General features: G+C 41.5%; 1 protein-coding gene and 2 pseudogenes across 2 annotated transcripts; 1 reads left to right on the top strand and 2 right to left on the bottom strand.

Moving 5' to 3' along the window:
* The first annotated feature begins 7,117 nt into the window (after positions 1 to 7,117).
* On the top strand, positions 7,118 to 7,199 carry LOC117088958 (annotated as a pseudogene).
* A 118-nt stretch (positions 7,200 to 7,317) lies between these two features.
* MYLIP (myosin regulatory light chain interacting protein) lies at positions 7,318 to 26,348 on the bottom strand. 2 transcript variants are annotated; one of them, XM_033216301.1, is made up of 7 exons: positions 25,985 to 26,348; positions 24,648 to 24,838; positions 13,445 to 13,630; positions 12,333 to 12,530; positions 11,691 to 11,855; positions 10,239 to 10,659; positions 7,318 to 8,915 (listed from the first exon to the last, which is right to left on the bottom strand). In XM_033216301.1, the coding sequence occupies exons 1-7, from the start codon at positions 26,069 to 26,071 to the stop codon at positions 8,826 to 8,828; spliced, it is 1,338 nt and encodes a 445-aa protein (XP_033072192.1). In that variant the 5' UTR covers positions 26,072 to 26,348; the 3' UTR covers positions 7,318 to 8,825. The 2 variants fall into 2 exon arrangements, with proteins under 2 accessions (XP_033072192.1, XP_033072194.1); XM_033216303.1 differs by lacking the exon at positions 12,333 to 12,530.
* A 21,819-nt stretch (positions 26,349 to 48,167) lies between these two features.
* Positions 48,168 to 55,102, bottom strand: LOC117088306 (annotated as a pseudogene).
* Positions 55,103 to 72,089: the final 16,987 nt, after the last annotated feature.

Below are 72,089 nucleotides of genomic sequence, written 5' to 3'. Positions count from 1 at the left end.
AGTTGGCTCTGGTCTTTTGGCCAGATTCCCGGTGGGTGTGGGCCTGGAACAGGAGCTGCCCTTGGGGGTCCGCTGCACAGCTGAAGGACGTGCATGCATTCTCTGCCTCCCTGCTAAGGCCTGACTGGCCCACAGTTCTTGTTCTCTCCCCAGGGCTTAGTGGTGGAAATTCGAAGCTGGGAGGAGAAGGGCCAGTAAGGAGATGAGTAATAACATGGAAACTCTGAAACCACGAAGGCTTGCCAGGACTGAAGTCCTTCAGTTGTTTTCTACAGTCCTTTCAGTCAGTCAAAAAGAGCACTGGAGATCCCAGAATTGTCATCCCATTTGATTTACCTGTCTGCCTTCTAGCTGTTTATTTAAGGTGTTTTCCCCATAAAAATGCATGGTAATTAATGTATACACATACATTGCTGTAAAATGGCTTCCTGGGCTAGGATGGGGCTGCCCAAAGGGGGAAGCCAAAAGAGGCCTCACTCATGAGGACTGGTGCAATCAAAGGTTGTGCCCTCAAACTGCAGGGCACTAGTGGAGAGGGTCTGGGCTGTTAGTCACACTCCTTAAAAGCAAAGCAAAACAAAGACAAAGAGAACAAGTGTACTGGCCATTTCATCCCTTCAGGTGGTCTGTGGTAAGGTAAACCTTTTGAAGCATCCTGGGCCATGTGTAAGGCTGCTCCTCAGAAGCAGTGCTGTGGGTTGGGTGGGCGTGGGGAACACTTGGAGCCCTGTATGTGACTCCTGGCTTTCCTCTTTCCAGCTCTGTGACCTTGATCGAGTCACTCCGGCTCTCTGTGCCTCAGGTCCTCATCTGTAAAATGAGGCCAGGGAGAATCTCTGCTTCATAGACATGTTATGAGAATGAAATGAACCAATTCCCATCAAACCTTTAGAACCACCCGCTCAGGGACTCCACCAAAGATCCTTAAGTACAGCATGTAAATTTAGGTTAAATACCAGAGGGGAGAAGGGAGGCATGGCTTCTTCTTAAAAGGAAAAAGATGGCATGTTCCTGTAGTCGCAGCTACTCGAGAGGCTGAGGTCTGGGAGTTTGAGGCCAGCTTGGACAACATAGCAAGACTCCTCCATCTCCTTAAAAAAAAAAAGAAAAATTAATTTTTTTAAAGGAGAAAGAGCTTTCAAACCTAGAGGTGATATGAAGAGGAAAAAGCTCTCTAGCATCTATTACTGAAGTAGAGGTGGGGCTCATGGCTCCCACAGACACAAGCATAGGGATATGGCTTACCCTTTGTCCTGCAGCGAGGGAAGAGAAGAGAGGGTGCTTGGAGGGATTTATAAAGCTGTTTTAATAGTTTGCTTTTCTAGTATAATTGTTCATTTGTGTAAGTTACACTTGCATTTAGAAGAGCCCATATAATATCTAAAGACCAGGAAAATCATGGCGATACATTTGTAGGGCCTTGGGCTTGAACAGGTAACCCGAGTGCCATTTCAGAACGTGCTGCCTGGGTCTAGGGGTGTCGTACCTCATGTGTAGGGATGACCTTTTGAGAAGCTTAGATGCAGCAGCTTTGCCTGGCTCGCGTGCTCTCTTCCCTAACTCTTGCACACACACTCTCACGGCCCGTATCAGCAGCAGCCTCCAGCGTTGAACACAAAGGACTTTTGTTGTGTGTAATTATTTATAAAGCTGGCCCGTTTCCATTATGAATAATCATGATAGTGGCAATGAAGGGGAACGGTAACTCCACATTTGAAACTACTAAAAGGCTATGATTCATTTTTGGTCTCTTTATTGAGAAGCCTATCTCAGATAATTTGCAGCAAAGTTTTACCCTGGAGCAAGTTTCCTTAGTCATGTTAAATTCATGGGGAAAATCCTCCTAGGATTTAGAACTGAAAAATAGCTTTAATAACGGAAACGCTGATGTAAAGAGCACGGCAAGGCAGCATGTTCTAACCATTTAGGGAAAAAATGGGTAAGATGTTACTAATAAGCTGTGCTATATTTTTATCCTACCATTTTCTTCATCTGAAAGAATGTGGAGATGAGCTTTTAAATTCTAAATGATTACCTGACAGCTCCCATCTCTAGGGTACATTACTAGCAATGGTTTTATTTTGCTGTTACCTTTACTTTACTAAAAACTCAGAGGACACAGGCTCGGCAGAGCCCAGGCTAGGAAGGAAGATCTATGGACAAGAGATAAGAGTGCAGTGAACAGAACTGAGGAACCCAGCACTTCTTGATTCCCTTTTATGATCTTTGTGGACACTGACCTCATCAGTAGGGCTGGGAGTAGGGGTTACCAGGGCCTCTAGCACCTTCCTGGATAAGACCCCAACCTAACTTCCCAACCCCATCTCCCATTATTTCATCCCAACCCCTCCAACCACATGCCCTGTATTTCAGTCATGCCAAACTGCCCACGGGTCCCCAAATATGCTACATTTTTGAACTGGCTCCTTCCACCCACCTTCGCTACCTGGCAAGCTCTGGCTCACCTTCCAAGACTCCTCTCCAATGCAACTTTCCTCCAGGACAACTTCCAACCTGAAGCAGAGCGAGTGGCATCTTCTGATCTTCCATAGTACCTGATACCTGCTTCGATTGTGGGAACTTACTAGAGTGGAATTATTAGTTTACAGCCTCAACTGCCCTTGGATTCCCAGAGCAGGTAAGAACTACATCTCAGATACCTGTACCATGCAGCCCAGGGTTTCTCAACAGCAGCAATATTGATGTTTTGGGCTGGAAATTTCAATATTCTTTGCTGTGGGGGGTGTTATTCTGTGCATTGTAGGAGGTTTAGCAGCATTCGGGCCCTCTACCCACTAAATGCCAGTAGCCACCTACCCACATTGCAACCCTTGAAGAAGATCTCCAGACAGTGCTCAGTGCTTCCTGGGGGCCAATATTGCCCCTGATCCAGAACCACTGCCCTAGCCCTAACACAGAGCCTGATATATTCTAGGTATGTAATGTGCACTGCCCTTGCTGAATTAGTAAATCAATGCCCAAGTTAAGGAATAAAAGCCCACATGAATCAAACGTATAAACACCTTACTGTAGCTTTTACGCATGTATCAAAGCAAAGCTGAAATCTTTATTCCAGCAGTCACATCTCTTCATGAACTGGCTCTACTTCTGTCCTCTCTCATACACTTGCTCCTTGCCTGTGGGCTCTTTTGCATTCTCATGCTTTCCCTTTCCATCAATCCAAATCCTGTACTTACTTCAAGACAAAGAACAACTTACCCACTTTAAAAAGTACTCCCCCATTCACTGGCACCCCTTCATATAAGAATACATATATAATACACATGTATCTATATATTCATTAGTTTTGGTTTTAGAACTGCTTATCTTTTTGTTTCACATAGATACCTTCTCCTCAACTAGAAGAATCGCTCCTTGATAGAAAAAAGAGCTTACCCCTTTAAGTTTTTCTTGCCCTTAGCACTATGGCAAGCTTTATGAACAACAGATGTTTAGCTTTTGCTTAAAGCATATTTTTTCTTTGAGGTCTGTTCAATCTGTATCATTTGTGTGGTCCTGACATAGTTTTGTTTTGAAGAGGCATAGGGCTAAGTCTTTAATGTCCTGCAGTTTTTAAATAAATGAATTTCAAGAAGATTCTGCAGATATGAATAAAAGTAATTTGCAATGTTTTGGAATGTCTATAAGAAGGCACTCAATGTGATAAGCAGTTAGAAAGACAAGAATGATTGTGTTTTTGTCTTAAATTCGGATTGTGCTTAAATTCCACTTAGGTACCTTTCCCCATCGCTTGGTCAGACGGTATTAAAAATTTCAACTTTCCTAATTTATTCTTGGCTCTCTAAACACACCAACATCCCCGGACCCCTCCTTCTTCAGGCGCACATGCAAATGCAGTGACGTGTGCACGCACTTTTTGTTTTTCTTTTTTTTCTTGAAACTGAGTCTCACTCTGTTGCCCAGTCTGGAGTGCAGTGGCGAGTTCTCGGCTCACTGCAAGCTCTGCCTCTCAGGTTCACACCATTCTCCTGCCTCAGCCTCCCAAGTTGCCGGGACTACAGGCGCCCGCCACCATGCCTGGCTGATTTTTTGTATTTTTTTAGTAGAGACGGGGTTTCACTGTGTTAGCCAGGATGGTCTCGATCTTCTGACCTCATGATCCACCTGCCTCGACCTCCCAAAGTGCTGGGGTTACAGGCGTGAACCACCGCTGCACTTTCTTTAATGCTTGTGTTTGGAAATTTCCCCACACTTCTGTTCTACAGGGCATACCTTTTTTCTCATGTTGTTCTTCGCAGAGCTAATGCGTTTACCCATGTGTGCTCTCCTGTGGGGCTTCTGATACTTGGTGTTCAATGGCAGAGTTAAGGGGAACCTCCCCTCAGAACTTCCCAGCGTTGCATGAGCTCATCTTGTGACAAGATAAATATACAGTAAACATACTGGAATGGGGTAGGATGGGAATAACTCTCTAGTTTCATCACTGATTTTTGAAACCCTTAATAAAAAGACCAAAGAATGCTTTTGTTCAAGTCCCGTAAATTTTACCTTTGGCAGATCAGCCTGTTGAGTCTTCAGTTTCTCCAGTGTTCCAAAGATCCAGGCTCTTCATTTATTCCTCTCTTGTCCCCTTAGCTGAATCTTCATTCACCCTCGCTTCTCGAACTCCTGGTCTTAAGCAATCCTTTCGTCTCAGCCTCTGAGTAGCTGGGACTACAAGTATGCACCACTGTAGTGCATAGGAGAGGCCCTCCTCTCCTCTATGCCTACCCAGGGCCTCGAATTTAAAGCACAAAATCTTTGTTCAATTCCCACCTATGAGTGAGAACATTGATTCTGTGTTTTAAACGGGAGGCCCTGGGTAGGCATAGAGGAGAGGAGGGCCTCTCCTATGCATTACAGTGGTGCATGCTTGGAAGGGGAACATCACACACCGGGGCCTGTTGTGGAGTAGGAGGAGGGGAGGGATAGCATTAGGAGATACACCTAATGTAAATGACAAGTTAATGGATGCAGCACACCAACATGGCACATGTACACATATGTAACAAACCTGCATGTTGTGCACATGTACCCTAGAACTTAAAGTATAATAAAAAAGAAAAAAAAAAACCCCACAAAATCAAAACACTTCTCGTGGCCCTGATTTCTCTTATAGTACCATCTCCTTGACTTACCACTTCCGCATCCTCACCTCACATCTGTACTCAGCTCACTGCAATCTGGTAACCTTGTAGTATCCCCTCACTTCTGAACATGCATCCACTCTTTAAGCCCTGACACTTCCTCATACTGCCACGTTATGGCTTTCTTGGTACTCGCCCTCCTTGACCCTGCAGCAGTCCTAACACAGGTGACCGCATCTTTGCAGCTGCCTCCTGGCTTAGCTTTCTGCCCCTCATTATCCCTATCCCATTGCCGGTTCTTTCTCAAATACCTTCATCGTCTCACTGTTCACTTTAGATGTGGGTCCTTGACACACGCTCAGCTTCATTCTTTCCCCCCTTTCACACTCCTATAGATGACTTCTAAGTTGTCATGACTTCAAATATCAATGAAATGTAATGGCCACCCCATGTTTCTCTTTATCTTCATCATCCTCTGGAAGTTCCAACCCAAACTTTCAACTGCCTCCAGGTTTGCCCATCACCAGGCATCTCAAACGCGTGGCCAAACCCTGTTGCAATTTCCTTTCTACCTTCAGGACTTGCTCCCATTTTTGTCTCTCCATTAAAGGTTATCTATTCCAAGCCAGAAACAGGATTTTCATATGACTTGTCTCTCTCGGTAATGCTGACCCTATTTCTAAAGTATTTTGACTCTGTCTCATTCTTTTTATGTTGACAGACGGTCAAAATTGAGTTCTCTGCCACTGTTCTTTTGCTGCTCTTGGACCTCTTCTCTGTGCAAGAACCAGATCTGATTGCCACCCCTGTCCCAAAAGTTCCTTGTTCTGAAGGCAGTGGAGAACCATGTCCACGTTAAACCAGGAATTCAAGATTCCCCACCACTGTGACTCTACTTCACATGTTCCTTCAGAGCCCAATTTCTTACTGCTTCACTGACATGCAGGGGTGGGCCAGCCCCAGCAGACTGCACTCCAGCCCTGGCATGGGCTATGCACTTTCTTTTTCCAACTAGAATGTCAAGGCTCTACTCAGTGATCTTTTTTTGTGAAGCACCTTTACCCTTGGCTCCTAAGCAGAATGAATCCCTGCCTCTTGTGCCTCCACTGCACTTCCCTTCTAGTTCTATGATGCCACCATGTAATATAGTGGGTTTCATGTTAGTCACTGAGCTTAAGGCATCCATATGGTCTAGTGGGGTGAACAATATGTAATCTTATCTATTTGTCGGCCTGTCATCCATCCATCCCTCCATCAACCTGGCTAGCATTTTGAGACTGGTATGCCTGATGCCAATATTCTTGGATTCTGAATATTATCTAACTTCCATGCAGAGACAAAAGTACATGTTACAGGCTAAGTACATGATACAGGCATCCAGAATCATTTATGTCTTGATGACTGTTAAATTTCCAGGGCTCGATAACTTAGTAGGTTTCAATAAATGTGTTGAATGAACAAATGAGTTAATTCCTAGAAATTAATGGAAGATTGACTTAGGTTATAGGCACAGTAAAAACAAATCCCCTGCCTCTAATTAAACAAAATAAATTGACTTCCTCCAATTGCTACAGATAATGATCACTTATATATATTTTGTACAATATTCTCTACTCCAAAATGTATTTCTGGAGAAACAGATGACCATGCACTGGCAAGCATAGAGCAGTTAGGGCCTAGCAAGAGTAGACTAGCAGTCCCGCGGGAATACAGTCCGAGCTTCTGTAGCCCGAGGCCCTTACTGCTATGACCTAGGCCACTCCCCTGTCTTGAGTGGGCCGCACACCAGCAGCACAAGCACCAGCTGGGTTTTTTAATTGTTAACTTCCAACTTTGCCACTTCCTTCCTTCTCCAATAGCTTCCAGTACTTTTCCTAATTTTTTCTTTTCATCTGCTTATGTACATGACTCCATTTTCTACTACATTACAACCCAACCACCCAAAAACATAAATAAGAGAGTAACTAGGTGAAGTGAGCTCCATTAGAACCAATACCCTAAATATTTTCAAATTTTCTTGGAAAAAAAAAAAAACTATACTCTCAAGGATCATTTCTATAGTTTGTTACTAGAGAAGTTTCTCTGAATTTGTAAAGCACTGAAATTACTTAAAAAAAAAAAATTCCAGGTAGGAGCAAATTAGATACCAACTGTGATGTTACCCCTTGCTTATTTCTTTGAAATAAAACTGGCTTAAATGACAATAACTATGACAATACACACATCCATGTTTGCTTTAAAGTCTTTATTATCCTGAATATAAAAAGACAGAGTCCTCTAGGATATAACAGAGTTCTTTACGTGGAAACATTATTTTTTTACAAGTGAAAAAATAAATACCTCTTGGAATAAAGGCTTATATGCTAATATGTGCCATAAAAAAGTAGAGTTTTAATATCTGACAAAATGTCTGTGCAAAGAAACAAATGCATAAACACATTACTGCTACATTAAGGCAATATGAAAAGTATACTCAGAAATCTCAGTAAAGTGACAGTGTAGGTTTCTAGCTTTACCTCAGCTAGTATTGCACCCGATAAGGTCATCTAGGTCTCCGGACATCCCAGAAAACCTGCTAGCTGACCAGCTTCCAAAATGCCCAAGTGGGAGTGGAAAACATGTTTAAGAATACAGAAGCAAAAAGAACCAAACCCCTTTGAAACATACAGAGGGGACAACCCAAAGTTAATACTTAAGCAGTTACTTTACAACAAAACCTCCCCCTACCCCCACCCCCCCCCAAAAAAAAAACACAGAAAAGGACACAATATCTAAATACTTCTGGTAAGGCTATAAAAGGCTTGACAGTTCAAGCAAAGCAACACCAGTGGGTGAAGCTGGGATCGAGTGCTTGGGAGGAGTGATGAGTTAACTACCCTCAGTTGTACACCATGAGACTCCGTCTCTCAGCAAACTCTGCTTTCCCTTCCCAAGGAGAGTGCTCTCTGTTTTCAGTCCGAAATAAAATATTCCACCAGCTCAGAAGGCCTGGGGAGTCCTTGACTACCCCACAGTAATCTTATAACAAAATTGGTAGTATTTTATAATCGAAAGGCTTGTGGGGGTAGGGATAGAGGGAGTGTAAAGGAATAGGGAGCCACCCACAATGAGTGAGCTGCTTTTTACTAGCCACACTGGTTTAGATCTGACATGGTCAACTTTTTAAAAGTCACAGAATTGATTTGTAAATCTGTTTGCCTTCCAATCATTCCTGATCAAGTTATAAAGACAGAAATGACATTAAAACGACGACTTACGGAAAACTTTCCTATTAAAAATGGTTGGAGCTCCATGACCACACAAAAAGAACGAAATTCTTAAAAGTAATTCTTACAAAATCTGCTGCCGGTAGGAAACTTACCTCGGGATACATTAAGGAGACTTACAACATCATTTCCTAAAAGGTACCCAACTTTTTGGCTATGTTACCACTTCACTGACATCAAAGACTTTACCTATTCCTTTACTTGATCATAAAAAAAAATCAACATCCAAGGAATGTGTCTGTGTCCCAGAGCTCCTCCTGGTCCCCACCACTGCAGTTGTTGATTCTACACATGGATATGTTTTTGCAGTGAGGAGTAGCTGTGTTATTTTTCTTCCTTTTTTTTTTTTTTTTTTTAACATCGCGTGGCAGATGGGTGTTGGAGCAATTACTTTCTCCACAATCTATCATTTTTATAGTTTATAATAGTGCAGTTCATGGAAACATGGCAAGTCCAATAAAAGCACAACAGATTAGATTACAGTCAGATTGAGAAGACTGGTGTGGGTCGGCAGATAGACGTGCTGGACGTGCTCCACATGCGACCTGCAGACGGGACATGACTGGAAAAGAAAAGCCAACAGTCTCTGTTAGCACGCAAGCCTTGGTGGGGGTCCTGTGTCTCTGCGTGCACCCCTGGTCTCTAGTGCATTTAATTTTCTAAATCAATTGTGATCACAGTGATTTCTAGCTTTCAAATGGTAGAGATCTTTGCTGTCTCACAAGTTTGAAAGTTTATACTTTACAAGGGCTTAAAAATAAGTATTATGAAATAATATAAACTGAAGGAAATTAATTATATTTTTAGTCACACGCTAAACAAAGTACATTGAGTAAAGCAATTACTGAAGACGTCTTTCTGTGCAGAATGTGGTCTCTACGTGAGTAGACTATAACACTTCAGGCAGCAATGCAGGAGACCTTCTTGAAATTGTGTGTCCTTAGCTCAGCTGACTGACTCAGGCCAACATTCCTGGGCTGATGCCCGCATGGCCAGGGAGGGTGGCTCTGCTCCTAGCCGTAGGTGGCAGCTCCACATTCCTGGCTGACTTCTCAGAAAGTCCCTGCCCATCATCAGCCCTCAGGAGAGACTTATGGATGAGAGTTGGACTAGCTGGGCAGAAAAAGACAAGCCTATGACTGCTTCTGGGGAAAGGACACAGAGGTCGTTTGGTTTTATTAGCTCTGAAATCAGCAGCTTCTGAAGGACTAAGTATTATTTAGGACCAGTTTTACATACAACCATAGTGACATTTGGCAAACACACCTGAGAAATAAAAACAAATTGAAAAAACTTATTGTAAGAGGAAATTTAAAATTCTTCTTCATGCAAGAAAGGAAGAAAACTATATGTGAGTTCTCTCTGTTTTGTTGTTAATATTAAAATTAGTTTGACTTGCTAATAAATAACAGTCAACCCATATGCCCTTGAAGCATTTGCAATCATAAAAGGAAATTAATCACCAATATCACAGGGTCAACAACCCATCCATGGATAATTGAGAAGTATTCTTTCCCAAATATCTTAAGTAACAAAGACCATCCTCCTAAGTGTCAGAAAAAGGGAGGCAACTTGAAATAGAGGAAGGAGGCCTGGATTCTAGTCCTCAGGTCAGCTGCTAACTAGGTACGTTACCCAGGAATCTGAGCCTCATTTTCAGAACCTGAAAACACTGTATAATTTGGAGTAATTATGAAAATAGTACACTCATCTAAAATGTTTCTAAAGGCCAATACCTTTTAGGTCACTAAGTACAAAGACCCTTTCCGGGTGAAGATGGGCAGTCCCCGTCGGTGCATGAGCAAATCAGTACCTGGCTCCTACTCCCCATGAACAGGAGGGGTAGGTGAGGCTGCAGGCAAAAGCGGGCAGCTGACTCCCCTACCTGTAGCTGGCTGGCGCAGCTCTCACAGCACACAGTATGGCCACAGGGACAGAAGGTGGAGTTGATCTCCTCCTCGCAGCACACCATACACAGCATTGCTTCCTTCAGCTTGCGCAGCTTCTCCTGCAGCGCCCGGGTCTGCTGGCAGCTGAGGCCCTCACAGCTGCTGCAGTTCATGCTGCTTTCTGAGGACTTCAGAGGCGAGTGTGAAGGGCTCTGGTTGCTTCTTGAAACGAGGTCCACAACACCAGCATTGTACAGAGCCCTCCTGGCATGGTCATACACCTCCTTTGATGTTCTTTTAATATCAAAGACATATTTCTTGCCAAGGTTAATGTTTTCATTCAGAAACAGAGATGCCAAGTGGCCCTTCAAGTCACGGCTATACTGCATCATGACGGCGCTGGTCACTGTGTCACACCTGCAAGGCAAGATTGAACATCTACTTTAACACCAAAGAGCCCGGCAGCCCCCTTATTCGCTGTTGTCAACAAGAACAAGCAGATGTTTCATATTCTTGTCTGCACGTATGAAAGTAAGTCCTTCCAATTTTACGTCTGGTAGATATTCTCAGTGATTACATCTCTGTTTCCCTAACGTCTCCTAATATTATTGTTTCCATAAAGCAGTAAATACAGAGGGCAGTGAGCACATACCCCCTCCCCAGGACAGATGCTACCGAGTCAAGTTGCTTATGGAAGAAAAAGGGCATCTGCCTTGAAGTCTTGGCTTTTATGTGAGAAATGTCTACAAATATTCCATTCTGTTTCATAAGTTGTATATCTATTTTAACATAAAAAAAGTTTAAAGATGCCTACAACTTAAATTTCTTAACTTTAATTGTCCAAATACCTGAGTCCAATCACAACTTGCCTTCAAAGTACCCTCTGAAATGAGGGGATCAATATTGTTATTTAAAAATCCTTTCGTACACAGTGAGGATTCAGGATAGCAGCTCTGCCAGAAAGAAAAGATGACCCGTGCTATCCTTCTCCTGGGCAGTGGAGCAGGCCCACCCACTCAGGGTTACCTTTAGGGTAGTCAAACTTGGCTTTGAACCTGAGTGCTAGACTAAGTAAATATTTATCCTCCCAGTTCCCTCATCTTTAACATTAGGGTAATAATACTTAACCTCTTAGGGTTGTTGTATTGATTAAATAGGCGTAGAAATCTCCTAACACACTTTGTGTCTAGATTAACGGCATAAGAAAACACGGTAGGAGGCAAGCAGAGAATGTGTTTGTGTGGCTCACACACATGCACCTTCTGTGGGTAAAACAAGACTACATTAACAAGGACTCCACTGCTACTGCAGAAACAAAATGTTCAGAATTTCCTAAATTCTGTACTAGACTCATTGACACAACAATCCAAGGAACTGTAGAAACCTGGTTGTCACCTAAAAACCTTAGAGCTGCGGTGCTGAGGTGACCAAGCACATGAGATACGTGCCTGTAGAACGCGTGCGTCTCTGTTATCGCTCTGTAGAGCCCGCTGGCCGCCCTGGTGCTGATCATTTTAAACAAGAGCACAATGCTGTTCCCAGACTCCTTGGTGACCGTCAAATATACATTCTTTCCTGACTGAGTGGCCATCTGCACCACAGGATAAGCTATCCTAAGAGACAAGAAGAGAAAAGAAAGCAGATCTAGAAGGACTGATTCTTCACCATGTGTGTGCCTTTGTGGGATCCCCATTTGCTCATGACCTAGGAGAAAAATCAGACGCTTCCTCTGGGGCTATCCCATCACCATGATGCTGCCTCGTCATAAAGATACAGTGAAAAGCAGTTGGGCATATGTGGAGGGAAGTGTAGGAGCAAGTGCTGGGTGTGTACACATGCATGTCTAGAGGTGAAAACAAGTTTTTTATGGCAGCGAATGGGTTATTTGGAAAATGTTAACTCTGCCACATTGTATACCTTGAGTAACATTTAAAATGGTTATTGAGGCCTGAATAAAATTAATATACATACCAAAATGATATATTTCATCCCTAAGAGCTATCGAGTACATCCCTTCCTACTTTCTATTATGTCGAGAGCTACAGATGTATACACATGCTTAGGTCAAAAAAAGTTAAGTCTTGGCTTACCTATTAATTGGGCTAAAGTCATCTTTACAAATTGAGATTCCTTCAGGTCCAACCCCAATGAGCAGTTTCTGCCCTTCGCTATCCCTCACAGAATGCCATTCTATGCCATAGTTTTCCATTGCCGACACAATCTGCAAAACTTGGTATTCAGCTGAAGCCTGGCTGGTCCCCTCTAACTCCTTATGTTTTGCAACAATGCTGGAGGACACCAAGAGGACAGAGAATTAAGTATACGGATATTAACTTTAGAGAGAAACCCATGTAGTCTTCACAAGTGAAATATACTAACACTGATGAATCACAACAGCTAAAACTTATGTATTACTGATGTTTCATGTATTTAGCGAACTTACTATAAAAAACCTCTAAGACACCGGGATCTCAACTATTAAATACGTGGTAAAAACACTTTGGGGATGCTGGATGGGTGATGAATTGAAGAATTATGAAAAGTCTCTAACAATATACATAAGCCAAATTTACATATTGGAAAGTCTCATGCATTTGCCCACATACAGTTTATAAGTATAGAGCTGACCCCTGAGGCCCCTGTAGCCAGGGAAGGAGGCAGGCCAACAAACCACAGGAGTCAACCTGGCATGGAGGCCACCCTCAGTTGAGCCTTCAGATGACACAGAGTTCCACCTGCAGCTTGACTACTGTCTCATGAGCCAGAGGACCCAGCCAAGACATGGCCAGATTTCTGACCTACAGAACTGTGAGACAATTTTTGTTGTTTTGAGCCACTAAGGTTTGGGGTAACTTGTTACTCAGGAATAGATAACTAAAATGCCTATGTTAGACCTCCTGGTTTAATTCTTGCTGGGATGAAGAAAACACCAATATACATAATAGATATTTTTATTTTAGGAGATTTGTACTTAAAGGCAGAGATTTAAAAAATTCTCATTATATAGCATTTCATATTGTGTTTATATATTTTTCAAATAAAAGGCTAACAAATTAAAAAAAAATTCTTGGTTAAATTGGGCAATGGCCCAGTCTTAACCTCATGAATTATGTGTATGTACCACAGATTCATCTTCTTCTGGAAATGCTTATACATTTGATAGCTCTATGAATATAAGCAGTAGCCCTGATGGCAGCCTCACCTGTTCAAGGTGGCAGAGGAGAGCTCCTTGGCACACAGCTCCTCATAGTTATACTTGGCAGTGTTCTGGTTGTAGTCTCCAAACTTGGTCTGGGCCAGTAGGGCACTGAGTTCCACTGCCTGCTCTGGGGAACACAAAAGGTGGCCTGCCAAGAGGGCCTCCTTGATGTGCAAGAAAAAGATGTGCCTGCAGAGCAAGGTGAGAGTGAGGTTATGCTTGGGGATAACCTGACATCAGTCTCAGCCTACCTAGCAATTTCACAGTCACTTTTAAGGAGAGCAATTTAAAAAGTCACACTGAAAATGCTTAACATTAAAGAACTTTAAAAAAAAACCATCAGTATTAAGACAAAATCAAAGTAAGAACTGAGTTTCTTTGGAATAAAAGTTGTGACCCAAACAAGATAAACTTATTTAATACAAGTTGGGTAACATTAAGGCTACAAAACATAAAATAATTACATATACGTTTCTGCATTATAGTGTTTTAAAATAAATTATTTTAATCGGAAAAAATGTATCTTGACATGGATTCTGATAGAATCTTAAGGAACCCTATACATAAAGACAAAATTCTCACCTTTATTCAAATGATACCCCTATCTCTAGTCTCAGTGCCAGCTTCTCTCCTAAGAATCACAGGAAAAATGTCCAATCTCCTATAGGCTTCACCACCTGGATATTCTTCACTACCTCAATTTCGGCTCATTCAAAACCAAACTCCATATATTCTTTCCAAAGCCCTTTTTCTCCCAGTGGAGACCACAGACTGACTTTGGACTCTGTCCAATTTCACCTGACTTTCTTGTCTCTGAAAACTATTTAAATCCAGTTCTATCCTCCTGTTTGTACCTCCTCAATACTACTTGCAGGAAGAATTTACGCTATTCTCTGAGCTGCTCTCCTCCTCCAGACTCCATGCAGGCAGCCTACCTTCCATGCTGCTTGTTTCTAGTATAAACTTGTCATTTCTCTGCTCAAAATCCTTCAAGGGATCTGTACGACTTGCCAAGGGAGCACGTCATTAACGTGGAGCTGAGGAGTCTCCGCCATCTGGCCCCAGCTTTCCAGCCACGTCTCCTGTCATTCCCTGCAGCTGCTATGCCCCAGGAGAGGGAACAATTCCTCTCTCTGGAAAATCCAGGAAGCATGTTCATGCCATGGCGTCTCTGGTCTTGCTGCTCCCTCTGTCCTGATGGCCGTTCTTTCTGTCCCCTTGCTTGGATACCCATTGGTCTGTATCACATGCAAATCCTCTACTCCTCTACTCCAGTATTTGACAGAACATGTATATTATCTATGACTTCTTAAGTGCCTCGAACATCACAGCGCTCCAAAAATGTACATAAAACTGCACATTATGTGTGATTAGTTTACCTTCCAACCTTAGTTTCATCCTGTTTGAGCCTCTGCTAGTTGTATACAATACTATACTCTACATTTACGAAAAGGTATGTCACACTTAAAAACTCCTGTAAAATTCAGATACTCATCACAATGCCCAAAACTCTGAAGAGCATCTAAACTGCTGTAGACAGATTGGTCTCAGTTATAACATGTGTCCCTGGCCAATGTGAAGTTTTAACCTTCCTTTGATGACTTGTCATAACCTCTCAAACAAGGTTAATATTGCTACAATATTCCTCCCATTAACAAACGAATTATAACTTTGGCCAGGTGCGATGTCCTTAACACTGCTTCTATTTATAATATATCTGTGTCTGACATTTCAGGTAGAGGAACATGAACGAGTAAGAATCAGCTAAGAGGAGACAGGGAGGCTACAAATCTAAGGAAGTGCTACACTGAGAGTCTAAAATGTCTGGCTGACAAGAGCCATTAATCACTAAGCAGTGTTTAAATTCAATGTTTTGTGCATTCTGTAATGATAAAGAAATATTTAAAATGATGAAACTCTGCCAAATACTACAGTTTTTTTTCCTTTTTTCAAAGTCCCTGTAAAGAAATCATAGTAAGAATGTGTAATAGCCTGAAAGAAGATAAACATGCTTTTTATTAACCCAAACATCTGCTAATCTTTAAAGTATTTCTGACATACTGCTAAACTGAGAAGGGATTCCCCACTGGGGCAAAGGAATTGCCACAAAAATAACTTGCTGTAAAATAGCTCTCTGAGGACTGAGATCTAGCATTCTCAGCAAGCCATGGTTTATTTTACCACACTGTTGCAGGCCTCAAAAGGCTTCTTAGATGACCATTTGATAAACATCATCTTGCTGAATGTACCCATTTCTGTATTCAACTGGGGTGGAGGCGTGCTGTTAGGAAACTGAAATCTGCATCTATGCTTATGCTAAAGAAGAAATTACGCTCTGAAAGACTTGAAGAATATTGCCACAAACTAAGTCTTCTTAGTTTAATTACTGCTTATGTAAAAGTGGCGTCTTTTTTTTTTTTTTTGAGATGGTGTCTTGCTCTGTCACCCAGGCTGGAGTGCAGTGGCACGATCTCGGCTCACTGCAACCTCTGCTTCCCAGGTTCAAGCGATTTTCCTGCCTCAGCCTCCCGAGTAGCTGGGACTACAGGTACCCACCACCATGCCCGTCTAATTTTTGTATTTTTAGTAGAGACACGGTTTCACCGTGTTAGCCAGGATGGTTTCAATCTCCTGACCTCGTGATCTTCCTGCCTCGGCCTCCCAAAGTGCTGGGATTACAGGCAAAAGTGGCTTTTAACTTATTTTTCAAGTCTAAAGTTAGAGACTAGCCCCTGCTTTACTAAATAGTAAGAAGAGTTTTGAATCAATTCCATGTCTTTTTGCAACCTATCCATGCCTACACTTCTGGAGAGACAGTGGCCAAAATCAAAGGCAAAGAAGCAGTAACAGAATGTAAACAGGTGGCAGGCAGCCTGAGAGCACCACTGATCCTTCTCAGCATATGGGCCAGAATTTAAGAAAAGGTCTAGCAAGGGGGATGATTGACCTTTTGGACATACTCCACATTCTAGCCTGGACTGCAGAGTATGCCTGGTAAGCATGAAAAATCCTTCTCCTTATTGTCAATGTCAGCTTTCTGATAGGCCCTTCCTGCATTTTGCAGTTTCATGGCTATAAAGTAACCTTTTCATTTCCAGTCAATAAATATTTGTCTTGCATTGCCTCTGTGCCCAGCCCTAAGCTGGGGTTATAGGGTAAACATGTCTGAGAGTTCCTTTTTAGATGGACTTCCAGCCTTTTAGAATGAAGAGACATATCCCATCAAAATAACTCCAGCCACAATCTAGCTTTTGGGTGACAAGTTTATGCTCTCCAGGAGAACAGTACAACGGAGTACTAGTAGCAAAGGTCAGCACTCTAATAGGCTCTTTCCAAGACAGAGGATAGCAGAGCTCAGAGATACGTTTCTAACAAGAACTTCAATGATGGCTCAATATTTATGGGTGGTTTTTTTTTTTTTTTTTTTTTGAGACAGAGTCTCCCTCTGTCACCCAGGCTGGAATGCAGTGGCCGGATCTCAGCTCACTGCGAGCTCCGCCTCCCGGGTTTACGCCATTCTCCTGCCTCAGCCTCCCGAGTAGCTGAGACTACAAGCGCCCGCCACCTCGCCCGGCTAGTTTTTTATATTTTTTAGTAGAGACGGGGTTTCACCGGGTTAGCCAGGATAGTCTTGATTTCCTGACCTCGTGATCCGCCCGTCTCGGCCTCCCAAAGTGCTGGGATTACAGGCTTGAGCCACCGCGCCCGGCCAAATCAAGTATTTTCTTTTAGTATTTTCCTCTCAAACCATCTGGATTGTAACTATCTGGGCTCCTGGGTTTTGCCCTCCCCCCCCTTTTTTTTGTAAAGTAGGCGAAAGGTTACCAATAATATCAAAACAAGCAGAAGTGGTCAAAGAAGTTGTGCTGCAATGAATGCTCTTGCACTAAAGATCAAAAGTAGATGACATATTCAATTCAATATAGGCTACATCCTAGAATCACAAACAGAAAGAAAGCCTTTGGAAAAAAAACTGTGTTCTTTGTCTTAAGCAAATGTCCATGAATATGTCCTATGAGCACAAATTAAGCTCGAACTGCACCTTTTAAACATTCTTCAGGTTATACCTTCTAATTCATGACTCTTCTGTAAGTTTTACCCAGTTACTGAGAAAACTGACATTTTTAATACATGGATCACATTTTGGGGCCCCAGGCATAAGATTCTGGCTAACTCATGTCCTGGCATCATGGGCCCAAATGAATTAACATTTACTGAGCATTATGGACGATTTTTTTTTTTAATGGAGTGAATGTAAGGATATGCCAAATTTTAATTTTAAAAATGAATCACATATTCTTACTGTATTTTTCTTTCAAAGTACTTCAAATTTTCTCTCTTTTAAAAATTAATTCCTTCTTACAGTGCTAAGGAATGAAGTTAGATCATTTATCTTTTAAGAGTTGTAATCAGAGAACTTTCCTCTAAACACTAGCTTGTCTCATAAAGCAATTATCGAGGAATCAAAGCAGAACTCCCTGCAAACCAATCGGAAGCTGTTGATCTGTGCATCACAGAGGGTTCCTCTCAGTTGCTGCCCTCCAGCTACCTCACCAATTACACTATTTTGAAGAGCTTTTAATGACAAATGTAAAATAACTACATCCAGATTCATTATTAAACTCAAAATTTAAGAACTAACCTACATCTTTAAAACAGCTAAGTAGCTATTTTTTTTTTCAAACTCCCAATTACCAATAATTGAACTGTATTTCTCCTGGAAAGCCATGGCTGACTCTAGCCATAGGGAGTAATGGCTGGTTCTGCTCTCCCCTTGTCAGAAGCCACTGTGATCATCAGTCAGCCCGCCTCGGTCCAGTGAGTCACCTAACCACAGTTTATTTTAAACCAAACTTTGACTGCCAAGTTATATTTAAAAACTATCAAATCACAACAGAATTGCTTTGAGAGTTTTCTGTTTTGTATCTTTAATTTCAGTAAAACACAAGTCAGTTCAAGATGGATCATGGGCCTAAATGTAAAAGCTAAAATCGTAACGCTTTAAAAACTAAACGTAAGAGTATCTTCATGACTTCCAGGTAGCAAAGGTTTCTCAGGACACAGCAAAAATCACAAAAGAAGAAAGTGGATAAATTAGGCTTCACCAGAATTAAAAACTTCTACTCATAAAAGGCATCAGAAAAACAGGTAAGCCACAGGAGGAAATACATTTACAAAACATGTATCTGACAAAGGACTGGTATCTAGGGTACATGAAGAATTTGTACAACTCAAAAAAAAAAAGGCAAACAACAAAAATGAGTAAATGACTTGGATACTTTGAAAAAGATACATGAAAGGCCAATAAAAACACGAACAAGTGTTTAATATTAATTGTCAGAGAAATGCAAATTAAAACCACAACACTCTACCACTACATACCCACCAGAAAGCTGGCAGCTATGTGGAGGAATTAGACTCTTACATTCTTGCTGGGAGTACAGAAGAGCACAATTGCCAAATAGCTTTGGGAAAAGGTCTGGCAGTTATAAAATGAAATGATTACTTACTCCATGACCCAGCTATTCTACTCTTAGGTATTTATTCATTCAAGAGAAATGAAAATATGTGTCTACAAAAAAAAAAGGTACATACTAGAATGTTTATGGCAGCTTTATTCATAATAGCTGGAAAACAGGTGTTCATTATTAGGAGTATGGATAAACAAACACTAGAGTCATTCAATGGAATACTATCCAGCAATATAAAAGAACCAACCACTGATACATACGACAATGTGGATGGATCTCAAAAAATCTGTGATGAACAAAAGAAGCCAGACATCAAAGAGTGCATACCACAAGATTCCATATAGAGAAAGCCGCACAGGCATAGCTCATCTCTGGTAGAAGAACACATGACAGAGGTGTGGCAGGCGGCGGATGGGGGTGGGGAAGAAGGGGAGGGGTTGCCTGCAGAAGGGCCTGAGGGAACTTTCTGGAGTGAGGATAATGTTCTAAATTTTGATAGCAGTTTTATTTAAACAAGCACAGCCGTTTGTCAAAAATCATTAAATGGTGCAATTAGGATTTACATAAATTTTACATCAAAAGAAAAAACTGCAAACATTGAGTTCTAGTTAATGTTATCAATGCTGAAGTATTTAGGGGGAAACATACTTATATACAACTTATTTTGAAATGCATCTAAAAAGTAAGACAGATTGATGGGTGGGTAGAGGACTGATAAATGGATGAATATGTAATACATACTAAAGTAGATATACAGTATATATACACTATATAGAATATATAGTGTACATATATATAGTGTGTATATATATAGGTGTTCCCTGTAAAAAATCTCCAATTTTCCTGTATGTTTGAAAATTTTCATAAGAACTTAAGAAAGTAATACTAGTAAAAATCCCTTAGGGTCAAGGATTCAAATAACTAGCCATATCTAACATGAACCACCACATCTATCTGCTTCCTGGAGGGCTTGCCACTGAGAAACTTGTCACAGCCAAATAATTACCAAGTTGGGCCTCTGTGTAGGCTTCAGGAGATCCTTTTCAAAGCCCAAAGTACAAAACGAGAATCACTGATGAAAGTGTTCCTGCTCTAAAGCAGTTAAAAGAGGTGGAGGGCAGCAGCTGGGAAAATTTCCAACTTCAAAAGTGATCACAACCCACACCAGAAGAACACTTCTAATTGAAAGCAGAAAATGTGCACTTCTAAAAAATGTGCTTATTCACTCACAGTAGATACTCATCCTAGGCAAACACCAATCTAGGCAGTCCTGAAATCTAAAAGTGTTAACTACAATCTCTTTCTCAACAATCTGGATTAGCCAGGAATGCTTTTTGGTACATTTATTCCACGAGGCCGGGAAGGTTCAGGAATTTTCAGACCTCATCATCTTTTTAACTGCCTTCACACCCTGAGTTACTTGCTAGGTCCTGCTGCTGGTACAGAGGAGGGCTGGGAACAGGCCACAGTGGGACACCATTCAGAGGAAACACACCCAGTGTCCCTACAGCTGCTCAACACTGGTCACCCTGAGTCTGACCCTAGGTGCCTTCTAAATGCTCAGATTTAATTTTAAATGACATTTTAAAAACCTTCTTTGAATATTTCATACAAATATATAAGTACCAGAAAGTCAAAAAGGGCCTAAAGGTACCCGGACAGGTGTTCCTTGGCTGAAATAAACACATAAAATAACACAAACATCCTATAGCCTTAACAAAAGAAAAAATTAAATCAGAAATTCAAAATTCGATTAAATACTTTCTTTGGAAATAACCACATGCCTGCTTTTACTGTTTTTACTTTCCAGGGCCTATTTTGTGTTTGGGCATGCAATCTTTCCTAGGTTTCCACATCTAAAAGTGATTTTTGTTGGAAGACGGAAATACCTAGTTAATATGTACTTAGGACTCTAAATGGATTGCAGTTAAAGTGATGCTATAACTTGAAAACTATCTGACCTTCAGAGACGGTCCAATAAGTGGTAGTTTCTTTTAGGAAAGAACTAATAGCCACAATAAACACATGGTCTAGGATGGGGTAGAGGGGGTGAAAGAAAGGAAGCAAAAGAATGTGAGGAAGCTCTAAGTTAAGTTCAAGTAGAAAATAATCACTATAAAACATTTTTTTAAATGGTGAGATTTCTTTGAGATACGCTCAACTTTTCAGTTTATAGAAGCAAAGTGAAAAACATCTCAACATCTATTAGGAAAACTTATATCAGTTAACTCCATTTTTGTTTACTTCCAAGTTCTTAATTCGATGAGTCAACAAATATGCAACAGGCACTTATTATTAGATTCTGGGAATACAACGTTGATCAGCTTTCTGTTTAATGGAGTTTAGGTTATTAGAGTGACTGATAATAAACAAATTGCCACATAAGTATATGTAATATTATAAGTTCATTAAATGCCATAAAGGAAAGATACATGATGTCTTGGGGGAGTTTAGTCTCCCAAGCAAGGCTAGAGAAGGCTTTCCCAAGGGCTGAGGATGGAGCTGAGGCCAGAATAGGACAGATTTAACAAGGGACAACAAGTCAGAGTCAAACTCATCACTCCTGGCATCATTGAAATCTGGATGAAATTTAGCATCCAGGATTATAGCATTTCTGTGAACATTTAGTTTGGGACTCACAGAGCTCTTGGACTGGGGTTGTTTTCTGGAAAAGAGAATCCATGTGTTGGTGAGCCTTACCTAAGCAAAATGTCTCCTAGCAAAGACTTCAGAGCTCTGCTAAAACGTGGCTAAGTCAGGAAAAAAATACAGATTTTTATTGGCAGTGGATGGTATAATTATCATTGTGAAGATGAAGCATATACTTCTCTAATCTCTGGTTTTGGAAATGTTGACAAAATCCAGTCAGAATTGCAGTAAACTCAAAGCCTGTGAAAGTCAAGAATTTCCAAGATGATTATTATTTCAGATCTACTTCCAGAATACATTAATTTGTTTCACTATTCATTTTATTCCATGGCATCACAAACATCTGCTGAAAATACCTGCTGTCTCCATTGCTGAAATATGCCAGCTGAAAAGTAAGACTCTCCCTTTACATTTGAGGCTCATATTCAAGAGCAAAGCATAATCTAGATAGAAGAATCAAATCTAAAATTAGGCCAAATCAGAACTCTACCTACCAATCTAAGCAAACAAACACTTCTTGTGCTTTTTCTATTTTCAGAGACACATATTTAGGAAAACATTAAGGAAAATAATATAAAGAGAACACAAAAGCAATGAAAAAAGTTATTGCTAAGAGAAATTTAGAAACCATCTCTTCAGGGGCTTTCAAGTAGGATGTAGAGCTGGGCCCATGGCAGTCTGGATGGCTGGTAGTTGGTGGCAGAGCTGAAACTACAATACAGGGATTCTGCCTGGTTCCCTGGTGCTGTCCTATGACAAACAGGCCTTCCTGACCATCATTCTCACAAGGGCCTCCCTAATCTGATATGAACTAATATGTTAACTAGGACAACTCTGCCAGGATATTTCAGCACCATTTAATAAACCGTCTAGACACTTGCAGTGCACTATACTACATGCACTCTCATGATTTAGAGAAGAGTAAAAAAATCACCTCTCATAACTGGATTGTCAAAGCTAAATTTACTCACTACATAAACAGACCTATTGTATATTCATGGCATTTTATGTAAGTATTTTACAACAAATAATTAAACATCAAAGAAGTTTATGAACCAGCTTCATTTGCTAGCAGTTGTAAATATAAGTATTTTTGTTCTATAGTTTCATGCATGCAAAAACAATGCTAATTGTAAACTGGATCCAGTACAGCTTCTGATGTCCTAATTAAGAGGTATAAATGCTAATTACAAATCACTTTATCTAGTTACTAAAACTTAAGTGTCAGTTATGTATTTCAGCCAACCCCACAAAACCAAGTAAAATTCACCAATATATTAAAAGCAAGTTAAAAGTTAAGGCCACACTAACTTTTCAATACCACTTCAAAAAGGAATTACAATCAATTAAAACTACCTAGTTGAACTAGGTATGTACATTCTTTGAGTACTATTATGAATCTCAAGAGTCCAAGCCAATTGAATCAGTAAAGGAGAAACCAAGACAGGAAATTTGATTTGAGTTCTAATTCATAAAATGTCCCTATTTCTTACATGAATAAAATTGATTTGATAATAGTTACTAATCCAATTACAGGAAAGCACAGGTAGAGACCATCTACTAGTCAATTATAAAGTCTGAATACATTCATAAAACAAATGTATTATGCTATTATCACTGCAGCCATTGTTTAAATGCAGTTATTTGGTACTCCAAGCTTCTGAAGATTTAAAAAATAAATTTGTGCCATCAAAACTGGGTTGCCTCTAGAGATCTTGAAATAATTACAAAATCGTAATAGGACTACACAATGAAAATTTCAATATGTTGTGTTATATCTTGTATTCGACTGCAAGTTATGACAGTGAAACACAAAGCTTTCACAAATCAGCTTTAAATAATAATTTTTAAAAGCCTATTCTGATTAATACAGACAGCTAAAACATCCTGAAGCATGCAATCACTTGAATATTTTGCAAGATATTTTCAGGAGTACCAAGAATTCAATATACCATCTTCATTCAGAAACAAAATTAAACATCTGCCTCAACCTTTAAAGCTCGATTACAAGGCAAAGTGGAGATTTCAAATTCAAATGAATAGTTTTTCAAAATGAGTTTTTATCAGTCCTTGGGTAAAACAAACAAGCAAATGTCACGTAAAAAACTGTTAAAGGATAACGCTCCTTCATCATTACTTAAAATTTTTAGAATCACATTTTTCACATGCATGGCATATCTCTCAGCCAAAGAATTATGAAAAACATTAGAACTTAGATCCAAAGTTTGCTATGTCTTTAAAGTAGCTGTTTTCCTTTTTAATTTTTTATTTGCCACTGTAAGAGTGAAGTCGCCTGCCTTTCAATAAATATTAAATATCAATTTCCTAGTTTGGCTCGTTCTTGAGAAAAGTATTAGAGTGAGTCCAGGGGAGAACATACTTTGTTTGAAAAATGAGACCACAAGCTTCAGTTGTCTACCACTGCTGGTGGTGTTTTACAACGTAGAGAGATAAATTCAATCTAAACTCACCAATCCTGTGTAATATATCTGTGGGTTGGAATTCAGTTACAGCAGGCTCAGAAGAGTTCATGAAATTACATTTTCAAGAAACTTAAAAACTTTAAAAATTCTGCATGAAGTCAAACAGAACTCTTGGCTGCACACTGTAATCTGACACTAGGCTGAAGAAACTGACCAAGTTTAAGTAACCCAAGAGGAACTGTTTCCTGCTTTCTGTTAGAACAGTCTGCAATGACCTATAGTAACACTGCTGAGGCAGAGGTTACTATCGGGCATTAGATGCTGCTATCAGGAAGTCAGTCAGTCGGGTCAGGTGGTTTTTCTTTCTTTTTTTATTTTTTTTCTGGGGTAGCACTTATCTGAAGTGTTCGTAAGAATTCAACTCTGCTCACCCATCAAGTTTGTAAAGACAAGAAAAACTAAAAAATGAATTGGAAAATGCACTCGGACCAAGTAGGTAGCTCCCTCTTCACCTCAACAAAAGGACTGGCATGGAAAAGGTAAGTTAAGATGGAACTCCGCATCAAAACAAACTTGCCTGTGAGTATCTCTGGGAAGGTGCAGCGGCCCTTCTAAAGGGAACCAAAGGTCTATTTGACAGTGGTTTATTTTAGCTCACTTTACCTAGTCTGCTCCTGTAAGATGAGATGAGGCTCCACGAAGAACTTGACTCTCAGTTTAAGCCTGTAAGGGGCTAGCCCATCCATCTGCTGGGAGATCCGGTTCCTCAGGTTTAGCCATAAACTTTCACCTTTGCTACCCGTAAACTGCAGTCCAAAATAATCAACTTCTATGATTCCCAGTCGCCTGCACACCTAAAACAAAAAGGAATGCAGCCTGGATGAGCAAATGGTACATGTCAAAGCAAACCCAACGACTCCCTGAGGCCGACTGCTGGTACTTTTTACAAAGTTCAGTGGTGTTACAATTCCTGATCTAAACTGGAAAAACAAAGTTCTACGGCTCCAATGACACCAAACCACGACCTATGGTATGGAGACTCATAATTCCTTTTAACATCTAGGGCATGACCAATTGCAATAGAGAAAAAAGGAGTCCTCAAAAGTAGCCTTCGAAAAGATGAGGAGGGGAAACTACAGGGTATTTTCCTTCTCATTCCAATGACCAGAATTCCCTCCACCAGCATACTCTGCACAGCTGATTTTTGGCGACTTATTATCTGGGCAATTTTAACCATCTGGACTCCAAAAATCAAACACATTGAGGGAACACGCCACAAGTGTCAGCTAAGCTTCACATGCGGTTTCCCAAACATCTCAGAGCTAGAGGGGTTGAGGGTATAGCGTTTTCCTGGGATCACATTTGCTGTCTGCCATACCACCTATGCGCTATTTGGCACCGATGTCCCTCACTCTTAAGGAACCACATGCTTAAAAACAACCGAGCAGTAGATGACCCAAACCTATTCCTCCCGTCCCCCGCAAACCCGGAGATGCAGGTGAACGGTGCATTTGAGAGCAGCAGCCTGAGAGGCAGCGTGAGACAAGGGCCCGGCTTATCTGCCAAGATACCCTGGGGCCCGAGATTGCTTCGAGTCACTCCATTCCATCCTGGCACGCGGGTGGCACTGCCAGGCGCCGCGGGGACCCGACAGGCGGTATCACGCACATACCTGCGGTAGGTGTGCGGAGCTGCCTTCTTCCGGGAAAGTGCTGGATTGGGGGGATGATGGGCGGCTGGGGGGTGGATCCCGACTGCGGGCTGAGCCAGGCCCTCAGCGCTGGGGACCCCCGCTGCGCGCTTTCTCCGCGCACCCCACGCACGCCAGGAGGAGACCGCGCGCCCTACGCCCGTGGAGAGGAGGGGACGCTCTCCTCCCCGGCTGCAAGACGCAGTGCCTCCGGCCCCTAGGAGGCGGCGCGCCAGGGTGCCAGGCTTCGCTGCGAGGCCCCTCGGTCTCGCGGGACCCTCCGGGGCCCCCTCTTGCCCCTCGCCCTCACCTGGTTGAGGCAGTCCTCGCCGTTGGCTTTCGCCTCCACCTCCACCTCCATCAGCACCGCGTCCGGCCTCGTCACATAACACAGCATGGCTGGGGCTGCCGCTGCCGCCACAGCCGCCTTCTCTTTGGTGTGCGCGGGGCTGCCGCCTTGTCACGGCTGGGACCCAGTCCCGGACTCGGAGAGGGCTGGCCCTCGAAGGCTGCAGCTCTGCGGACCCTTGTCCTGCGCCCCGCGGCCGCCACTCGCGTCCCCGCCGCCCCCTCACCCGCTGCCCGCCAGCTCCCCCTGTCCTCCGCGGTGGCGCCGCACTCTAGCAGCTCAACTGCCTGCGGCGCGACAGGGACTCCTCAGATATAGCGGCCCCGCCCCCTTCAGCTCGGGTCCCCGCCAATCACGGTCTCCCCGCCCCTCCTCCCCCGCCCGGTCAGCCAATAGCGGCGCCCCTCGGCCGCGGCCCCCGCCTCCCAGCACCGGCTGAGTTCCCCCTGCCGCCCCGGGAGGTGGCAGCTTGCGCGCGCCAAGTGCTGCGGGAAGGAAAGGAGGCACCGGAGCACACCCGCCGCCTTTGCCCGCTGGGCGACGCTGCTCGGAGTGAGCGATCGCCTGGGGTTCCAGGCGGGGACGCCTTTCTGCCATCTCGAATTTACGATGATTAAACACCTGCAAGCTGCCACTGTTCTTCAGATATCTTGGATCACTCCGAGCACGCATTTCGGTTGTGAAAGCAAAAAGGAAAAGGAGCAACCCAAAGCCTAAAGGAAACTATTTTCGGCCGGGCATGGTGGCTCATCCCAGCACTTTGGGAGTTCGAGGTAGGCGGATCAACTGAGGTCAGCAGTTCGAGACCAGCCTGGCTAACATGGTGAAACCCTGTCTCTACTAAAAATACATCAAAAAAAAAAAAAAAAAAAAAAGCCAGGCGTGGTGGCAGGCACCTGTAATCCCAGCTACCTGGGAGGCTGAGGCAGGAGAATCGCTTGAACCCAGGAGGCGGAGGTTGTAGTAGCTGAGCTGAGATTGTGTCACTGCACTCTATCCTGGGCAACAAGAGCAAAAACTCTGTCTCAAAAAAAAAAAAAAAAAAGGAAAAAGACTGTTTTCCACCAGGCTTAGCCCAGTGGGTTGCTGGGTGGCATAATCGTTGTTCCTTATTAAGACCTCATCATTGAGAAAAACAGTGTGAGTATGAAAGTTTTTGCAATTGACCAGTGAGCCAGGTGTCTTGGTCTAGTGCTGGTGTGTTACCGTCCAGAAGGGCTTCTCCTTACTCGTTCTGCTGAATCAAAACGCCTTACAGGGCACCAGGCCTTCTCTCAGGTTGCTCATTCTATCTCCTGCCTTATCTCACCCATTCATTAAACATTCATTCAGTATCTGATACCCTGCCTGTCCCGTCTCCCAGGCAACCAGATGTTGTCCTTGTCTTAAGGTAAGATGCCCATCTCCTGACCTAACAGGTGGCCTTACTGCAATAGTAGCTATTAAAGGTCTACAACTATTCACTCATTTACCGCTTGTTCCTGTTTGCCAATACATTACATAGGCTACCTTTTTTATTTCTTTATAGAAGCCAGATGATGTGGGTTTCAGCCATGGAAACTTAGAAAACTTACTTCAGGCCAGCTTGATGGCTCACACCTGTAATCCCAGCACTTTGGAAGGCCGAGGCAGGAGGATCACCTGAGCCCAGCAGTTTGAGACCAGACTGGGCAACATAGTGAAACCCCATCTCTACACAAAATACAAAAAAATTAGCCGGTTGTGGTGGCTCCTGCCTGTAGTCTCAGCTACACGGGAGGCTGAGGTGGGAGGATCACCTGAGCCTGGGAGTTCGAGGCTGCCGTGTGCTGTGATCCCGCTAGTGCGACTCCAGCCTAGGCGACAAAGCAAAAGGCCCTGTCTCTAAACAACAACAACAAAAAGAAAACAACGAAATTAAAAAAAAAAAAAGAGAAAACTTACTTCATCTGTCTGAAGCTTAGTGTTGTCAGCAGTAAAATGGAGACAGCAATATCTGCTCTGTCTCTACCCAGTGTTATTGGGAAGCAAAGCAAAGACAATCATGTTCACAAAAGCATTTGAATGTCCCTGTGCATGTAAGGGAGGCTATCAGGTCAGCTCTGTTACTGCTTAATGATGACTTTTCCTGTCCCTACCCCGCTTCACAAGTCCCAAGGATCTGTTAGTGGCCTTTATTTCTGATCAAGTAGGTACGATATCAGAGCCTAAGGCTAAAAAAAAAAGGAGGGATCCTCCCACACACAGTTCTTTGCTAAAGCTGACTGAGTAGAATTGTAAACTGTCCAAGTCCTAATCCCTCCTGTTGCAGAGGGACAGGTGCATTCTTACATCTTTCTGTCTTATAAATACACCTCATTTCAGCTATTGTGGGCTGAAATAGTCCCTTCTTGTATTAACTGTGGTGCCTATTCCCTGAATTCCAGTTTACTAATAATCTGCGGAATTTATCTGGGAGATAGCATTTGGTTCATTCCTTGTCTAATTTATGCTTAATTGCTACAAGTTTCAGAACAGGAAGAAGAGGCAAGGGGCAATAGGGAGACCAGTTGTATTGGTTAGTATTTTTGTTTATGAACAACAGAAACTAAAGCTGGCTGACTGGAAACTCATAGAAATCAATGGGACCAGGTGTGGAAATGAGTAGAATGGGGAAATATTGGTTGGTCAAGAAAAAAATAAAAAATAAAAAAAAAATAAAACAAGCAAAAACCCAAACCAAATACCCCTTCGTGGACTACTTTAAAAATAACTTAGATTTTTGGTTTTCACAGGGATTTTTCTTTTGCAAGTATGATTTCATTGTTTTAAAAAAATCTAAGCTTGTAAAATAGTTTGTAGAAGCATAGGTAAAATCTGACATGCTTTAATTTATTTAAAACTTTTTGGCCGGGTGTGGTGGCTCATGCCTGTAATCCCAGCGCTTTGGGAGGCCAAGGCAGGCAGATCCCTTGAGCCCAGGAGTTTGAGATCAGCCTGGACAAAATGACAAAACCCTGTCTCTACTGAAAATACAAAAAGTTAGCCAGGCATGATGGCATGTGTCTGTAGTCCCAGTTACTCAGGGTGCTAAGGTGGGAGGATGGATTGAGCCCAGAAATTCCAGGCTTCAGTCAGTCATGATCTCACCATTGCACTCCAGCCTGGCCAAAGGGAATGAGGCCCTGTCCCAAACAAAACAAAAATCAAACAAAACCCCACATTTTTAATACTGTTGCTGTTGTTGTTGTTGTTGTTTTTAGACAGAGTTTTGTTCTTGTTGCCCAGGCTGGAGTGCAATGGCATGATTTTGGCTCACTATAGCCTTCGACTCCCTGGTTCAAGCAATTCTCCTACCTTAGCCTCCCAGGTAGCTGGAATTACAGGCCCATGCCCCCACACCCGGCTAATTTTTTGTATTTTTAGTAGAGATGGGGTTTTGCCATGTTGGTCAGGCTGGTCTCGAACTCCTGACCTCAAGTGATCTGCCCACCTTGGCCTCCCAAAGAGCTGGGATAACAGGTGTGAGCCACTGCCCCAAAGTATTTTTAAAAATTGTCATTTGCAAAATAGTTGGAAGTATAAGATTTACAAGAATTTTTTTTTAAATTTTTTTTCAGAGACAGGGTATAGCTCTGTTGCCAGGCTGGAGGGCAGGCAGTGTTATGAACATAGCTCACTGCAGCCTCAGACTGCTGGGCTCAAGCAGTCTTCCCGCATCAGCCTCCAGAGTAGCTGGGACCACAAGCAGGTGCCACGACATCCGGCTAATTTTTGTATTTTTTTGTAGAGATGGGGTTCTCGCTATGTTGCTCAGGTTGGTCTCGAACTCCTGGGCTCAAGCGACCCTCCTGCCTCTGCCTCCCAAAGAGTTGGGATTACAGGCGTGAGCCACTGCACTCATGACAGGGATATTTCTAACCCAAACCCAGATAGTGCTTCTGCTGTAGGATGGTTGGTGGAGTCCATGGTTTTGAAATTAAGAATCACCAGATAAGACTGAAGAGAAGGATTTCTTAAAATAAAAAACAAAGCTAAAAATAGGAAAATGGCACTTGGGGGTAGGAGGGGCGGGCAGTAAGGAATCCTTATGACCGGAAGAAAAAAAAAAAAAAAAAAAAAAAAAAAAAAAAATATAATATATATATATATATATATATATATATATATATACTGGCTTCCAACTAGCATGTATGGAGTATATTGGACCATGACCCCTCTCTCTCCTCACTGTCTCTCACTGTCTTTTCTCTCATCTGTGTTTTGTAATTTCTTCCTTGAGTAGAGCTAGGGAGAGACGGGTTAGTTACAGAATGAGGAGGCTGAGTGAGCTGGTGAGAAAGCACATTATGCTCAAAAGACCTGGTTAGGGAATAGAAAACCCACAGTAGAATTACTTCCTCGAGGATTCCACCATCTGCTAATGCTACCGAACGTCTGGAGCCAGTTTCAAGCCCCAGCTGGGTCTAACTCCAAAATAAGAGACTCTGAACACCCGGGGTGGGAACTGTACTGGATTGAGCCGTGATTGAAGCCAGAGAGATGCCCAAGTTATCTGTGTCTGCTCTCTTTTTCTCTCAATTAGCTCCCATCTTTTAAAGATAGCATTAAAATTAACCAGCATAGTAAAAAAAAAAAAAAAAAAAAAGGTCAGCTGTATGAATACAGAATTTAAAAATAGAAACCATAACTAGGCAGTAGAGTTGGCTAACCCAGTGGAGTCCTAGCTGTTCAGACACACCCGAGCACCACGGATTTTCTGTGTCTCACATACTAGGACTCAAGACTGAGCACTAGATCATATTTGTGGGATGTGATGATCATTTGGCTGCAAAATCTTCCTTCTGATTGAGCACTGGGTCTGATCCGGATGGCTAGGTACCTATCTGCGCACTGCATTCTCAACACTGCGTGTACCGCTGCAGAAACCCTGTGCTGGGTCTCCAGAGAAGGACAGCCTTCATCACCTGCCACACCCTTCTTTTGGCCTCTCAAGGTTCATTTGTAGAAGCACCGAGGGAAGAACAATTAGTGACTGCCTAAAAAAACCATCGTTTTGCTTTCACACATTATTAAAGCTAATGATTCACGTAAGTAATGCTTCATCAAACACAAGCATGTTAGAATGTGTCAAATGAGTTGAAATGTCTCATTTGAAATATTAGACTTGTGAAACTCAGGAGCACTTTAATTTGATCCTGGCCTACCATCAAACCAGAGCATCTCATTTCTGAAACTGGCTGTTTGAAGAGAAAAAGAAGGAATGAAGCAGGAATAGACAGCACTCATGTTAAAAACTCTGGGAGATCTGAAATGGCATTGTTTTAATTAGCAGGCAGTTAAAAAAATTTCTAATTAGGAGAGTTACTGTTCATTGCAGAATACTTGGAAAAGACAGAAAAGTATAAGGCAAAAAATGAAGTACCTATAATTTTATCAGACATTTCTATTTAGTATTGATGTTTCACTCTTGTATTTTGCATATGATGGTCTCTAAATATTTATCATGTTGTAATCAAATACTGCTTGTTAATTTCCAGAAATATATTAAGAGAGCAAGACAGACTTGGATGCAGAGTTCCAAATCTAAACCTGGTATTATGACTATTAGGAAAGTTATAACCAGAAAGAACAACCACCACACAAAAATAATTACAACTATTACTGTTTCTCAGCTCTCTCCTTTTCTTCTCTGGACTACTAACCTTTCTTGTGTTTGTCTTCTTTCTCACTACTAAAATGCCCTGAAAGATCACATTTTGTGATATGCTTACTTGTTTAGCATTGAGAGATGCTCAGAGCTGGGAGAAAATTTCCAACTGGGTACATTTTGTTTAACAACAATGTTTTTGATGCCTACCTTTTACTTATGGAAATGATCAATAGGCATGTGTTTTTGAGTTACTTATCAAGGGTAGTGATACCTAGGTGCTGAGCCTCCCACAGCAGAGTTCACCATCATTCTAGTTTTGAAAGAGGCTGGGGACTCACTGATGCCAGGGATGCAGTTGGAAGCCACAGAATAGAGAACATACAACCGATCTGCCTGAGGCTCCAACTCAAACCCGAATCTCAGTTGATGACTTAATAGTTCTTTTCCAAGGTTAACATTAATAGATATGCATTTGAACTTGCCCACGATATAGAAAATGCATTGAGATGTGAAACATGTGTGAGAGTACACAAACATTTCTGTCTTCCTGAATGAAATTAAAAACCAGATCTTCCAAGGTGGGAGATAAGAGATAAGAGGTGAACATTCCATGTAGTTTGAGCAGCTGGACCTTTCTCTAGAATTACTCTCTTGGAATTACTGTTTAATACTATTGCCTCTGCACTGGCCTTGTGGAGTGGGTGGGGAGGGTAGTTTCTACTTGCTTTAAAACTCAGACCCAAGGGAGGGCCTGAGGCCATTCCCACCTTACTCTGTCCAGAGATAAGACTAAGGAATTACCAAGGGCAACTACACAAAAACCAGGTAAGTCAATGAGAGATTTGGTTTGCTCTCCTGGCTTCAAGGTACCTATCTGGCCCAACTCTTAGTGGGCAGCGGCTTTACAGCAACCACTGAGGAGCACATGCTTGGACTCCTGTTCTCCAGCAAATCTGGACCCAAGGAAGAGCAGAATCTCTTGCTTTTGGCAACCTGAGAAATGTCGACAGTCTGTACCTAATCTTTGCTGTGTTCCTAAGCTCTGTGAACAGAAATATCTCTTTTAGAGGGACAGTGTAGGTAGGGAGGAACCAGCCTGCTTCTCCTTACCCTGGAATGCCCATGGCTTCCCATGCAATCTTGTCCATGAATTCTGAACCAGGCGAGAGAAGAGGGGAGAAGCGGAGAAACAGAGGAAAACAGTTGACAGAGGATGCTAGATATGAATAGCCACTGAGAGATTGTGAGGGAGATAGGAGACCTTCATTTTCAAATCATTTTCAAATAATCACAATTTCAGAGAACACAGAAGGACACAACACTGAATAACTGAAGGCGGGTAAGGTTTGCATACCAAGTGTTATAAACTATGCAAATATCAATAGCAGTAAAGAAACTGGGCAGAGATGGTGTAACTGAACTTTAATGAGAAGGTGCCTCATCCTAAAACGCTCATAGTTTTTATCTTGTTTTCTATCTTGATCAAAAGCTTGTCACTTTCACAACATACGTCACTGGTTGATTTAGCATACCCTTGGTATATCTATAACATTTCTAACAGTTGTTACTTTTTCTCTGGAAAGTTGGGGCTCCCTAATGTGCCATTAATATTGGGAACAGCCATCCCCACTAAACTCACACAATGAATCTTGTTGGCCCCTCTGTCCTTTACGGAAGGGCATGCTTAGGCCTGAGGGAGAGGTGTCATTACAGATCAGCTGGTTAGAACACCTACCAGCTGAACAGAAAAACAAAGCCAGGAAGGGGCATAGGGCACATGGGGAGGTGGGCAAGGCATGAATTGCAGTTTTGGATACACTGGCTGTGGAATGCTCATGAAGAAAGTTACAGAAGCAAGACTGTAAGCAGGTGATGGAGGGATGGACAAGTGCTATGGATGGGTATCTGTGCAAAAAGCCTTCCAAACAGAGGAACTGTCCATGCAGGAAGCTTTCAAGGGTTCTGAGGTCAGTGTGTCTGGGGCAGGGAGAAATGATCTGGGAGATAAGAGGGAGTGATAGGCAGAATAGCAATGTCATCTGAATTATATCCATTGTCAAAAATTACTGAGCTTACTGTCTTCTTGTTTTGAAGACTGAATAGAATTAAATAGGCAAATAATTGAGGAATTGTCTGTGTGAGAAACCCTTACATTTGAATCCACCTCCTTTTCAAAATAATGAAAGTTAAAATTCATGGTTATTTTTCTCTTTTCTGTCATCTTTTAAAATATTTGTTCTTCTCAGAACCTGGCCACCAATGACAGATGTAAGGAAGACAAACACCAAATCTCTTGATCTTGGGGTCTAGTTTAGATGGAAAGACTTTTAATACAAAATTTTAATTCACTTTTCCGTAACAAATTATGTCAAATACATACTCATGAAATGAAGATTCTACCTGGGTGTATATCACTGTTCTTGTCATGACAAAGATATTTTGATTTATCATAGATTGTCCGAGGAAGGTCTTAGATACAGGATTGTGATAGATTAAAAATAAGCATCGCTTACATTTCTAGGCACTTGGAGACAAACCAAATCCTCCTCTCCCTTTTTAAGCTCCACTTTAGTCAATAAGAGGTCTTTCTCAGATTGTAGTTGTTTTTAACCAGCTTCAAATATATATTTTAAAAATCTCATCTAGCTGTGAAAATGTTTACTTGAAAAATGGCAAGCCAAAAATGGTATATATATGCAAAGTATAAAAACAGATAACGAGGCAAAAATACTTAGAAAAGTGATTTTCAAATGTGCAGTGCAAAAATGATATTATTCCTTTAAATTGCTTGCCTGTGTTACCTACCTTTGTCATCCATTTGACGTCCTGCTGTGTAAATCCGTTTTCTTAGGAGACAATTCTTGCTAGCAGATGACTGATGGGATGTGCTGCTCCAGGAGGTACTCATATTGTAAGGCCAGTCAGATTGTTCCTTATTGTAACTGAAAAATTATATTTTGCCAATAGAATGTTGGTGAATGTCATGAAAAGGAAAACACATGTTAGCAATAATTGAAACTATCCTAGGTATTTACAGTGGTGCCTTGTAATATTTGTGTGATTTTTTTTTTTTTTCTTTTTGAGCCAGGGTCTCCATCTGTCACCCAGCCTAGAGTGCTGTGCTGCAATCATGGCTCATTGCAACCTCGACCTCCCAGGCTCAAGGAATACTCCCATCTCTCAGCCTCCCGAGTAGCTGGGACTACAGGCATGTGCCACCACACCCAGCTAATTTTGATAGTTTTTGTAGAGACAGGGTTTTGCCATGTTGCCTAGGCTGGTCTTGAACTCCTGAACTCACGAGCTCCACCCACCTTGGCCTCTCAAAGTGCTAGCATTACAGGAGTAAGCCACTGCACTTGGCCTATACGATGTTAATAAAACCATCTTAGACATTTTTTTTTAACAATTAAAGGGTATCTTTTTTATTTTTTTTTATCTGAAAGAATTTTGGACTTCAGAAAATAATAGTACAAGCACTTTTCATATAGTTTCATACGAGTCCTTAGATGTTAACATTTTATCCTTACTGTACTATTATCTAATATCTGGACCTTATTCATATTATACCAATTGTTCCATTAATGTCTTTTATAACAAAAGAAAACCTCCTGGATTATGTGTTGTGTTCAGGTTGTCAGTCTCTTTATCTTCCCTTAATCTGGAACAACTCATCAGTCTTTTCTTTGTCTTTTATGACATTGGCATTTTGAAGAGTACAGATCTTGTACGATATCCTTCAATTTGTGAATAATCATTTTTAAGGTAAAAGCAAAGATAGCAGAATGTGACATGCATTGAGAAGTTGAACAAAAAATTTATTAAAAGCCAGACCTCTTTAATGTCCTTCACACACTCTTGCTGTTTTCTAGGCAAGATCTAAATTCATGGTCATGTAAGAGGCTTTTAGATCTGGACTCTTATTTGAAGATCATAAGGACAACAGGTTAGAGACTTACTTGTGCCTTGACTTGTTGGGCCACGCTTTTCCCCCATCAAATTCCAGTTAGATGGGTTGCAAGTCAACTTTGTTAAGAGTTGGCCCTTTCGCCTTGGCCTAACCTTCACATTGCAGGTTTCTCAGAGCTATACAAGCCTTCAGTGGATGCTGTCCCCAAAAGAAGTAAACTACAAAAGGAGCTCACTAGTCACTCTTCCATCTCTCATCCACTGGGACTATTCGATTCCTCCGACTTGAATAACCTTTCTACCTTCTCTAATAATGAGACTGTGGTCATTTGAGGACATTGCCTGGCTGCTTCTCAGCTCTCCCGCTTGTGTTCCTGTTTGCAGCTTTCCTGCCTGACTATTATGGCAATGGAAAATGAAGTGTCACATTGACTCAATGGCAGGAAATATATGTAAGCAGCACATAAGTGAGTCCTTTGTAGATGTTTTCAAACACTCCAGCCCTAAGGGAGTAGGTACATACTTCAAAGCACTATCAGCCTTTGTCCCCATATTTTACCCAAGAGCAAGCAGACCTCTGAGGGAACAGCAGCTGGGGGCTCAACAACCCCCTCACTCATCAAAAATCATCTAAGAAAAGAATAGATTGCAGACAGAACCTGCCCGAGCTGCTGATGGAGCTGGCAGAGACTTTAGGGTGATGTCTTATCTCCTCCTCTCCCTCACTGCTTCACCGCTGAATAAAGTTTTAACAACCAGCAGAATATTATTACAGAATATTAAATGCACAACAAATCTATACAGAAAAATAACCCTGAAGGACATACACTCATGTTGGCCGTGATTATTTTGGCTGGTAGCTATTTACAAAAAGAAATTTTAAAGAAAAGAACTATCTGGGCCAGGCACAATGGCTCATGTCTGTAATCCCAGCACTTTGGAAAGCCAAAGTGGGCAGATCACGAGGTCAGGAGTTCGAGACCAGCCTGGCCAACATGGTGAAACCCTGTCTTTACTAAAAATACAAAAAATTAGCCGGGCGTGGTGGCACACGCCTGTAGTCCCAGCTACTCAGGAGGCTGAGGCAGTAGAATCTCTTGAATCCAGGAGGTGGAGGTTGCACTGAGTCGAGATCACACCACTGCACACTCCAGCCTGGGCAACAGAGCAAGACCCTGTCTCAGAAAAAAAAAAACAAAAAACTGACTTTACTTAATTTTAAACTTTATTTTAATGAGTGTCCATGGCTTTTGTTATCTAAAAATAATACCTAAACATATTCGAGTGTGGCAGTTTTTTTGAATTAGTTAAAATATTAATGACATATTTTAAACAAACCAAGAACATTAAACTTTGATATAAACCTCCAATATGAATAGACCGAGACTCCATTAGATGCACTTCAAAGGATAAATATTAATATTATTCTGCCCACTTTGTCAATTCAAGATGCTAATTAACTCTTCAGGTTATTTTCCCAAATGATGTTTAGCAGGTATTTTTATTTGGACAAGTAGGTTACTGGAAAGATATTAGGAAGTTCTGCCTCTCTTTAAATTCTACTAAATCCATGCTTCTCATTTTTAAAAACACTACATGCTCTAATTACGTGAAATCCTTTGAATCTTGCTAATTATAATACCACCATCTCAATGTCCCAGGACAAATATTAAGGCAGAACCCTCCTCAAGTTTTCCTAATCTTTGAGGAATTTGCTTGCTTGTTTGATTTTGGTGAGGATTAAATGAAATTATGCAGAGTCCTTGGCACCCAGAAAGCCTACAATAAATACTGGCTATTATTACAACTGTACTCTCAGCTACTCGGGAGCTGAGGCAGGAGAATCACTTGAACCTGGGAGGCGGAGGTTGTGGTGAGCAGAGACTGTGCTACTGCACTCTAGCCTGGGTGATGGAGCCCAGCCGGGAGGCTGTTAGATTAGGTTATATACAAAATCATTTTCACAATTTCTTACTGCTACCTAAGAAAGAATTTGTCCCTAGTATATTCATCTTTAGTGAAGCATACTTGATGAATAATCAAAATCATTTTTGGCTAGTGTAGGTATTCTGAAACTTCATTATCAAAACTAGAATTATTCTATTTCATTTGGAGTTTAATTCTATTGGTTTCAAATTTATATTTTTCCCTTTATTTTTTGTTGAATATGTGAGAAAATATTTAACCTGGGCCACATTTTTGTCATTGCTGTTGGACGTGATTTATTTTTGTAGTGAACTGGGCACAACTGTCCTAAATAACCCTCTATCTTGGGCTCCCACAAGGTAAGCCTGTTATGGTAGCCAGATATTTAGCAGAGTCCTGGCTACTAATATAATCCAAGTAGGTAATATAGTAGTTGAACAGCAGAGGAAAACTTGTAGATTATGAATGGAACATGTAACTCAATGTAGATAGCTGTAGATGATCAAGTATGGATTACATATCTAAATAGGAGGTTATTTCTACATGACATTTCATTTTACTGTCTAACTACTAAAAAGCCACTAAACGCACTTTGGCAATTTCATTATTGGTGGGCTTAGTTAGACTTTTACCTTAAAAACAACAGCAAAAATATTAGCAAAATAGGCTTATGGTAAATGATTTATTTGAGCTAAAAGTATTGACTTTTCTTTTCTTTCTTTTTTTTTGTGACAGAATCTCACTCTGTCACTCAGGTCTGAATACAGTGATATGATCTTGGCTCACTGTGACCTCTGCCTCCTGGATTCAAGCAATCCTCCTGCCTCAACCTCCCAAGTAGCTGGGATTACAGGCACCTGCCACCATGCCTGGCTAATTTTTGTATTTTTAGTAGAGATGGGGTTTCACCATACTGGTCAGGCTGGTCTCAAACTCCTGACCTCAGGTGATCTACCTGCCTTGACCTCCCAAAGTGCTGGGATTACAGGTGTGAGCCACCACAGCCAGCCCCCAAAAATACTGATTTTAAGATTAAGTGCAGAGTTTTAAAATTATAGACTTCTAATTATGCCAGTCCTGGGATTTTCTTCTCCTATTTTATCACTTTGTTTCAGTAAAATAATGTCTTTCCTTTTTTAGTCTCCACCTAAAAATAGGTGACTTAAATTGTACATTATATAGCTTTTCTAAATACAATTTCTAAATACAATCTAAAGTTATACAGATGAGAGGAAGTAAAGGATTTTATCTTTGTGACTGTTATATGTGTATATATACTAAATATATACTGTTATATGTGTATAAATACTAAGTATATATGTGTATGTATACTAAATAGTGTAGTATTTAGTATACATACACATATATACTTAGTATAATAGTGTAATAGTGTAGTAGTGTAGGCTACTAAATAGTGTAGCCTTTTTTCGTCAATCAGAGGTTATTTTCCAGGTCATCAGTCCAACTTCTTAATAGTTAATATTCTTCAAGACTCCATGTTTGAATGGAATCATCACTGATTCTTATTTTATGTCTGTAGTTTCATTATCTGGTTTCCTCCGCTTCCAATAAAAGCTTTCAAAAATTTTTTCCCCTCTGGTCTTGAAAGTAGAAAATGGGATGTCATGCGGGCTAATAATAATCTGAGTGCTTCTGTTTAATAATGTATTCAGTGGGCTAACTTAGTCCTTTCTGAACTGACACATAGCAGAGAGGCACTTTAAATACTTTTTGAGGGAATAAGTGTTCAACTTTCAAAGCAAGTTAGATTTTAGCAATCTTATGAATAAATTTATATTAATAGAATCTGTTGAACTTTTTATTTTAGAATAATTTGTAAATTTAGTATAGTACAGAGTTTTCATATACCCTTCGCCCAGTTTCCTCTAATTTTAACATCTTATAACTACCATACATTTGTCAAAACTAGGAAGGTGACATTATATATTACTATTAAGGAAGCTATAGACATCTTTTGGATTTCACTAGTTTCCGTACTAATGTTCTTTTTCTCTTCCAGGATTCCCTCCAAGATATTACATTAATTGTCAGTTATCCTTAGTCGCTCCAGATCTGTGACAGTTTCTCAGACTTTCCCCCTTTTCCATGTCCTTGACAGTTTTGAAGAGTCTGGCCAGGTATTTTTGTAGACTCTCCCCCAGTTTGAATTTGTCTGATGTTTTCTCATGAAACATTCAACAATAAGTATAAGTTTTGGGTAAGATTTCCACAGAGCCGAAGTGACATTCTCATTGTGTCTTATGAAAGGATGCAGGACGGACACATGACATTGACAACCTTGATTGCTTGGTTAAGGTAGTTTCTCTCAAGTTAATGTAATGATTTCTAAAAATAAAACTATCAATGCAGCTTCCAGAGGCAGTAAAGTTACATATTTACAAACATGAAATAGACACATAGAAAGTATTAAATCTCAATGACAACTGCACAAAACTTATTCAAATAATGACTCTAGTGATACTTCCCTCTTTTAAGTGAATTGTTAAATGTGTTGTCTTAAAATATCTATGCAGTGACTGCATGGAAATGTATATTAAAATCATTTCTGCATTTCCTTTGCCATGTTAAAGTAAAAAATATTCTAAAAATCTACATAAAATACTAAATCATCTTTACAATAATTTTGAAAAAACATATCAACATTTCTAAACTATGGCAAGTCACCTTCAGTTGTAATCATTTGATAGGTATAACTATCTTCTACTTTTCCAATTACAATATTTAAAAATATTTTTGATATTGCACCAGAGCCTATATAGCATATACTCTGAAATGGCATCTACGTATAGCAGTAGAATACTGAAAATTTGATCTAGCATACTTATTTAGTTTTCTGATTCAGCTTGTTTAAGTTTTTCATCTTAGTGAATATACATCCCCAAACTCTTAAACAGTTTTTTCTCTAGCAGTTTATTTTTTCCCTAGTAGTGAGTATCTTCGATTTTGCAGACAATCAAGCAAGATATTCAAAAGTTGCGTCCGGTGGATGCAACCCAGATGCCTCTCTACAGATGAATGGGTAAAGAAAGTGCAGTCTACAATGGAATATTATTCAGCCTTAAAAATGAAGGAAATCTCGTCACATGCTACAACATGGATGAATCCTGAGGACTTTTGTTAGATGAGATAAGCCAATCACAAAAAGAAAGATACTGTACACTTCCACTTACATGATGTATCTAGAGTACTCAAATGTGCAGAAACAAAAAGTAGAATGGTTGTTGCCAGGGGCTGGGGGAGGAGAACAGGGAGTTGTTGTTTAATGGATACAGCGTTTTAGTTTCACAAGATGAAAAAGTTCTGGAGCTTTGTTTCACAACAATGTGAAATATTCTTAACCTTACTGAGCTGTACAACAAGAAATGGTTAAGATGGTAACGTTTGTTTCTACCAGAATAAAAAATAATTGCCTCTATACATTTTAAACATGTATTTATTTGGAAATAATTCAGACATGCAGAAAGTTGCAAGAACAGCACAAAGAGTTCTTTGTACAGAGGTTGTTTTCTCTTCCCTTCATCCGGATTCCCCAGTGGTTAACATTTTACCACGTTTGCTTTATTATTCTCTGTGTGTGTGATACTTTTATATAATATTTGAGAGTAGATTGAAGACATGATTCCCTCTTATTCCTAAATACTTCAGTGTGTATGTCCTAAGAACAGGGATATTCTCTTAAAATAACCACAGTATAATTTATTAAAACAGGAAATGAACACTAACAAAATAGTATTTTCTGATCTACAGACTTTATTCAAATTTTGTTAATTGTCCCAATAATGTCACGTATAGTGAAAATAAGATAAAATAGAGGAAGAAAAGAATCTAGTCCAGAGTTCACTCCAGGATCACACATTGCCAAATCTCTTTTGTCGCCTTTAATCTGGAATAGCTCCTCAGTCTGTCCTTGATAATCTTGATATTTTTGACAAATACAGGCCAGTTATTTTGTATAATGTCTCTTAATTGGGTGTTCTTAATGTTTTCTCAGATTAGATTGAGGTTATACATTTTTGGCAGGAGTACCACACAAGTGATGTTGTATTCTCCGTGCATGATATCAGGAGGCAGGATGTAAATTTATTCCATTATGGGTGATGTTAACTTTGATCATTAAGTTAAGATGCTATCTACCCAGTTTCCCTGGAGTAAGGGTATTATTCCCCTCTGCCTTTCCCCTTACCCCTTGCAACTAGTAAGTACTTTGTGGGAAGATACTTTGAGATTACGTAGTATAGATTATATTCTATTCCTCACCAAAACTCTTACCCAATAGTTTTTAACATCCATTGGTAATTCCTGCCCAAGTCAACCATAACAATGAGGTTTGTCAAGTGGTGACTATCATTTCATTTCTTCTGGATTTTTTGCTGGTGTTCTACTACAGTAAAGAGCTTTTCCTTTTCATTGATTTGTTTATTTATTAATTTATTTACTTATCACAGTATAGACTGATGGATTCTTATTTTATTCAGTGAGCTATACTTTGTTATTGTCATTATTTTGATGCTCAAATTGTACAAGATTTGGCTAGTGGGAACCCTTCAAGCTATTTCCCGTGTTCTTTTGACATGACCCCATCCTTCTTTGAACACTTCTTTACTTTCTGGTTCAAGATGTTTCAGGATCATTTTTTATTTTCTCTTTTCCAACCCTGGAATCAGCCCTTTCTCCAAGGACCCCTTGTTCCTTTTAGTGGAGAATAATTGTTGTTTTGTTTTTGAGACAGTCTCTCTCACCCTGTTGCCCATGCTGGACTGCAGCCATGTGATCTCGGCCCACTGCAGTCTCAACCTCCCAGGCTCCAGTGGTTCTACCATCTCAGCCCTCCGAGTGGCCGTGACCACAGGTGTGTACCACCACACCCTGCTAATTGGAAATAATGTTTAGATATTAATATTTGAGCACTAGGAGTGCTCATTGCTACAGGAGTGTCATTGCTCCTAGGCCCTTTCAGAAGAAAGAGCTAGGATGTGAGTGTATGTGTGTATGTGTGTGTGTGCGTGTGCACTCACACATGCGGTTTACAGGAAGGGTTCCCTGAGAACTGAACGCAGACAGAAATTAGTGAGCAGAACGTTTGTTAGGGAGCGCTCTAGGGATGAACTACTATGGAATGCAAGGGAAGGAAGCAGGATTGGGCACAGGGAGAAGATAGGCTGTGATGCAGTCTCCACACAGACCTCAGTTGATCCCATGGGAGCTCTGATGCTGGATGTTCCTTTAGAGTTGTTCTGAGTTGGGATGAGGGATTCAGGCCTTCACACCCCTGAGTCAATCAGTCATTGAATATGAGCCTCCCCAGGAAGGGTTCGTGAAGTCAGGCAAGGTGGCTCTCTAGGCAAGAGAGCTAAGGCAACAGCTAAGGCAATTCCAAAAAGGGCTGGCAGCTGAGACCTGTTAGCCAACAATGTTTCCAGCATTTTTGGTAATAAATCCTCAGTCATGAAAAGACTGGGCAGCAGGGACTACTGATGACACATCTACACACATGCTTATCTCTATCAATGTCTGCCATCCATCCATCCACCCATCCATCCATCCATCCATCCATCCACCCATCCACCCACCCATCCATCCATCCACCCATCCATCCATCCACCCACCCATCCATCCACCCATCCATCCACCCACCCATCCATCCATCCATCCACCCGTCCGTCCGTCCGTCCGTCCGTCCGTCCATCCATCCATCCACCCATCCATCCATCCACCCATCCATCCACCCATCCATCCACCCACCCACCCATCCACCCATCCATCCACCCACCCACCCACCCATCCACCCATCCATCCACCCATCCAGCCATCCATCCATCCATCCATCCATCCATCCGTCCGTGAACCTATCTATCTGTCTTAAAAACCGGGAGTTTGGCTGGGTGTGGTGGCTTACACCTGTAATCCCAGCACTTTGGGAGGCTGAGGCGGGTGGGTTGCCTGAGGTCAGGAGTTCAAGACCAGTCTGGCCAACATGGTGAAACCCCGTCTCTACTAAAAATACAAAAAAATTAGCTGGATGTGGTGGCATGTGCCTGTAATCCCAGCTACTCGGGAGGCTGAGGCAGGGGAATTGCTTGAACCAGAGAGGTGGAGGTTGCAGTGAGCCAAGATTGCGCCACTGCACTCCAGCCTGGAAGACAGAGCAAGACATGGTCTAAAAAAAAAGAAACAAAACAAAAAACAAAAAACACCAGAAGTTTATAGTAATATTTCCAATTCCAGTTCAACACCACAAGTTTCGTTCTATAATTTTACTTTTCCATATTTATAGGTATTCTTTCTTTCTTTTTGTCTTTTTTTTTTTTTTTTTGATAGAGTCTCACTCTGTCGCCCAGGCTGGAGTTCAGTGGCCCTCCGGTGGTATTTTTAATAGAGACAGGGTATCACCATGTTGGCCAGGCTGGTTTCAAACTCCTGGTCTCAAGTGATCTGCCTACCTTGGCCTCCCAAAGTGCTGGGATTACAAGCGTGAGCCACCGTGCCCTGCCTGTAACTCCCAATTCTGATAGTGAGACCTGGCACCCATTGTTAATCTAGGTTAAATCCTAAAACTCACTGAAACCAGTTTTAGAATTGCTCAGTCATTCCACTGCAAAAGACCTATTAACTAGAGTTCAACATTTGTTTAGAGTTCTTTTTGCCTTTAGTCTGAGAGTATATAATTGAAACACTGTGTTCAAAGTTCCCTTGGGTTGAATCCTTCTTTCCTCTTCTCCCCCAGTGTGGTTTGTTATTCATTTGAAATGCACTAGGTTTGTTTCTGGGTACTTTCCATTTTAGGGCTTTCCCCCTATTGATTTTATTGTTATTATTATTTTGAAAGTATGTAAAACATTTACATGGATCAAATGTCAAAATCATATAAAAACATACACTCAGAAAAGTGATGGTGCCCCCTCGTTTCTTTCTTTCTTTCTTCTTTTTTTTTTTTTTTTGGAGACAGAGTCTCACTCTGCTGCCCAGGCTGGAGTGCAGTGGCACAATCTCCACTCACCGCAAGCTCCGCCTCCCGGGTTCACGTCACTCTCCTGCCTCAGCCTCCCAAGTAGCTGGGACTACAGGCACCCGCCACCACACCCGGCTAATTTTTTTGTATTTTTAGTAGAGACGGGGTTTCACCGTGTTAGCCAGGATGGTCTCGATCTCCTGACCTCATGATCTGCCCACCTCGGCCTCCCAAAGTGCTGGGATTACAGGCGTGAGCCACTGTGCCCGGCCTCCCCTCGTTTCTTTCATACTGTTCTAGTGGGTGAACAATATCTTTCATGCTTGGTATACCTTTTTGAAAAAGTAAGTATATTCACATATATATAAATTCCTTTCTTTCCTACCTGAAAAGTAGTCTACTATCGGTCATTGTTTAGGACTTTGCTTTTTTTAGAAAAACTAAACAATATATTGTGGAAATCACTATCAGTTCATACGGGTCACTTCATTCTTTTTTACAGTTGCATTATTCTCCATTGTGTGGACATACTGTAGTTTGACCACTTTTCTGTTCAGGCATTTAGGGCATTTCCCATACTTTGCAATTACAGATAACACTGCAAAGACTAAGCTTGTGCATATGTACTCTTATAGTGTGGGAGTCTTCCTAGGGTTTTAAGCAATATTTTTTCCCTTTTTTCTTTCTTCTGTTTTCTTTATTGTATTATTAGGTTATCGTTCATTAATTATAGGCAGAACAACAATATCAAATGGCAATGCACGGTCTTGAAACTTCCCGATAGACAGTTTCCTGGGGAAAACTGGATTTTATCGATTACTTAGTAGCCATCCGTATGCTAACAAACTGCAAATAAATAATATTTACAGGCTGGGCGCAGTGGCTCACACCTGTAATCCCAGCACTTTGGGAGGCTGAGGCAGGTAGATCACCTGAGGTCGGGAGTTCGAGACCAGCCTGACCAACATGGAGAAATCCCGTCTCCACTAAAAATACAAATATTAGCCGGGCGTAGTGGCGCATGCCTGTAATCCCAGCTACGTGGCAGGCTGAGGCAGGAGGATCACCTCAACCCGGGAGGCAGAGGTTGCCGTGAGCCAAGATCGTGCCATTGCACTCCAGCCTGGGCAACAAGGAGTGAAACTCTGTCTCAAAATAATAATAATAATAATATTTACAAATAAATATTTGTTATTTATTATATTGTATTAATCTTATTTGAATAATATTTATGTATTTGTTATTAATGTTTATCTATTATTGCATCATGGGAAGTCATTTTAGCTTAGAAGATTGCAAGTCCAGTATAGTGGAGGGGTTGAGAGAATACATGCTGGAACCAGACTGAGGATATGAAACCTTCTCAGATGTGTGGTCCTGAGCAAATCATTTAACCTCTCTGTGCCTCAGTTTCCTCATCTACAAAATAGAAATATCAACTGTATGGTTTTACTAGACTGTTAAGCATCTCAGATTTAACACATCTAAAATCCAAATTTCCATGCTGGGAGCAGTAGCTCACGCCTATAATCCCAGCACTTTGGAAGGCTGAGGCAGGAATATTGCTTGAGTCCAGTAGTTCGAGACCAGCCTGGGCAACATAAGGAGACCTCATCTCTACAAAAAAATACAAAAATTAGCCAGGTGTGGTGGTGCATGCCTGTAGTCCCAGACACTTGGGAGGCTCAAGTGGGAGGATTGCTTGAGTCCAAGAGTTCGAGGCTGCAACAAACCAAGATTGTGCCACGACACTTCAGCAGGGTTACAGCATGAGACTCCATCTCTAAAAAAAAAAAAAAAAAATCCAATTTCTATCTTCTTCCTCTTCAAAACTGCTGCTTCCTCAGTTTCCCCAAAGTAAACGGCAACTTCATCAAGTTCTCAGGCTCAAAGCCCTGGAATCATTATTGTCTCCCCTCTTTTTCCCCCATTACATATCTAATTCACCCATGGATCCCAGGTTATTACAATAATCTCCTGACTGTCCTTCCTACTTCTGCTTTTGCCACCCTATAATGTATTCTCCATCAATAGCCACAGTGATACTTTTAAAAACAAATCTTTTAATGTCGCTTCTCTGCTCACAGCCCTCTAATGACTTCGTGCCTCACTCAGAATAAAAGCCAGAAAGCTGGCAATGGCCCACCTGATCCAGCCCTCTGCACTCTTGGGTCTCATATTCTACCCCTCCAGCCTGTGGCTCCCTGCCCTGCAGCCACACTGGCCGCCTTGCTGTCCCCGAACTGAACATGCTTGCAGCTCAGGGCCTGTAGCACCAGCTGTTCCCTTTGCTTAGAAAGCCTTCTCCCCAGATATTCCTACCCCTTCTCCTACTGATCTTAACTGAAAGCCTTCTATGACTCCCCTATTTAAAGTGACAGGCCTCAAATCCAACATTGCCTACTTCCTTTCCGGCTTTATTTTCCTCCATATCACTTCTCATCGTTAGGCACATTACACAATTTACTTGTCTATTTTGTATAGACAAGTCTCCTTCCTCTCCTCCTCCACCCTCTCACCCCCAAGGCATGTAAAATTCATGGGGCAGGGACTTTTGTTTTGCTCACTGCTATATCCTCAGCTCCCAGAAAAGTGCTTGGCACATAGGACACCTCAATAATTAATATGTGTCCAGGGGTCCCAAGTCCACCTTTAGGTTCAGGGATTTACTAGGAGGACTCACAGGACTCAACATAGAGTCATACCCATGGCACTCAACATAGAGTCATACCCATGGCAATGCCAGGCACAAGCAGCAAAGGGAAAAGACGCATGGGGCGAAGTCCAGGGAAGTCAGACACAAGCTTCCAAGGATCCTTTCCCACCAGAATCACATAGGACACACTTAATTCCTCCAGCAATAAGTTGTGACCTCAGGTCCGAAGTGTTGTTTACCGGGGAAGCTCATTGGAAGCTTAGGATCTGTGGTTTGTATTGGGGGCGGGTCACTAGGCACTGCTGCCTGGCACATACCCAAATTCCAGACCCTCAGAAGGAAAGAGGTTGTTTGGCAGAAACCATATTGTTTGTACAGTTTAGGCACAGTGAGTCCTTCTTATCCGTTCTGGGAATGGTGGGAACCCTCCCCAAATCCAAATTCCTGCACACCAGCCAAGGGCCAACCTCGCAAGCAGGGCTTTCTAAAGATAGCAATCTCAGGCCTGCCATGTTAACTCTGCACAGTGCGTTAAAAGAATTTGTTACTTTTCAGTTGACAAAAATAAAGCATTTTAGAGAACAAGACCAAGATAAGGTCAATTAAAGAAAATCTCTCATTTTTTTGCACATTGGAATCATGGTGATAAATTTTGAGCCTACTTATGCACACACAAACACTGTTTGCATATTTTTAAAGTAGCTTGGCCTGGTAAGAAGATGTGGATAGAACCTCACACATTGCTTGGACTCTGTACATTTTAGGATCTATTTCTGAAGGAAATGAGAAGAAGCAAAATCTAGATGGAATGAGTGTCTATCAGAGAGGGTGGAACCTGTGCTGCCTTTATTATTTTTTATATGAACATATATTTTTATTTAGAATGCAGGATTAATGGCATGATAATAAACTGTCACTCGCAGGTCTGTCCTGAGAAACACATAATCCTCAAAACATGTTATTTTTCACGAGTAATTTACACATAGCGGTATTATTATTTAATGCAAGTGTCAAAAGACGACATTTAGATTCTCCTGCTTGGGGCATTTAGTAACATCAAAATGATTTATAGTCAGACAGAAGAAAGCAATTCTAAAGCAGTTTCTTTTTCTTCCCTGCCAGTCCCTTTGCAGTAAGATCCATCTTCTTACATGAGGAATCATTAATAGAGAGAGCTTCAACAAATGTCCAGGTCTTATTCTTGAATACAACAGAGAATGAGTAGAATGATGACTGGGAATACCACAGGAGTCACTATCAGAGATAACCCCGGTGGACACAGACTCTCCCTATGGGGTTCCAAGCCGGATGTCTCTGAGGTGGTTGGAGATGGCTCTTGCAGTGGACATTGCCCTGGATGGTTTTCAAGCCTTGATGACAGCAGCACCATGTCGCTGCACAGTCGTGAATTCTCCCTGGGGCCAGCTGTCATGTTTTAGAGCTCCGTAAACAACTTCCTTTCCTTGCAACTTCACCTTGGCTTGGTTGACATACGGATACTGAGTCAAGGAATGGTTTCCCCAGATGTGTAACATTCTTTGCACTGTCGGCAGTCACACCAGGTTTAAGAGTAATTTGAGCTTGAGTTTGGTTGTGATCCAAACAAGTCAAGCAACTGAAGCTCTCCTTGAAGCTGGATGGAGCCAATTTGGAGGCAGTCAGGCAGTTGATACTGGCTTTGTTTCCCATAGCAATAACTTTAATGAACTTCTTGTCATATTTCTCCAAGGCTGCACCCTGCCATTTGAAGATTTTTACATTTTCAGTAGATCTTTCCTCCATACACCTTTCTTTCTTGGCACAGAGTCCAAGAGAATGGCCACATCCAGGTCTTTGAAAGCAACTTCTTTATTTGTTTGGATGATATCTTTCAGGAGGAGAAGGGCACAGTCTTGCTGTTCCATTAGGACACTGTTCAGGACAACAAGCACAGGGGTGATATCCAATGGCACAAGAATGATAGGCTAATCTTTACCCAAGACAGATGCATTTATAATACTGTTTAGCAGTGAATATATGATTTGACCAGCTGCCCTAGTCACAAGGACTGGGATTGGTTCAAACAACGGGGAACTGTGTGACAATTTTAGCACTTGCAAAGTGAGCCTCAGGGAGTCAGGTTACCTCTACTGCACAACTGACTTGTGACCGCCTTTAGCACCATATATTTATATTTCGTTTCGGTTTGCCTTTTTGAATACCCAGTGCTCAGAAAAGTAGCTGGCACATACAAAAAGCTGCAAAAATATTCGTACAGCAGGTAAATGATACACCATAAATAATAAAAATGATTCCATTTCATAGGCACATGAGTAAATTCAACTTACATCAAAAACAAATGTGACTTGTGGCAGATGCTGAATATAACTTGAAGATTGGTATTACAGCTACTGTGATACAACAGGTTAGAATATTTTTATTGTACCATACTTAGGTATGTTGGAATGGTAAGTAAATAGTTGGCATTGCTGCTTTTGTTTGGTTAAGCTAAAACAAGAGAGGGAAAACATGCACGCAAACACACACACACACACACCCCTGAAAAACATCTGGTGTGTGGAATTGGGGAAGGAGAATTCCTAGTTCTCTGAATCTAGACTTGCTTAGAGCAGTCTTCTTCAATACGAGACTGTCATCATAATATTGAGACTGTAGGGAAACTTCTCAGGACAGAAGTTCCCAGAAAACTTAAGTAAAAATCATTTTTCAAGTTTAGGACCAGTAAAAGATAATCTGGCTTATGGCTGGGCACGGTGGCTCACGACTGTAATCCTAACACTTTGGGAGGCCAAGGCAGGTGGATCACCTGAGATCGGGAGTTCGAGACCAACCTGGCCAACATGGAGAAACCCCGTGTCTACTAAAAAGAATGCAAAATTATCTGGGCTTGGTGGCCTATGCCTCTCCAACTACTCAGGAGTCTGAGGCAGGAGAATTGCCCGAACCCGGGAGGCGGAGGTTGCGGTGAGCCGAGATCTTGCCATTGCACTCCAGACTGGGCAACAAGAGCGAAATTCTGTCTCAAAAAAAAAAAAAAAGAGCTGGTTTACTGAAGTCTGAAATGAGACCGGTAGGAGAGACTTAAGAAAAGTATTTTAAGTCTTGATTTGAATATATCTTGTGGTTTTATAACTTTTTCCCATTAAAACTTTTTTAATAAATATTACATAGTTTGCCTTATATTTTTAAAGCATTATTGAGGTGGAATATGGTACTTTAACTTGTGATGATAATTAGCATGGTCTTTATATATATACAAATATATTTGCATATGTGCATAAACATACATGCGCATACTTTCATCTCCCATTACTGGTTAAAAATGGTTACTTTCTACTAGCTTAGGTAAAATACAAAATTTATTTGTAAATTGTGGAGAGACTAAAACAACCCACTTTAGAGGGGTGACGTTAACCCATTTTCATGCAGGCAAACTCAACTCTGCTTCACACTTGTGGCCTCGTGGCTGACACAATCTTTAACAACATTTTAATGTTCAAGAATAAAAGGAAGAAGAAGAAACAGTCTTGTGAAAGACACCAGTAATGTGATGAAACACTTAAGAGTTCTGCATTTCTGCATAAGTCACTATCCCTCTAAAATATTTCTGTGGAACTTCTCCTAGGCAAATATTGACTCAACACATAAAGGGACCTCAAGCATGTTTCTAGATATAGGATTTGAAAATGAATGCTAAACAATTTTTCTGGCCTATAGTATGATGAGATATTCCTAGAGTTTTAGAGATGAGTCAGTTCTTAAGAGACTCAGATGTAATTTTTCACTGTGCAGACTGGGAAAGTAGGCCCAGAGATTTTAAGGCATTTGCCTAAGATCACACAACAAGTTCTGGGCCAGTGGAAGAACCCATATCTGCTACTCCTAGAATTCTCTCCAGGTTATCCTACTGCTTCCTTCAATCTCCAGAGAAGGGATTCAGGTATTAGGCACCCACTATATATATAATATATATAATATATTATGTATATATAATTTATATAGATAGATAGATATTAATACAGCAGGCGTGTCCAGGCTTTTTGCTTCCCCGGTCCACACTGGACAACGAATTGTCTTGGGCCACACATAAAATACAGCAACACTAATGATAGCTGATGAGCGAAAAAAAAAAAAAATTGCAAAAAACATATCATAATGTTTTAAGAAAGTTTACAAATTTGTGTTTGGCCACATTCAAAACCATCCTTAGCAGCATGTGACCTGTGGGCCGTGAGTTGGACAAGCTTGATATTCAATAATCTAGAAGCTTCTAAATTAATACAGGTTTGATCAGGAAGTGATTTTATGCCTCTTAGGCTGAAGTGGGTGAGTCTTGGCTGTATGATGCTGCTTTTAGGTTGTACTCAAGAATGAAAAGCTGGGGAAACTATACCCTCATTTGGTTTTGCCATGAAACCCAGTAATCTTGGAATGTCCATTGAAACTCTGGAAACTTTGGATATTAACTCTGTGAGAATCCTAGCACTTTTGGGGTATTTTTTCTCAAATAACACTGCTTTGTAACAAGCCTGCCTTCCTTTGGTCTGCAGACTACCCTGAGCCAGCTGGTGAGCCTAAAATATCACGCTGGCCCATCCAACTCAAATTTAGGGCAGCAGTTTGAATTTAGTTGCAAGTAATACATTAAAACCTGAAGAATGTTTTTAGTGTATAGCTATATATTTTGAAAAAACTGGAGGATTGCTTGTGCTTGGGGATTCTCAATGACACGTGACTCCAAAAATAGAGAGAACATGGTGGCCATCTCTCCAGGGCTGACTGAGGTGACAACCCAGTTGGAGTTGCTGCTGAGAGGTACCCGCCCAGATTTGTGGTAGTGCAGCTTGTCCCCTAGATCTGCCTGCAGGTTTTGTGGATATGCCCCCAACCTCTCGCATGCTCAGCACTCCTCCAGGAGCAGTGAAACACAGAATCTCTAGTCATTTTTTGCTAGCAATCTAATGGAAGGTGGCATTTAAGTTTACTGTGTTTCACTCGTACCTCATGAGTACCAGCCCACCTTAGCAGCATAGCAGAAGGTATACCTACTCTTGGCTCTACCCCCAAAATGAGAAAATCCATCTTTAATTAAACAGGTACAGTCTAAGTGGTTCATAAATAAACCTCTGGCATCATGTTGGGATCAACCCCCTGTTCCTGCCCTCACTCCTCCTATCTCCACCAAATCAGGCTCGTACTTTCCCAACAAATGATTGCCGTAATACAATACTTCATTAATCCGATGTTCTTAACCAGAGGAAGCAGTAAGACAGAAATTAGAATGAAGGGTCTTGTTTCTTTAGGGAACAACTAACCAGTTTTCAGGACACAATAAGAGTATGTTCTTATTGAGTTTTCTTACCAGGACTCAAAGAAGTCTACAAAATTCTATCATTGTTGCTGCCCTCCACCACACCGTCCCCCTTGCTGCCTTGCATTACCAAATATTCTAATTAATTTAAGGAAATTAATGTCTACAGATGCTAGAATTAACAGTGGCCAGAATGAAGGGAAAAATCTCTTGTTAGCTCCTATTGTGTCAATCACTGTTATTAATTTAGCAGTAATAAAACTCAGCCCCAGTTGGAGAACCGTGACCCTCACCATCTGGTATGGTAATTCACAAAACCTCTAGCTGGGACGCTCCCAGCATCCAGGGGTTGAAATAGGATCATGCTGGGATCAGATCCCTTGGCCCACGCTGCAGAGACCCAGGGCCAAAAGTGAAGGAAAACACCGAACATCAGAATGATGCCATCCCCTGGGTAGCAAGTAGTTTATCATGTGCTTTCCCAGACATCTGGCAGAGCATCTGTGGGGTGGAGGTCAGTAGAACCATGGACCATCAAGTCTGTTATTTTCCATTTACAAAATGGAAAAGAAAAATGGAAATGACCATGCGGTATGCTTCTGTGATCTGGATACTTGTACCACAAGTACTATTTGGCATTTTATGGCTGCCAAAGAAAGATAATCTGCCACTCATTCAGTCCCACAGTAGAAAGCATTCTCTTGGTGAATAAAATAAATGGAAAGAATTCATCCTTATATATCACACGTTAGGTTGAAGTCAATGATGAATTAACATAGCTAAAACTCACCTTGGAAGGCTTCCCCCTCATTAGCTACCACTTAACTATCTATCTATATTTATTTGTTACAACAAGTATATATGTTTTGGTAAACTTCTCAGTGCCTAGGTTTTATTTATTTATTTATTTATTATTTGAGACGGAGTCTTTCTCTGTCACCCAGGCTGGAGTGCAGTGGTGCCATCTTGGCTCACTGCAACCTCTGCCTCCCGGATTCAAGTGATTCTCCTGCCTCAGCCTCCTGTGTAGCTGGGATTACAGGCACGCACCACCATGCCCTGTTAATGTTTGTATTTTTAGTAGAGGCGGGGTTTCACCATGTTGGCCAGGCTGGTCTTGAACTCCTGACCTCAAGTGATCCACCTGCCTCAGTCTCCCAAAGTGCTGAGATTATAGGTGTGAGCCACCGCACCTGGTCGTGCCTAAGTTCTAAATGTTTATTTAAAGATCTTTATATTCTCTACATGCTAAATTTTAGTCAATTCTACCTTAGGATAAAACCGTAAATTTCAGTAATATATCAGACTAAACAAGGAAACAACTCAGTTTAAAGACAACAGTTCCAGTCTTACTTTGAAATAATATTTTTTAAGGGGGAAATATTTTGTGCTTCTAGATGTTTTATTATTTGTTCTTATAAAAATCATAGTTTCATTTTCTTATAAGTTTTATCATACAAAAACAATAACAGCAAGAATAGACTAGCTTCCTGTATAACTAAAATAACGTGGATTTCATATTCTTCCTTTGGGCATTTCATTTTGGCGTAAAAATAGAATATATCTAACAATCTAAAGTAAGTTAAAATTGCTACATTTTCCATTGATATAATTTCTTTGTGCTTGGAATCCATGTTGGTACTTGCCTTTTAAGATAATAGCCTTATTACTATTATCTTAAAGATCTCTGAGTGGTAGAGAAAACTAAATAAGATAATCCTTTGAATAAGCTAAGTATAGCAACATCCAAACTCAACTTTTAACTCTCATAGTTGTAGTTAACAAGTCTCAACAAAACCTTTGGCTCTCTTGTTCCCCCATGCTATATCTACGGCAAGGAAGACCTTTAACCTACCAGACTTTACACACCTGTTGGTCTTTTGTTGGTCTTTGAGTCTGACCTTAGAAGCGAGCTTGATCTGTAGCTGTGCTGCCTGGCAGATTTAATCCTCTGCAGGCTGACTTCATTCTTGTGCTTTATATCAGATGTTATCTGACTGGGTTCAACGATTAGAGAAAGTGCATTGTTTATGTCTTCATTTGGTCCGAATGTTTTGGTGTGAATGTGACCCCTCTTGAGGGCTCTGAACAATTTAAAAGAGCCCAGCAAGATACGAATGGGAAATGTAAGTGCATTGCTGTTTCCAGAAAACCTGTGCTTTATCACCTTTTATTCTCACCTCATAATTACAAAGAAAGGCTGAGTAAAGCAGTAATAGTTCAACAAGTCAGTAACGCAGACACCACGGCCTACTTCCCTTTGATTATCTGTAAAAAAGCATCATGTTAACAACAATGAAAATGGGTGTCTAAGATGAATTTGGGAAGGTGAGCCCCCTTATTTTCATATCTTTTAAGACAACTTGTCAGTGAGGGTAATTGCCACAGGCTTTGGGGTCATTGCTGATCCTGACAAAATTTAAACAGCTGCTGCAAGCACCTGTTCTTTATCCCAGGCCCTCACAATTGCTCGCAATGTGCTCACAATTCAGAATAAAAAAACTTTATTAAAACAATTTGATTACTTTTAAATGATGTTTTATTCATGCATGCAAATAATTTTTTAAGTTTCATGTCATGTATGTCTTTCTTTCCACATAGGCGAGCCTAACGACCAAAGAGAAAATATAGGAATTGAAGTGTGGCAATGTATACTAACCTTGCAGTGCTGATGAACACCACCAACTCTTACCCATTCCGACCTCAAGCTGATTATTAATGCAGATAGTTAAGCAGATTTTGAGAAAGATCTCGTATGATTGAGTCCTAGAACTTCTTGCTAGCTGCATGGGGCAGTGTTGGAAGTAGAGAGCATATTTCTTGGAGAAAAATTTCTATGTCCCTGCCACTATCCCTCAGTGCAGGAGGTGAGACAGAGCACAAAGGGAAGAAGATATGGAGACAGCCGTGGACAACACCAGGTTCCTCTCTGAAACTTGTCAAGGAAAAAAGAGGGAAGTGAGCTTTCATCCAAGATGCTTCCAGGCGCTGCTCTAGTTTCAACGGGTAAGTGGCCCAAGTGATGCTTAGTGCAGGTTAACTGGCCTTAGATTCTCTCTGGGAAATGCTTTCTTGTCCCTGCTACACCTTTGCCAAGGCAATGGGTGAAAGGGATTCCAGGGCACCGTGGAAATCAAACACCACAAAGAGAAAGAATGGCTGCTTCTTTGCTGTCCTTTGTGTTATGGTTTGAGTGATGGTCCCCAAAGATATGTTGAAGTCCTAACTCCCAGACCCATGAGTGTGACCTTTTTTGGAAAGTCTTTGCAGATGTAATCAGGTTAAGATGAGTTCATGTATTAGTACATTCTCATGCTGCTAACAAAGGCATACCCTGGACTGGGTAATTTATCAAGGAAAGAGGTTTAATTGACTCACAGTTCTGCATGGCTGGGGAAGCCTCAGAAAACTTACAATCACAGCAGAAGGGGAAGCAAACGTGTCCCTCTTCACATGACAGCAGCAAGGAGAAGTGCAGAGCGAAGCTGGGGAAAGCTCCAAATAAAACCATTAGATCTCATGAGAACTCACTCACTATCACGAGAACAGCATGGAGGTAGCTGCCCCCATGATTCAATCACCACCCACTGGGCCCTTCCTGTAACAGTCCCACTGGGGATTATGGGAACTACAGTTCAACACGAGATTTGGGTGGGGACACAGCCAAATCATATCCATTCACAACAGATTAGAATGTGAGACTGAATTCAATGACAGATGTTCTTAAAAGAGAGAAAGGAGACACAGTCATGCACAAGGAAGAAGACCATGTGAAGACAGATGCAGAGACTGGGGTGATGCAGCTACATACCTACCAAGGAATGCCATGGACTGCCAACAGCCCCCAGAAGGTGGGTGAGAAGGAAGCAGATTCTCCCTCAGAATCTCTAGTAGGAACCAACCCTGCCAACAGCTTCATTTCAGACTTCTTGCCCCCAGGACTGTGAGAGACTGTTTCTGTTGTTTTAAGCCACACAGTTTGTGGTGCTTTGCTATTGCATCCCCAGCAAATGGATACACCCTGCCATGCAGCAAGACAGTAACCATGCTCTGCTTCCTCCCTGTCCTTCCCAGAATAGAGACTGGGAGACAGTGGACAATGGTAGATCCCTGTGATGCTTACTGATTGAAGAGTGGAGTTTGGCCTCTAAAGTCTCTCTTTGATGGACACAAACCACTGCCACAATAGTAGACCCACCATTCCTTGAGTGTGTGCCACATGCCAGGCTTTGGTGTCACATGTGACTGAAGACAACAACCCTGTGGGGTTGCCCAAATCTCACAGAAGAGGAAGTCCAGGCTCAGATTCGGTCACTTGCCCAGGTCACAGAGCTAGAAGATGGAGAAGCTCAGATAGGGATTCCAACTCCACACCTCCACAAAAGACTACTGTCTTCTTCTTCTTCCTCCTTTTTTTTTTTTTTTTTTTTTTTTTGAGACAAGGTCTGCCTCTCTCACCCAGGCTGGAGTGCAATGACACAAACTTGGTTCACTGCAACCTCTGCCTCCCGGGCTTAAGCCATCCTCCCACATCAGCCTCCTGAGTTGCTGGGATTTCAGGCATGCACGACCCTTCCTGGCTAATTGTTGTGTATCTTTTTTTAGAGACGGGGTTTCACTTTTCTGCTCAGGCTGGTCTCGAACTCCTGAGCTCAAGTGATGCACCCACCTCAGCCTCCCAAAATGCTGGGATTACAGGCATGAGCCACTGTGCCAGGTCCAAAACTACTGTCTTCTTAGCAATTGTATTAAAATATTTGATGCCTTGTCACATAGTGGCACAAGGAGTTGTTTTCTGAAGAGGGTGGCAACCTTTTCCTTAAGTGTCTGGAATTTAACCCAATGATCCATAAAAATGTTTGCCTCAATTCCATTTTTAGGCTATTGCAGAGAAAATGGAAAGGTAGTAAAGGAAACTAGTTGTTGAATTGGGAAAAGCAATAAAGAGGACTCAGAGAGTGGTGGTGACATTTTTACATTTCTTTATTTGGGTGACATTTTAAATCGCATTCAATACATTTTCTGTGAAATGTGAATGATTTAGCTGTAGCACTTAAAACTAATGAACCAAGAGGCTATTTAGTCAATGAATAAGTGGAGAATAAATAAGACTAAATCCACATTGAACGTTTTAGAGTCTCAGCCTTTGTTGTAAATGATCTTGTTTTTCTTTCCAAGCCCCTAGTCTGTCTTGTAAGAACAATCAACTTGACCCACCTCAAAAGGTATGATTTTGACTCGCAAGACTGCCAAATAAAGCCAAGATAAAAGCCGTATGTAGAGATACGAAGATTGTAAATCTTTGGGCTTAAAGGGGCATCTATTCCTGCACAGTGTGAACCAGTCCATTCACAATATGTCAGCCTCAAACATATATTTTGAAATCAAAGGTAATAAACAACCTCTGAGTGTCCATGCATATGCATGTGGCACTCCTTGCATATTTAATTAACCATGCACGTATGCCTTGCACAGAAGCTATAGATGTGCCTTCGCTTGTATCTGAACTGTCCCTAATCCAAACAAAGCTGTGAGATAGGTGGAAGCTCAGGACTGTGGGGAAGCCTTGAGCTCCTCTGAGGAGTCTGTCTTTGGCTTCACTGCACCTCAGGCTGAACATATTTTCTGGAAGGAATTATGTGGTTTGTTAGCACCGTCATTCTGAGTACCATCTAGAATACTCACGTGTCAGAGTCCGTGGACTGTCTCCCAACCCCCCAGTTCACTTCCTCTTTGTCCTGGGTATAATACTGGACTACCTTTCCCAGTCTCCTTTGCAATTAGGTGTGGCCATGCAACTGAGTTCTAACCCACGGAATGTGAGTGGAAGTGATATGAGCCATTCTGGGCCACAGTTTTTAAGAAGTAGATGTTTCTCCTCCATGTTGTTTTATTTTTTGGCAGATGAATCTAGTTCGAGAGAAGGCCCTAGAGGATGGTGCATCAGAATGTGCAAGGAGCCTGGGTCTCTGAGTCACCAAGTGGAGGAGAACCACTTATCAATCAGGTGCAGACAGTTAAGTGAACAGTGAGCAAGGAACAGACTTCCCTTGTGTTAAGCCATTGAGATTTGGGGACGATTTTAAATGTACTTTTTAATCATAATCTAGTTATTCAAAGTGTAGTTCACGAATTGGTGCTGATTCGTGAACAATTTATTACTAGTCCACAATGAGAGAAGCATAGTTTCGAGAGTACAGCATTAAGAAGCTTTTATAATAATTTGATACTACCATTATACCTAAGTGTCATGAGTGGATTCATCTCGTTGAGCAGGGTATAACCGGGTTGAGTACTGATGAACTCCTGTAGTGAGTTGCATATGGCACGAGTGACATACTACTCATGGACAGTGAGTGTGATCACAAATTGAAAGTAAAAGTTCCCTATAACTGTGTGAGAAGCACTAGTCTGGCCTACTATAATGAATACAAGCCAGCCACTGAGACTGCTGCAGGTATCTCAACTTTCTGCCTTTACCTATGGTACCATCCATCTACGGCTAGAGACCTGCTGATGCTACCCCCAAATATTTACTGAATACACGTTCTCCCCATCCCACTGCCTCAGCCTTTGCTTGGGCTCCACCCTCTGTCACAAGGATTATTGCCGATTAACTCTCTGCTGCTTCTCCTTCTCATCCAACCCCAAGACTGTCACCAGACTGATCCCTCTAAATGAAAATCTGACCGGAGCATATCCTACAAGCAACCCTTCCACAGCTTCCATTGCTTCAAAAATAACTTTGACTTCCAATTGGATATTATCTGAAATTTTAGCGTCATCTATTGCTGCTTTCTCCCTTGCAAACTGTGCTCCAGTGACAGTTGAAATTTCCTGAGTGTGCCATGCTGAATCACGTCTCTGTGCACTTGGGCTTGTTCTTGTCTCTGCCTAGAATCTTCCTTCTTTCCCTCTAAAACCCAATGAAAGACATCTTCATTCTTTAATGCCAGCTGAAGTCCCCAGAGATCTCCTTTGAGTAATTTCTCCCAAGTAGAATTAAGCCATCTTTTCTCTGTACTTCTCTTACATCTCCTTCCATTATTTTGCTTATCATATAGTACTTACTTTAATTTTTCCTTATCTCACCCCACAAAGCCTTATTTATATGGCGCTGGGCATGGGGTCTGGCCCAACAAAAGGCAGTCTTTCAGTGTTGAATGAAGGAATGAATGAATGAGTAAATGCAGGCAATAATAAACAACTTAACTCATCAACTGGCTTTGCTCTTGCCCTCACTCTTGCCATTTAAGTAAGCAAGGGTCTGTCTCATATTAACTTTCTTCTAATTTGTAATGTAAATGGAAAAACACAGGTAGGTGTTGTTAAAGTAAGAGACTTGAAAAAAGAATGGTAACTGGACTCAGCAGCTCTTCATAACACTTTTGTTCATACTTCCATGCTTTGGATGTATGAAGGCGTTAAGTAAGCTTTTTAAATCTTCTGAAGGTCTGTGTTAGCACATACTCCTGCTACTAGTGAATTTCTTTTTAATATGGCTTTTGCCATGCCCTTAAAAAAAAATCTACATTCCGGAAGAAATGAGTTGGACATCCACCAGCCTGGTGACAGCTCCCTCTGAATTCATAACATGTAATTTTTCCAAGTGTTCTATTTTGAGTACAACCTAAGCCCTCCTCCTCACCACCTTTCTGGAAATTGTTTTGCAGTCTACAAAGAAAATAATCCTTGGACTCAAAAGTTAATAAGCATACAATACAAACTCTAGTACATATTTTGAGACCAGATTCAAACATACTTTTTTTTTTTTTTTTTGAGATGGAGTCTCACTCTATCACCCAGGCTGGAGTGCTGTTGTGTCATCTTGGCTCACTGTAACCTACGCTTCCTGAGTTCAAGCGATTGTTGTGCCTCAGGCTCCTGAGTAGCTGGGACCACATGTGAGCACCCCCATGCCTATCTAATTTTTATATTTTTAGTAGAGATGGAGTTTTACCATATTGGCCAGGCTGGTCTAGAACTCCTGACCTCAAGTGATCCACCTGCCTCAGCTCCAAAAAGTGCTGGGATTACAGGCATGAGCCACTGTGCCGGCCTCAAACGTACATTTTGAAATCAAAGGTAATAAACAAAGTGAGGTTCGTGTCTGAAAAGAGATTCAGATATACATTTTAGAAGAAAGGGAGTCATGGTATTTGTTGAACAAAGGGCCTATGCCCTTGAGGGAGTAAAATATCAGAAATATTTTTGTTAACTGTGTTTTAAATATTTACAATATATGATATGTGTTATCAAGTTGTTTTGATTACAGAGGGACTGGTTTCCCTCTTCATCGCCCTGACCCTCAGATGTACAAATGCATATACTTAGTGTGGTCATCAGGCTATGATTATACCTTGCCAAGGATTTTCATTATTTACCATCAATGAAAGAGACACCTAAGCGGGGTGGACAAGGAGAGAAGAGGGGAAGGAGGGCCTTCTTCACAGGGAGCAGCAAACTATAACTGTAAGCAAAGGGAAGACTATTTATTGCACACTGCAATGGGAACCAGTCTGGTGGTTTTCAAATTCCTGCCAATACTCCTGATGCTGTCCGCCCAGTTCTTCCATACTTTGTTGTGGTCTTGATTCAGTCACTTGTGCATGCCACTTACTCTCTTAGGCTGACGTTGCCAGCAGGCTTTGGAAGCTGTGGTTCCCTCCAGACTTTCTGAGGTCTTAAATGGTATTCAAAATTTGCAGAATAGTCAGCCCCTTTTTGTTTTTGTTTTTAAGGGTACAATAAAAAAAACATTTTAATAAAGTTATTTTTCACTCATCCCAGTGTCAATATCTGAAGTGTGGAATATTATAAATCCAGTTGATATTGACCTCACAGATGAAAGCAAACATTCTAAGTACATATGCTATACTTTTAGTAGTTTGTCAACCTTTTAATGGAAGCATATGTATCAGTTTATCTTCCTGACTTGAGAATAAAAGCCTGTTTATACCAAGGGCTGGATTATTCGGGTTTTTTTTTTTTTTTTGAACATTTTAGAATACCAGCCTCATTATGTTTTGATGGTAGCTTGGATGTGCTGTGGCTTGGTAACTGAAGGTCTTTGGAAGTAGTACAGGGCCAAATTACACTGAACACATCTTTCTCTGAGGATGGTCAAGAGAGTTTCATAGGGCAGAGTCCACTGGGACCGTGGTGGTCTTTCTGGTGAATCCATGCAGCCGCTCACTTGCCTGGTATAGATATGTTTATGACAGTCCAGTTTTGCTCTGGCAGCCCACACTTTTGCCAAGAAGGGGCTTGGAATAGAAGTGATTGTTGATGATAGCAATCTCTGTGCTAGGGGATGGAAGAAGACAGCTGGAAAGAGTTGAAATCTCCTTGAATTTTCTTCAAATTTTGGAATATTTGTATTATACATAATGAGATATCTTGGGGTTGGGACCCAAATCTAAACACAGAATTTATTTATGTTTCATACAGACCTCATACACATAGCCTGAAGGTAGTTTTATATAACATCATTCATGATTTTGCATATGAAAGAAGTTTATGTTTTGACTGCAACCTGTCCCAGGAGGTCAGGTGTGGAATTTCCCACTTGTGGTGTCATGTTAGTGCTCACAAAGTTTCAGATTTTGGAGCATTTTGGATTTCAGATTTTTGGATTAGGGATGTTCAACCTATAATGGCCTGTTTTGTTACAATTGACTAATAGAGATTTAGGTGGGGCGATACCTGGAGTTTCTTCTGTGACTCCAAGGTGGGTGTTTAACATATTAACAGTTGTTTTATCAATGGCTCCTTAAATTCAAGAGAGGAATGGTCACCTGCCCCATCACCAAGATTCAAGTTGAACACACGACCTGGTCTTCTGTCTACCACCAGAAGCCTGCAGCTCCTGCTCCAGTTGGTAAGTCCCTGAGACATATACCTGTCATCTTCTAACTCTACACCTTTGAACTTGATGGGATTCTAAGAAATGCCATTTTTAAAGATCTTTTGGGGCCGGGCGTGGTGACTCACACCTGTAATCCTGGCACTTTGGGAGGCCGAGGCAGATGGATCGCCTGAGGTCAGGAGCTCGAGACCAGCCTGGCCAACATGGTGAAACTGTCTCTACTAAAAATACAAAAAAAAAAAAAATTAGCTGGACATGGTGACAGGCGCCTGTAATCCCAGCTACTCAGGAAGCTAAGGCAGAAGAATTGCTTGAACCTGGGAAGTAGAGGTTGCAGTGAGCCGAGATCATGCCACTTCATGCCAGCCTGGGCAACGAAAGCAAAACTTCATCTCAAAGAAAAGAAGAAAGATCTTTTGGTGGGGAATTCAAGAATTTTTCTTAAAGTAAACCATACTCTCTGTCTTTTAACTCTCTCTCTCTCTTCTTCTTCTTCTTCTTCTTTTTTTTTTTTTTGGATACAGAGTCTTGCTCTGTTGCCCAGGCTGGAGTGCAATGGCATGGTCTCAGCTCACTGCAACCTCTACCTCCTGGGTTCAAGCAATTCTCCTGCCTCAGTCTCCTGAGTAGCTGAGATTACAGGCATGCACCACCTCGCCTGGCTAATTTTTGTTTTTGTTTTGGTAGAGATGGGGTTTCGCCTTGTTGGTCAGGCTTATCTCAAACTTCTGACCTCAGGTGATCCACCTGCCTTGGCCTCCCAAAGTGTTGGGATTACAGGTGTGAGCCTCAGCGCCTGGCCCTTAACTCTCTATCTTTTTATATTCAGAGCTCCACATCTTTCAGTAATATAAATACTGCTCATTCCGCATCAGGGCTCACTTTCCTTCCTTCTCTTTCGAGGTTTTAGGGTTACCTTTGAGTTACCTGTGGTCAGCCGAGAAGAAATGAACAATTTATTCTATTCTGAAAGAGCAACATGCATTGAAATTCTGGACCCCGCAAATGATATTTTGCAGCTTGTTCTCCCAATCCCAAGCTCAGAAACAGCTTTCCATTGAGCTCATACAGACCTCGTCTCCTACTGTAAGAGGGCGGGAGTAGGGCTGGGGGTGTTGGTAAGTAGTGACTCTTTCCACCAAGGTGCCAGGCACTGTTGTTTATTAATAGCTATGTGGTAAAAAAGCATGACTTAAAAGCTAGGAGAACAAGAACAAAAATTTCTCTGCTCAATCAAAGAGTGTGTTACTGTACAACCAGTGTAGCTGCAGATGGTCCCTAATTCATAAAATGATTGTGTTTTAGAAAACTCAACATATACACATGTGTCAGTAAATTGGTTTGTCTGAGGCTTCCAGTGGCTTTCTCTCATGAAAAAGGATGAAAGGGAACCTATGGAAGCTTACTGAATCCATAATAATATTAGCTAGCAATAGTTAACACTTAATCTCTTACTCCCTGCAAGGTACAACAACTATTATTATTAGCTGTTATTATCACCCCTATATTGCAGAGATAAGACCAGCGTTCCAGGGATTAGGCAACTGAAGGTCACAGAGCCAGTAGTAAGTAGAGACTCAAATCTGGTAGGCTCTTTGCCATTCTTCTCTATTTACTGCTGGCATAACAGGGTGAAAAGGACAAGGAACACTGGCCTGAAACTGGCCTCAAACGTTGGTTTCCTGCAGGAGGGAGACTGACCACTTTGGAAAAACAAAGCAAGAGAGGAAGTGATTTTTATTTCCTGCCCTTATGTGTACAGTAGGCCTTCAGCGAATATCTGAAGAAGTCAACTCCAGTTTTGTGCCTCTTCCTCTCTCCCAGGCAACCTCTAGCGTCAGCAAACCTAGATGACTTCTGGTCCCTGCCACAAGCAGCTCAACCACCGCAATCACCAGGCTGCCTGCCTTACCATCAAGTCCCACTCCTAATCCTATGGAAACAACCAGGCCATTAATTCACTCAGTTCATATTTATTATACTACATGTCTACTGTGTGCTTTGTTAATTCCTGGGAATGCAGCAATAAACAAGAGACCTTGTTTCTACCCTCACTAAGCAAGAAAACAAAGATATACATAGGAATTACCATCTGTATTTTGTTCAAGAAGAGAAAGCAAACCTGGATGTTCAATAAAAAGGTTAAAATTAAGATCAGCTAAATGATGAGGGATTCATATTATAGAATATAATGCACCCATTGAAATGATTATATGGGTTATACAGAAAAACTTACTGCCATGGAAATACATCTACATTCTATGAACTGAAAATAGTTAATACAAATAGTGTATTTGGGGTAAAAATATGACAAGACATAGATAAGCACTAACAACAACAACAACAAAAAATAAACTAAAAGGGGTCTCGGCCGGGCGCGGTGGCTCAAGCCTGTAATCCCAGCACTTTGGGAGGCCGAGACGGGTGGATCACGAGGTCAGGAGATCGAGACCATCCTGGTCTACACGGTGAAACCCCGTCTCTACTAAAAATACAAAAACTAGCCGGGCGAGATGGCAGGCGCCTGTAGTCCCAACTACTCGGGAGGCTGAGGCAGGAGAATGGCGTAAACCCGGGAGGCGGAGCTTGCAGTGAGCCGAGATCGCGCCACTGCACTCCAGCCTGGGCGACAGAGCGAGACTCCGTCTCAAAAAAAATAAAAAAAAATAAAAAATAAAAATAAAAGGGGTCTCACTATGCTGCCCAGGCTGGTCTTGAACTCCTGGCTCAAGCAATCCACTTGCTTTGGTCTCCCAAAATGCTGGGATTACAGGCATGAACCACCATGCCCGGCTGAATTTTTTCCTTATATGGCTTTGCCTTACTTGAGGTGAAAACTTTATGGTGTCATTCTACTGATAAGTCTCTTGAGTCAGAAGCACCATTTCACTGATAGGTTTACACTTACCAGTTTTTCCTTCTTTCATTAGTATAATAAGCAAGTCAATCATTTGAATGTAATTAAATAACGATATTCAACAGGAATATTAGTTTGAGTGACATGTAATAACAACATTCAACAGGAATATTAGTTTGAATGACGTGTAACGTTTTAGGTCACCAACAGTTATTAATGACAATTTCTTTTTCTTCTTTTTCTTTTAGCCTTTAGGATTCAAATAAGAAAGTCGGCTGGGCGCGGTGGCTCAAGCCTGTAATCCCAGCACTTTGGGAGGCCTAGACGGGTGGATCACGAGGTCAGGAGATCGAGACCATCCTGGCTAACACGGTGAAACCCCGTCTCTACTAAAAATACAAAAACTAGCCGGGGGAGGTGGCGGGCGCCTGTAGTCCCAGCTACTCGGGAGGCTGAGGCAGGAGAATGGCGTAAACCTGGGAGACGGAGCTTGCAGTGAGCTGAGATCCGGCCACTGCACTCCAGTCCGGGCGACAGAGCGAGACTCCGCCTCAAAAAAAAAAAAAAAAAAAAAAAAAAAAGAAAGTCTACCTTTGCCAGAAAGCAGGGACAATGCAACCTTCTTCAAGGCCAGCCCTGGGCAGATTCTTTAGACCTGGGGTCAAACTGTAAAATGAACAATTATCTTTCCTGCTGGCCAGGCACCCCCTGACGTCCTGCCCTACCCTGATCTCTGAGCATGTCACCTGCCCTGGACACACTGCTTTGGTAAAAGAAGCACCTCATTGTTATCAACACCCACCAGACAGCACTGCAAGCTGGTTTTCCATTCATTTCAGACTATTCTCCGTATCTGTCCCGTTGAGGTAGACTTATTTCTGTTCTAATGAAATTGATTCAGAAACGAATTTTTAAAATTCTGGGGGGATTAATAACTTACTTCTCTTGAACAAAGTTTTGATCCCAGTTTTTATTTATCTGTGTAAAGCAAATAATTGCAGTACAGATCTGTAGAACTGCTTCTGTTTGCTCCAAGTATCTGGCCAGAGTTTGTCTAGTGCCTGTTAAGTAGCCAAGGAGGGAAATCTTCTCAAGCAGGTAGGCATAGAAGCCAGCTGAAATGGCTGAGGAATGCTCTGCTAAATCCATGCAGGGCCCTTTGTGCCAGGCCCTTGGTCACTCATCTGGTGCCCATCTCAGTCTCACACCTGGCCTATGGCATCTCCAAAGCCTCTGATGGGGCTTTGGGTGCCTCATTGCCGGGTCAGTCAGAGCGATCGTGTTGCCTGCTCATGACGTTGCCTCCAGGTTCTCAAACAACCTAGGATCCCAGTTAGTGAGCGAGCACATCCAGGACTGGCCTCTGCCAATTCCCAACATGCAGGATCCAGTATAGTTAGATAGTTATTACACATTTATGATGCTATTTTCACTCGAGTTATCTTGAACATTGGCTTGTTCATGAGTTATTTTGCAAATGCAGAATGAACCTCAGTGTACATATCAATGTGCATGATACGAAAGCAATACAATATAGTTCAGAAACAACCACCATACAAAGATACTAGCATCAAGACATTTTCTTCTCTGATTATATAGTGATTGACAGCTCCTGAGATCAACAGACCCAATTTGTAATTCTCATAAAAATTACGCATACACACACACACACCCTATCTGGTTTTACTTGTTTGTCTAGTTTTGGGAAGAATTTTAGATAAAGGAAAACTTTATTCTAACAGTCCACATTTGCCCATATAAGTTTCTATGTCTTATTTGGGAAAAATTGCCATTTCCAAAAATAAGTACAAGGGAGACTGACATAAATTTCCAAATACCTCCATGAATATCTTCTATTCCATGTAAAGTAATTTTGAGCTCTTCCCTGGCAGCAAGTTATTATGTATAAGAAGAAGACACACTGTTTATAATGTATTTTCCACCAAAGAGCTGAAAGCAGTTTACAGGCATGACCTCATTTGGTTTTATAACAGTCTATAAGACTGAAACAGACTGTATTTTTTTTTATATGTTTAGGTAACAGATATTGAAGTCATCAAATTGACACCCCCACACCAAGTCACTATATTACATACTACATTGGAAACAAGAATCTCTGTATGACTCCAAACGTCTGAGTTTATGTTAGCTAGCCAAGATTGCAAGTGGCTGAACATCAAACTACAGCAACAGCCAACTTAAATTACAACACACCAGTGTAAATAAAGAGGCCATGAGTAATATGCTTTGTACAGCAAACCCTTACACTCAGTTTGAGAGGATCACTACATTCTGCTGCATTCAAGGATACTGATCTTGTTTGGCTATCCCCCCAGTATCTCATGTTGAATTGTAATCCCCAGTGTTCGATGTGAGGCCTGGTGGGAGGTGTTTGGGTCATCAGGGCAGATCCTTCATGCCTTGGTGCTGTCCTCTTGTTAGTGAGTGAATCCTTGCGAGATCTGGTTGTTGTCAACTATGGCACCTCCTCCTACCACTGGCTCTCTTCTCCTTGCTCTTGCTTTCGCCATATGAAGTCCCTATTCCCCTTTATCTTCCACCATGATTTTTAAGCTTCCTGAGGCCTCCCTAGAAGCAGATGCCGGTGCCACACTTCCTGTACACCCTGCAGACTCGTCATCAGTCCAATCTCTTTTTTTTTCTTTTGAAATAGAGTTTTGCTCCTGTTGCCCAGACTGGAGTGCAATGACGTATCCCGGCTCACCACAACCTCCACCTCTCGAGTTCAAATGATTCTCTTGCCTCAGCCTCCCAAGTAGCTGGGATTATAGGCATGTGCCATCATGGCCAGCTAATTTTGCATTTTTAGTAGAGACAGGGTTTCTCCATTTTGGTCAGGCTGGTCTTGAACTCCCGACCTCAGGTGATCCACCCGTCTCAGCATCCCAAAGTGCTGGGATTATAGGTGTGAGCCACCGCGCCCGGCCTAAACCTCTTTTCTTATAAGTTACCCAGCTCAGGTATTTCTTTACAGCAATGCAAGAATGGCCCAACATAGATTTATAGAAAAACGTTGACATTATAAAGTAATTCCTTATCTCATGAAAGGGAGGACTACTGATTACAACCACAGAGGTGAAGGTATTAATATCTGCTTTTCCTGTTTAGTGATCCTTCATATTTTGTAAGTACTTATTGAGTATCCACCACTATATCTCCTCCTGTGCCTGACTACAGAGCTGACATTACACCGGATGGCAGTACAGAAAAATGTGAACTCCCTCTGGGTGTTACAGATTGACTAGATGATAGAGTCCTGGTAGTATTCAAAGGGTTTTCCCACTAGCATATGCAAACCCTATCTGCATGTGGATTACATTCAAATGTGTCCAATGCACCATCTTCATTGTACCCTGTGGCTGTGGAGCATGGTGGTCATGGGCACTGATTCTAATGACAGACTGCCTGGGTTCAAATTCCAGCTCCATGGCTTACCAAATGTGGGGCTTTCAGCAAGTTACTTAAAGTCAATTTTTTCATCTGCAAAGTGGGGCTTTGCAGATGCAAAAACTATCTACCTACCTTTTTTTTTTTCTTAACCTACCTCAGAAGATAAATATGAGTTATTAAGTGTAAAGTGCTTACAATATAATACCTCACACACAATAAGTGCTATGTGAGTGTTGGCCATATTGTTCTACTCCCCCAGAGGATCCAATGCAAAAACACAGTGGAGTCAAGAGGCTGTTGAGAGATGCATAGCGAGACTGCAGAGAAGACAATAAATGCATGTGACAAAAATGTGATAAAAATAACGAAGAAGTTTTTATCATTTTTTAAGGCAATGAAAATTAGGAATGAGTTCTTCAAAGCAATGAAAATCTCAACTGAAGCTGATGAGCTTTTCCCCATAACCTAAGTAGAAAAGAGAGTCTGAACCTGGTATGAAAAGGTACATGGCCGGGCGCGGTGGCTCAAGCCTGTAATCCCAGCACTTTGGGAGGCCGAGACGGGTGGATCACGAGGTCAGGAGATCGAGACCATCCTGGCTAACACGGTGAAACCCCGTCTCTACTAAAAAAAATACAAAAAACAGACGGGCGAGGTGGCGGGTGCCTGTAGTCCCAGCTACTCGGGAGGCTGAGGCAGGACAATGGTGTAAACCCGGGAGGCGGAGCTTGCAGTGAGCTGAGATCCGGCCACTGCACTCCAGCCTGGGCGATAGAGCGAGACTCCGTCTCAAAAAAAAAAAAAAAAAAAGAAAGAAAAGGTACATATGCATAGATAGATAATAGTGTTTTGCACTAAAAAAGCATTTTAATAACTTAATCACCTTAGACCAGTCATTTAAAAAATTTATGTTTCTTTTTCCTCATCAGCTCAACAGAAGGTTTCTACATATTTGAAGCTGAGGAGAGAGCTTGGAGATCTTTCACACAAGAAGTAATCAATATAAATTTGATGCACGCATGAATGCATAGATTCATGTATACTCGTATTTAAAAGAAACAACCTTCTGGCATGTACTACATTCATTTTATTTCATTTCAGCCTACACTTATGAAATGGCTGTACCTCTCCAGGTGTTGGGTAAGATGGAGGGAAGACAAAGACGAGTGTGCCAAACTCCGTGGCCTTACGGAATTCACAGTCCAAAGGAAAAGGTAACACCTGAAGTACATTAATCCTTGTGCACTAACCAGAGACAAAGTACAGGACTGCGAGAGATAGGGCTTCTGTTAAAGACACGGCCCAAACTGAATCAAAATTCAGTTTGATTTTCCTCATGGTAGAGTGCAGAGGACGGGGACAAGGGCCAGAGGAATAGGATGCAGAGAAGCCCCACTAGGTGGGCATTCCCTGAGCCTGAAGAAGGTTAAATGAATTCTCTCAGCAGGCCCGCTACACGCACTCAGTGACCACTGTACTTACCACTGTGTGCAGTTCACAGTGGAGAAATTGGCAACTCAGAAAGGGAAAAATCTCTTGGCCCTGGTCAAGTAGCTAGTGACAGGCAGATCCAGTTTCCACTTGTTTCTGTCCCACCCTAGAGCCCCTGACATCATCCTACAGTGTCACATCCATGCAGGGCAAAATCCTTTCCAGCTACACCAGGTCATCTGGACAGCCAGGCTCCAACAGGTTTGAGCTAAGTCTTAAAGCTGTCACCTGACCAATCATTCAGGAAGAAATATTCAGGGGGAGGAATGGAAGATGATCAAAGGCTGGAAACTGATAACTGTTTCCCAATAAATGCTTATTTGTACTCAACCCTTTTCTTTATTTTTATTTTTAGAGGCAGGGTTTCTCTCTGTTGCCCAAGATGGAGGGCAGTGGCACAAGAGTAGCTCACTTAGCCTCAAACTCCTGGGCTCAAGCAATCCTCCTATGTCAGACTCCCAAATAGCTAAGACTATAGGTATGCCCCACCATGCCTGGCCAATTTTTTAAGAAAGATTTTTTCAGAGATGGGGTGTTCCTTTATTGCCCAGGCTGGTCTCAAACTCCTGGGCTCAAGTAATCCTCCTGTCTCAGCCTCCCAGTGTGCTGGGTTCATATGTGTGAACCACCATACCTGCCCTTAATGGTTTTCACAAACACATCTGAGCAAAGAGGTAAAACCCAGCCACCCAATTTCAATAATACACAATCCTTGGTTAAAAAGTAGATAGGATGTTTGAGTTCTGCAAATGTCAACTCAAAAAAATACTAAGATGATGTCATAGTATTTTTGTCTTGATACTTACAAGTTAGGCTTAAGTGAAATATTCACTATTTTTTTTAACAGGAAGAGAAGAAATCAATAAATTAGTGGCAGTTTTGCCTGCCAAAACATAGTCATTCTGAAAAGAAGAGAATTCCTGTTTTCTGGGATGAATACACGCTCAGTGCCAAGATGGTGAAATCTAACCTTCTTTTCAATCTCTTGCCCTACTGTTTTTTCTAAGTTATATTTATTTACTTCTTGTTTTCAGTGCATATCAAAATAATTCAGAAAGCCAACCATCTTAATAAAGAGATTAAATACAACCTAATACAACCATCTAAATGAAGGGTTTTAATAAATAAATAAGTTTATTGTCCTAGTAATAACTTATTTATAATGATAAAAATCATAAGCATACACAGTGGAGTTATGATGGAGGTACAGAGAATAATGAAAATACCTAGGCAAAATTGAAGTGTGTGTATTTATAACACTGAATCACATAGGCATTTATACTGCTAATGTGATAATAATCACTATTCTTTTGATTCATCTATTAGAACGTGAAGGTGGAAAAAAATTTCTTTCCAAAGTTAGAATAACTTTGGTTGGCTATCTTCCTCAATTCAATCATCTGGTTAATTGATCAGATCTTCATTTTACGTTGGGTAGTCGAAACATAAGTTTAAACCCTCCAAAGGGGGCCTTCCAGTCACTATCCTAACTTTAGAGCTTGTATTAGTCCATCTTCATACTGCTTGAAGCAATACCCGAGATTGAGTAACTTATGAAGAAACAGAGGTTTAATGGACTCAGTTCCACATGACTGAGGAGGCCTCACAATCATGGTGGAAGGTGAAGGAAGAGCAAAGGCATGTCTTACATGGCAGCAGGCAAGAGAGCTTGTGCAGGGGAACTGCCCTTTATAAAACCATCAGATCTTGTGAGACTTATTCACTATCATGAGAACAGCACAGGCAAGACCGGCCTCCATGATTCAATTATGTCCCATGGGGTCCCTCCCATGGCACATGGAGATTTTGGGAGCTACAATTCAATATGAGATTTGGGCGGGGAAATAGCCAAACCATATCAGAGCTTTCTATCCAATGCAGTCAGGCTAGTGGGAGTTGGAAAGAGGCGCTTCTATCCACAACACAGCATTGCTAGAGCTGCCTGATACCTGAAGGAGTGAGTCAAGGCCAATGTTGACTTAGATTTCTTTAACATCCTTCTTCCTAGGATCTTAGGAGTGCAAACCAACTCATATAAATTAGATTCTCCCAGTAT

The sequence above is a fragment of the Trachypithecus francoisi genome, unplaced genomic scaffold (genome assembly GCF_009764315.1).
Source record: "Trachypithecus francoisi isolate TF-2019V2 unplaced genomic scaffold, Tfra_2.0 Lachesis_group10, whole genome shotgun sequence".
In the NCBI taxonomy this organism is placed as follows: domain Eukaryota; kingdom Metazoa; phylum Chordata; class Mammalia; order Primates; family Cercopithecidae; genus Trachypithecus; species Trachypithecus francoisi.
This window is presented reverse-complemented; position numbering and strand designations above follow the sequence as displayed.

What these genes read in the sequence shown, in the direction of transcription:
- MYLIP (XM_033216301.1), bottom strand. Translation starts at nt 26,071, where the DNA reads ATGCTGTGTTATGTGACGAGGCCGGACGCGGTGCTGATGGAGGTGGAG. An exon ending in GCGAGGACTGCCTCAACCAG is followed by an intron (nt 24,839 to 25,984) that starts GTGAGGGCGAGG and finishes TTTTTGTTTTAG; the next exon opens with GTGTGCAGGCGACTGGGAAT. An exon ending in GAGACGCACGCGTTCTACAG is followed by an intron (nt 10,660 to 11,690) that starts GCACGTATCTCA and finishes CTTGCCTTGCAG; the next exon opens with GTGTGACACAGTGACCAGCG.